This window comes from Quercus lobata, chromosome 5, assembly GCF_001633185.2.
Source record: "Quercus lobata isolate SW786 chromosome 5, ValleyOak3.0 Primary Assembly, whole genome shotgun sequence".
Lineage (NCBI taxonomy): Eukaryota > Viridiplantae > Streptophyta > Magnoliopsida > Fagales > Fagaceae > Quercus > Quercus lobata.
The window spans coordinates 86,552,835-86,624,923 of NC_044908.1; the positions used below are offsets into that span (position 1 = coordinate 86,552,835).

Below are 72,089 nucleotides of genomic sequence, written 5' to 3' on the forward strand. Positions count from 1 at the left end.
GTGGCTACTGGTCCTTGTAATTATTGCTTAAAGTTCTGACTTACTCTGAGAGTATATTTAATGGAATTATTATGATAATTCTTGATATTGGTATTGGATATGATTTATATGGATTGGATTGTCAAAGGAAAAAAAAATCTACAGGTACTTTGAGATGTCTTTCTGATGCTTTGGACCCTTTGAGGTTTGGGGCGTGACACTGTTGCTTGAGTTTAAGGCAGAGGTGCCATCGTGCTGATGTGCTTGGTTCATTGGTCGTTGTCATTGATGAGGTTTTTTTTTTTTTTTTTTTTTTTTTTTTTTTTTTTTTTTTTTTTTTCTTTAGGTTAGGTTTCTGATTTCAATTTTTGCTTTACCATTTAATCAATCGACAGACGCGTATTAGGTTTTAGTTGTTTTCTTTTCTTTTTTTTGAGAATCCATTTGGGTTGGGTATTTAGTTAATAATTATTTTGATTTAAAAATCTATTTGGGGTTAGTTTGGTTTAGGATTGATGTTGGGCTTTTTTTCCCTGGGTGGGCTTGCTGTGTTACCATTTTTTTTTTTTTTTTTCAGATTTTAGTTCAAAAATTTTTTGGGCTTTTTCTTTTTGCTTGAAAGTAGAACAAATAATCCACCAAAATTTAATTTTATTGGTATAAAAAAAACTGAGTGTTTCCAATATTTTTTGAAGGGTAGACAAATAAAAAATTTTAAATTATTATATATATATATATATTTTTTTTTTTTTTTCCAAGTCAAGGTGGTCCGGACCACCCTGACCTGAACAAGGCGCCGCCCCTGAGGGGAAAAAAAAGTAATTAATACTTTAACAGCTTTTTCATTTCCTCGAGATTGAGCATGATAACATGGCCTGTTTGGTTGCTACACCTGACCCTACTCCATTTGCAACAATCTTGATCAGAGCTCCATGAAGAAAGAAGGCCATAGTAATCGATAAGGTCTTGTTTAATCTTGAGAAGAGCTTGTCTCTCATGCTCTTTGCAACCAAGGTGAGTATCTCCTAACCGCAAATTATTTCCAGTAGTTGGTTTCTTGCACGGCAGAAGGATAATTAAAGTGAGGAGAAATTGGAGGGAACTTCCACCCATGATTAGGATGAATGTAGAAGATCAATAACGCACAAAAAATGCAATGTTACAAGTATGATTTTGCTTGGAACCCTTTCTTTATATACATCCGTTGATTGCATTCCGTAGGAAGTATTAGCATAACGAAGTCGAAAGTCACATCTTTTATTAGACCAGTCAACATTGCTATTTTTTTTTTTTTGGGAATCGGTAAGAATTATATCAAAAGAGGAAGTCCAGAAGCAACAAATTTTACAAAAATTTTTTACACAAGCTTATGTAGTATATTTTTAATGATAGGCAAAAACGAATGATATTAGTAGTAGATTTAAATAAAAAACAATATATCCTTGTCAAGTCAGTTTATAAAAAATATTGTCATTTATTTTGTAACTCAAACTGTGAAAAATATTGTCAAATTTTTTATGCATTCAAAACCAAAAGATGATGCAATGTAAGTGTAAACTTTAGAGTATTTACATTAATTTGTGCAAAAATTCTTATCTATTCTAACATTAGAACATATCTTTTCTATTTTACTTACTCACTTTTCAAAACACCATACATCAAATTATTTATTTTAGACTACATTTCATTAAAATATCAATTTTTCTTATTTTTTTAATTGTTTATCTTTTTTCACACACAATAACCATCATCTACTCTCTTCCTTCATCCTTAAGACACAAAAAAAGACTAAACAACTAAATACAAAATAAATAGTATTAGTATAAATTTACAGGGTTAATTTAACAAACTTACAAATTTACATAATTATATACAGACTAATGTAGATTATTTTTAGATAAAATTATATAAATTATATAAATTTTACACATTTTTCTAACAAACTAACATGAATGTTTATAAAGCTGTTGAAACCTCTAATAATGAGGAGGGAGACAAAAAGAGACACGAAACGCAAGAACTTTGAGAGAGACAATGGAGGTTGAGTAGGTAAGAGAAACATAAAGCTCCAGCGAAGAGGACGAGCTACTGGAAAGGAACGTTAAAAAGCTGAAAGATAATAGTAAGGAAAGAGCTTTCTCCCAGCCACGCAAATTGGTGAGCTACAAGGATAGTCTGATAGGGGACATTCCAGGGGCATATGCACAGGCATTTCGTTTTGAACAGGACATTGAAGATGCTGAGGTATTAGACGATGAAGTGGAACAGCTATCTGAAGGAATGGTGGAGGTTTCACTGTCCAGAGAAACAAAATCACGTATCAGAGCCCCTTGGTCCAAGACATTGATAGTGAAAGTGTTTGGAAGGTCTGTGGGCTTCAGCTACCTCACTTTCAAGATCAATGCCATGTGGAATCTTAAGGGAAAGATGGACTGTGTAGTCTTAGGCAAAGACTTCTTCTTGATCAAATTTTATGACAATGAAGATTATGATAAGGTGCTTTGAGGAGGACCATGGTTCGTGGGGGAGCATTTCCTAGCTATCAAGCCTTGGGAACCATACTTCAAGGCTTCAGAAGCAAAGTTCACATTAGTAGCAGTATGGGTAAGACTCCCTGAATTACCCATTGAATTTTATGGCGCGATGGTACTGAAGGAGATTGGCAGTGCACTTGGGCCAGTTTTGGGGATTGATTCATTCACCGCTATTGGTTCTAGAGGTAGTTATGCAAGATTATGTATCCAAGTGGACTTGGATAAGCCCTTAATCTACACTATTAAAATTGGAAGGTTGAAACAGAGGGTCATGTACGAGGGAATTAGCTCTCTGTGCTTCTGTTGTGGAAGAATTGGACATAAGAAAGAGAGCTATAGCTACCAAATCTTTCCCAAGGTGGCCGAAACAGTCAAGGAGGATAATACCCCTGCACTATCCAATGAAAGGAAAGCTGAAGGCACGTCAGAGTCTAACTATGGTTCGTGGATGATTGTAACTAGACGTAAAAATCCAGTTAGAAATGGCTGGGGTCATTGGCAAAACCAACTAGCACGTCAAGGGGAGAGAGTTACTAAGGGCAATTTAGTAATATCAGGAGGAGATGAGGTATAGACCACCCCTCCTGAAAATGTCAAATCAGTATCTATGGATTCAGAAAAATCCGCTCATACCACTGTGGCTAGAGAGATTACAGCTCATCCAACGGTTGGAATAGAGCGTGGAAATAAAATGGAGATTTGGGTGCCTTCATTGAGCAGTGAGAAGGAAAAGATGGCAATGTCAGAGGGCCGTCAATCCAAAGGCCATAAAGAGAAAAAAACCATGGGAACAAAAAACATGAATGTGTTCAAAAGGTTCAACCACACAGCAGGGAACAAAAACATCTCCTCGCTAAAAATGTCAGAAAAACTCACCAAAAAAGAAAATGAACCCTCTTCGCCCAACACCACACAACCTGGCCAGCTCCAGGTGGGCTATTTGGTTCAGGAACAAGGCCATTCCAATACCCGACGAGATGATTGCCTAAATCAGAGCATCACCCACGGACATGATGGGTTGGTTCGATCCGGACCTCAAAGCAGCGTGGTAGAATCCCTTCCCTATAACGCTGGCAAGCATCAAGTCAGGAAATTTACCTTTGGATTATCAAGCATGGGCCTTGACTCCTAACCCATGGTGGAGGTTCCTCACAAACACCCACCTGATAACGGAGAAGGATGTCGATCTCTTGAACAAGCAAAGGAGGCCATTAGTAGTGCCTCACTTGGACGAATCGGGGTGGCTAATTCAGGACAGGAAGGTCATAGATTTTAGAGGGACGGCGGTGGCGCACATGGGAAACTTTCCAACACTGAAATTGCTTCAGATTCTAGCCCCAATCCTGAAATGTGACCTATTGATTTGCTACAGGGAGGAAATCACTGGAATTCTGAAGTACATGATGGTATGGTGACCAAATTAGGTGGCTTCCAAGGACATATTGAGGAGACTGGGATGGAGTGTGATGGAGGAGATAGCATTGGTGCCTAGCCCGATTGAAGTACCAATAGGTGGGTTAGTCAAGATGAATGTCTTAATGTGGAACTGTAAAGGTGTCCTAAATGCTGATTTCAAAAGGAGAATCTTTGAAATGGTAGTGAATCACCATCCAACTATCATGGTAATTACAGAAACAAGAGTAAGTGGAGAAAAGGCTAAAAGGATTGTTGAAGGCCTGCCTGGAGAAAAGGCTAAAAGGATTGTTGAAGGCCTGCCCTTTGATGGATTCTATGCTACTAACACCATAGGCTATACTGGTGGTTTGTGGCTGTTCTGGAATAAGGATGAGGCTGAGGTTTTCATCCTGTTAGCAACGGAACAAGAAATTCATGCCTCGGTGAAGGTATGTAATTCTAACACTTCTTGGTTAATTTCTTCTATTTATGCTAGCCCACGTTTAATTGAAAGAAGAATCTTGTGGTCTAATCTATCTAAAGTGGCTGAACTACTCTCTCTCCCTTAGTTAGTTTTAGGGGACTTCAATGAAATTCTGAGTGGGGAGGATAAATTTGGGGGTAGGAGGATTAACCTCAATAGGACCATTGAGTTTAAAGACTGCATTGACTTTTGTAACCTTTTGGATTTGGGATTCTCTGGACCTAAATATACTTGGTCCAACCTAAGACAAGTGTCTGACCTAATCTTGGAAAGACTTGACAGATGCTTTGCCAACCCATCTTGGCGCATTCTATACCTTGAAGCATCGGTGACTCACCTCCCACGAGTGTTCTCTGACCATTGCCCTATTCTAATTGAACTGACCAAATCCCCTCCAATCACAAGTAATAAACCATTTCGTTTCTAGACAATGTGGCTACTTCATCCTAAGTTCCCCAGCCTGGTTTAAAATACCTAGGGCCATGATACACCCCTCAGCTCGGCCATCCCAATGTTTACCAATAGAGCTAATCAGTGGAATAGAGTGGTATTTGGGAACCTATTTGCTAGGAAAAGGAAAGTTCTGGCTCGGCTCAATGGAGTCCAGAAAGCTTTAGTAGACCACTCCAATAATTTCCTCATCCAATTGGAGAAGCAGCTCATTGAAGATTACTCATTGATTAGGCTGCAAGAAGAGGAATATTGGGCACTTAAGTCTAGACTAAATTGATTATCCTTTTTTCCATGTCTCTACACTTGTAAGAAGGAATAGAAATAGGATCAGATGTATTAAAAACACCATTGGGGAGTGGATTTCAGATGAAGAGCAGATTAAAAATCATATTCGAAATAATTTTCTCACCATCTTCACAACTGGCCTCACACAGGCCCCAAGAATCTCTGATGTGGCTTATTTCTCTTGTACCTTTCTATTGGAGGAAGAAAAGGATAATCTCATTAAAGATGTCACCTGTGATGAAATTAATGCTGGATTGTGGCCACTGAAAACTTTCAAAGCCCCTGGGATTGATGGATTGCATGTTGGATTCTTCCAAATCTTTTGGCATGAAGTTAATGAATCAATTTGCAAGGAAGTTGGTAGTATTTTTAGCTCAAGAATAACGCCAGAATATCTCAACAGAACTTTGATAGCCTTTGTTCCCAAATGCCAAAATCTGGAGACTATTAATAGCTATAGGCCAATTAGCTTATGCAACATGATATATAAAGTGGTAACTAACATTATTGTTGCCCGGATTCGCCCCCTTCTTAGTAACCTCATATCTCCTGTTCAAGCAGCGTTTGTGCTAGGAAGAAGAGGATTGGATAATGTCCTCATTGCCCAAGAGTTAATACATTCCATAGGCAAAAAAAAAGCGAAGAATGGGATACATGGCTATCAAAGTAGACCTGGAAAAAGCATACGACAAACTTGAATGGAGTTTCATCCACAAGGTTTTACATGGTTTTCATTTTCCTGAACAGCTGATCAAGGTCATAATGAGCTGCATCTCATCCACTAACATATCCATTTTGTTTAACGAGGGTACTCTTGAGTCCTTTAACCACACGAGAGGAATTCGTCAAGGTAACCCTCTCTCCCCATACATCTTTATTCTTTGTATGGAGTATTTAGGCAGCCTCATTGATAAAGAGTGTATGGAAGGCAACTAGAACCCTATAAAAGCCTCCAGAGACAATATTGGCATATCCCACTAAAGCACAAAAATACAGAAAGTAACCAATACAACTTTATAGTTGAGAGGGTGATCAATAGACTTGCTGGATGGAAATCCAAGTTCCTTTCCTTTGCAGGGAGAACTGTATTGGTCAAATCGGTCATGTTAGCCATGCCTAACCATGTGATGCAAGGAGTGGCACTACCGTCTCATCTCTATGAGAAACTAGACAAAATTAATAGAGATTTTTTATGGGGCCACTCTACTGATGGAAAGAAGAAGATGCATCTTGTAGGTTGGAATAAAATAATCAAACCTAAGGAACAAGGAGGATTGGGTATTCAATTTGCTAAAGAAAAAAAAATATTGCTCTCCTTGCTAAACTCAATTGGCAGATGTATCAAGAAAAAGATGCTCTGTGGACTAAGGTAATTATGAGGAAGTATTGTTCATGATCTAGAATAAATTCCAAAGACCCTGAGAAGCTGCCGTGCTCTATAAATTGGAAAGCCATTAAAGTGGGCTTCCCTGTGTTTCATAAAGGTACAGGCTGGAATGTTGGCAACGGTGTGAGCATTAAGTTTTGGATAGACAGGTGGGTGAGGAGCTGTGCACCTAGGGAACTAATTGAAGGCCCAATCAATGACATGGAGTGTAATTTGGTTGTTGCTAATTTACTCCAAGAGAATAATTGGAACTGGAATGCCTTATCTTTCAATCTACCCTCTGACATTAAGGACAAGATTAATGCCATTCCCATCCAATTGTTTGGGAGAAAGGAGGACAGGTTGATTTGGAGCCTAACCAAGGATGGGGAGTTTAGCACTGCTTCGGCCTATATGCTTGCTAGCAAAGATGATGGTGAAACCGATTCTTTCACTGGAGATTGGGTCTAGAAATTAGATACATTGCCTAGAATTCAATCTTTCTTTTGGTTTTGTCACCATAGGAGTATCCCAGTTAGGGAGATGCTTGCCATAAGAGGTATTCAATGTGATACCACCTACCTTCTTTGCAGAAACACCAGTGAGTTTGCCATTCATCTCCTCAGGGAATGCCCATTTGCAAAGCAGATTTGAAGGAAGGTTGGAATACCAACCACGATGGAAGCATCCTTTAATTTGGAGATGCTTCAGTGGCTAAAAACTAACTGCCTAAGTAGTCATGATATCCTCTCCAATGGAGTGCCTTGGAAAATCCTTTTTACCTTCACTGTATGGAACCTTTAGAAACATAGAAACAGGGTAGTATTTGATAACTCTATCCTAAATCCTAGGCTGCACTATACTTGCATCAAGCAATCTGTTGATTATTATTACTGTATTGGGAAGTCTATTTATGCCAAAAGATGGAGTTCAATTCAGGTTCAATGGACTAAAGTAGGCGCGGGTTGGTGTAAACTAAACACAGATGGAGCATCACTAGGGAATCCGAGAAAAGCAGGCAGTGGAGGAGTAATCCATGATCATAGGGGAGAATGGCTGAAAGGATTTAGTATGGGAATTGGTAGTACCACCAGTGTAGTTGTTGAGTTTTGGGCTGTATGAGATGGCCTTCTCTTGGCTGCCCAAATGGGCATTCCTTTCCTTGAAATTGAGTGTGATGCCAAGATAGTTACAGACCTATTACTCTCTAACTTGCTGCCTAACAGAACTTATAGTCCCCTGTTACTTGACTGCAAGTCCCTTCTCACCAGATTTCAGCAAATCAAAGTGAACCATACCTATCGAGAAGCGAATAGTTGCGCTGATGCTATGGCAAGAATAGGGTGCTTGCAACAGGATAATTTTGTAGTTTTTAACAATCCCCCAATGCCTGAAATTTCTTCTTTTGTTAACCTTGATGTTGCTGGAATGTATTATGTAAGGCATTGTGTCAGTACTATGCCTAATATGGCTATGTAACTTTTGTGTTGTTTTGTTTAATATAAGTATCTCTCTTAACCAAAAAAAAAGAAAAAAAAAAAGAAAAAGAAAAAAAAAACCTCTAATAAGTATTAGAAGACTGATAAACATGTGACACAAACCAAGTTTAATGTTATTATATCACATAGAATGATAGACCACGAAGGTCCCTCGATGCAGCAAAACACAACAGACAAAGTCTCCCTCCCCTTAAAGCCTAACAACAGACCTGCCCAATGCCATAGAATTCACATTATTGACAATGTAAATAAAACACATAAGCTTGACAGCCTGACGACCCGCCCAATGCCGCAGAATTCACATTGACAATGTGATCTTCAAAACACAAAACCCAAAGTCTTCCTTCCCTTAAAGCATGACAGCAGACCTGCCCAATGCCACAGAATTCACATTATTGACAATGTGATCTTCAATGGACTCGCCATTGTTATCTATTCTATTGCGATTACGGTATTTTTCAAAATAAATATTCTTTGCTTTCAAGTTAAATGGTATGATTCTTCTCAAAAAGAAAGTTAAGGGCTGTTTAGTAGCAGATTTCAAATATTGTTGTTCATAATAATATGAAAATGGTAACTTAAAAAGTGTTAAGAAAACACGTATTTAAAGTATTCATAATATAAAAAATGTGTGTGATATCATATTTTAAAATGTAAAAAAACATAAATAGTAATGTGTTTTGTTGTTTAAACTTTCTAGGTCTTCCAAGACAGACTGCACTAGTTCAAACTGAAAGTTAAAAAGTTCTGTCAAAGGATAAAATTTTTACACTAACCTTTATACTCCAGTGCCACTATCTACAATACAAAAACCACCACCCCACTAACATCTCATGTTTTCGGTGGCCAACCACAGCCATTGGTGTTTGGTTGACACCAGTCCAGTACCCAATCACGAATTTTTTTTTTTTAATCTAAAATTTTCCCATTTTTAAATCTACACCCACAATGCAGAATAGGGAGTAAGACAATTTAGCAAGTCTAGCAAGTCATATGATGATGCTAAAATTTCAATTTTCAATCAATCAATTTATTTATCTTCAATTAAAGTAGACTATAGAAACGTATAAAAGGGGACATGGCAAAGTTTTACAAATCCACCTAGCCATATATGGCGAAACTGAAAGCTCATTTGGGCTCACAATTTATAATGTCTTCAATTAAAGTCATTGCAAGATGTTTGTCTTTATCAACTGAATAAAGTTGATAAAGACAAACATTTTTAAGTTTTTTCTCAAAAAATACTTTATTAAGTTGGAATCATGAAGAGACCTGACACTATGATGTGTATTCTGCTATAATATGAGCAGAAAGTAAATGAAATACGGATTTTTTTTTTTTTTTTTTCACACTTGTACATTGATAAATGTTAGGTTCTAAATATTTGGGTATAAATGTTTAGGTTCTAAATACTTTATGTGTTGGCAAACTAAGAACATAAATTTGTCTAGGAATATATCATAGTTTCTATGAAGTTTTTTAGACATTTCTCAAAGTACTACAACTCAAGATTCAAGAAATTACAAGCTGCAGAAAGAAGAATTAAAAAGCTAACTAGCTTGACAGATCAAGAAAAGCTACGGTCGATAGAGAGAAAACTTCAATCAATCGAGACACGAATTTGTAGAATTTTAATTCAGCCCAACAGCTTGTGAAACGTTTAGGGTTTCAATCTAAACCTACTAGGTGTGAGCACAAGCGCCCGCAATGAGTGGTTTCCTCTTGGGAAGTATGCCTTGGCCAACGGTGAACCAAGCAGAAAGTGTAAATTGAGTTGCCACCTAGATTAGGTCTAGGAACCATATATATAGTGTTCTTGTAAAAGGACTGATCTTTACCAGAGCACATGTCTGGAGTTCAAGTATGGGGATGAGAAGGTGCTAGGCACCTAACCCCATTCGACTTGTAGGTTGGCCTCTACTCATTGTGTTCCAAATCCTAATCTTATCAAAAGATCTTCTAATAGATTATTTTATACTCACACACACTAACATGCATCTAAAATCCAAACATGGCATATTTCCCACACTCCTCCATAGCGTAAAACCCTAATCATGAATATATCAACTAAACAAGTAAAACATGTTATTTTCCTGACCCTAGACCTAAACATATGAAAACTAAGCTGACAAAGGCTAAACATGTGATTAAAATAAAGCAAAACAAACAAAACAGCAAAAACCCTAAATCAAGGTTTTTGGGTACAAATATGTGTGCACAAACATGCAGTAAGGGGGTACAAAATGCAGTGTTTACAAAGGCCTTAATTCATTTTTTGCCTTAGACCCATAAATGCATCAAGCCACTTTGAAGACATCTTAATTAACACTAAATATAAAGCCAAACTACAAAGGCCTCAATTCTTTATTTTCCATATTAATTCTTATATTTTTATATTTATATTGTCATATTTATTCATTTTAATTAAATAATATTAAAATGCTCCAACAAGTTGGAATCAAGACCTGACATTATAATATGTATTCTGCAAAAAGTAAATGAAATATGGAATATATATTTTTTCACACTTGTTGTACATTTTCTACACTCAATATCCATATTTTCATGCACAAAGTACACATTTTTTTTCCAATAATCACAGTTAAAAGGTGTTAGTAGTATCCCTAAAGTCATTTTTGTATTAATACAAACGAATTTGGGTAGAAAACACTTTCGAAATTAACGATTACACACTTAATTTCATTGAACCTATCCAATAAAATAATTAGGAAAAATAATTGGGATAAAAAGTACGTTGTTTAAGTTTCTCTTATCAAAAGACATTTTAACACCATATATTAAAAGCCGAACAATACCCATCAACATAGTAAGACAATTTAAGGGGTGCTTGGTACACTCACTCAAACACACATTTTAAGTTTTTTAATAATATTACACGCATTTCCATACACTTTTTATCCATACGTATTTCCACACATGTTTTCAAACATATGTACCAAACACCCCCTAGCAAGCCTAGTTTTAAGCCATATTTGACTATACTAAAATTTCATTCTTTCATGATTCCATCAATCAATTTACATTATCTTAAAATCAAAGTAGACCATAAAAATCCAATGTAAATAAGGAGACACGGAAACAAGGCCGACTAAATGGTGGAGCAAGAGATGCAGTTGTCTAAGGCTCCAAGTAAAAAAAGGGCCCCCAAATTTTAAACAATAGGGTTATTTATAATCAATAAATAAAATAATATTTTTTTTACCAAATGAAAAACAAATAAAAAATAGAGAAAAATGTAACGCCCACAATATTTTTTACAATACTTTTACAACTAATGCTAAGTAACAAGTTGTTATAGCCTGTTATTGATGGCAACAAAATAATTATAGTGATATTTTCAATTGGAAAAAAAAAAAAAAAAAGCAACTTAAAACCTAGGATTTGTTGTAAAAAATATTGTGAATGTTGCACTTCTAAAAAAAATAAGAATAATAATAAGAGTTTAGTTAGCAAACTTTGACTAGTTTTCATCTAAGTCTACCAATAACATCATTGTTTTACTTGCTAACTTACCACTATCAATCTACCACATCAACAAGTATGAAAAATTTAGTCAAATTTTTTCTATCTATAACTTTTCTAAAAAAAGAAAAAATTCAACGTATTTCATGTTAATTAGTAATAATTTTGCAACTAAAACAAGATAATCAATTTTCACCTTAGACCCTAAAATGCATCAAGCCGCCCCTGCACGGATATTTTTTTTAAATTTAGCTAAACTAAAAGTCCATTTCTCCATCAGACAATTTATAATGTTTTAAATGTTAGAAAAATGTGGCCCAACATAATATCTTATGATGCCTCTGTCATCAATAAATAAATATTCAGTCTCTTTTGAAATTATGCAATACTTTTATGATGTAAGATATTGATATATTGAAATAGTCTACTTGATTTTGTAGACTAAGATTATGAATGCATTCATTGTAGTCCTTGACTTGACCATATCCATCATGATGTACCCTATTCTGATAGGTACATTGTTAGACCATGATGGCAATGAGGTGCAAGTTAAAATTGCTCAGACTATGGAAGACAATAAGGGCTAGTATTTTGATGGTTAGTGCATAATAATCTCGGAAGTCTTTCCGTAATGAGATTCATGCACGTTGAGTGTTGGCTTTAATAAATCTATCGTGTCATTATCAGTAACTTGAACTCCTACTAAAGGTGTTGTCATTGTTGTAGTTCGAGATATGAACGGTAGATGAATCCATGTATTAGTATGGAGTTACAAAAGTAATGACACTTTAATGAACTTCTTCATTAATGAATCTAATTAATGAAGTTGTTTATTAACAAATGTAAAACATATATGTGTTGAGGTCCAAAATGTTACAAGTATTGAAACCCAAAGCAAATGGGCCCTTAAAGATAAGAAAGGCCCAATCCGTGAGCCAAAGCCCATTTAAATGGGTAAAAAGAAGCCCAAGCTCATGAATGGGTGTTGAGGTCCAAAATGTTACAAGTATTGAAGCCCAAAGTAAATGGGCCCTCAAAGATAAGAAAGACCCAATCCATGGGCCAAGGCCCATTTAAATGGGTAAAAGGAAGTCCAAGCCCATGAATGAGTAAGCCCTAGGCCTCAAAAAAGGAAGGAAAAGTAAAGGAAGCCCGGCCTAGCCTTTGTAATAGAAGCACCCCAAAGAGCCTAGAAAGACTGGATCAAGATACCTCGGAACTATCAGAACCAAGGAGAGGATCCTCGAGAAGTGTAGGAAAGAATCAGCTTGGATTTAGACAGCTCAAGGAGGCATGCTCATGGACACAAGAAATGAAGAAAGACATGTCACATCAGTTGCCCATAACTCAGAAGAAAAGCTTTGGAAAAATAGATGGTGACTTAGGAATCAACACCTGATAAAGGGAAGCTCGGTACTTCGAGAAGAGCAGGAGGGTGAATCATGAAGGAAGGTGGTTGTGGATCTTTCAATCTGATAGGGAGAAATCTACCTACTTAAAGGAAAAAAAAAAAAAAACAAAGCGTTAGGCAGCCAAAAAGAGGGTTCTGAAAAGTCTCTCTAGAAACCTTGGAAAAAGAAATTAAAAGTCAACCCCTAGACTCCCCAAAAGAGGAAGGTTAGTTGGGGATCAAGCCATCAGTAAAACTCATTCAGCAATAATTAATCAGAGTAAAAGGAATATTAGAAAGAGTCATTAAACCTCAGAAAAATAGAGAAAAGAGAGAGACATTATGAGAGATCTATGGGCTGCATGCTACCAACTTCCTCAAGACTACATACCCAGTTGGAACCATTAACAAAGAAAAATTTCCTCTTCTAATCCCTATTGAAAGATGGAACCTCAGTGACTAGCTTATGCTCTTCTTTCCTACACTTAAAGTAATATATCCCCTTAACTTTAGGGACTTAAACAGGTTTGTGGCAGTATAGAAACTCATTCAAGGAAAGAGTTTCTTGACCTTCACTCATGATTCCCCATAATACTTAGGCCCCCATAAAAGTACGCCTAGAGTTAGGTGCCAATTGAGATATTGCTATGCCTAACCTCTGTACTAACATCCTAGTAAGGTGATTCAATGGAAGCCTCCACCCACTTGTAAAAGAAGCCTCATAAAATCCAACACCCTCGCCATCATGGGAGTAACACTTTTCTCCAACCTTGGCCAACCTAGTAGCAACATTGTGGGGGATCTGAAATTCAATCTGTATCTTAAGTAACCTATTAGCAGAAAGGGAAGAACAATGCTTGTTCACCTCCTAATCATCAAGCAAGATAAAGGGACAATCAGGGCCCTCAAACAAAGAAGAATCATCATCTCCACTCGTTGAAGTAGAGCCTGACAATCCAACTTCTGAACTGGACTCAGAAGACTTAGCATTCCAAATGAATGCCTCATCTAGAAAAGTTCTTCGAAAATGCCTTAAAGGCATCATCATCATGGAACCGAATATGAGATAGTGTAGGATCAGATGATGAAGAAGATCCAGAATGAAGAGGGTTCCGGGTTGGAGTGGATTTACGCTTAAGTGCCATAGACACGACTAACATAAACAAAAAGAGAGGGAGAGAAAGAAAGACAATTAGAAAAGTCCCAAGCAATTTCAAATATAACAAGTATTTTGAAAAAGAGTACGTATGCATGGGAAATGCATGAACATGTGACATGCAAAAGAAATTGCATCATGGGCTCAACCCAATCCAAACCTATCAGCACACAAACAGATAGCACACATCTAAATGCATAACAATACCATTATAATGCTAATGTGATGCAATGTATGAGGTTAAACTTAAGTGAAAATCTATCCCAAAATTTCAATAATAACTCATCAATTTTGAAAAACCCTAAAAGTTTTCAAAAACCCCACAACCTAGGTCTCAAAACATGAAATGCATGAATGTGAAAGGATTAGAAGCTTACCAAGTGAAGAAATTCTTGAAAAAGCTTGAAGAATCCCTGAGGAACAAAGATTGGAGTGAGATGAGAACGTTTGGGAGAGAAAAGAGAGAAGTATCGAGAGAGAGATTGAGTGAAATGAGTTCTGGATTGCACAGGGAGCTTAAATAGTACCAGTAGTAAATCTCGATAGATGCAGGTATCGAGAGGTATCGAGATATCTATCGTGGAAGGTGTTGAGAAAAAGGTCGTCAACAGCTGAGGTATCAAGGAGGTGTCGAGGAACAACCCAACAGAATCAAGAACAGGAGCTCCATCGATCCACCAGGTGTCGAGAAGCTATCGAGGATGCAGAACCATTATTGATCGATACACCAAGTATTGAGCAGCTGTCGGGATTGTGATTAGAAAAAGCTAAAGAAACTTGACAGACAGTAAGGTATTGAGAAGGTATCGAGGAGATGTCGAGCTAGCATTTAAAACCAGTTTTTCGAGATGTGAAAAACACAAATATGAATGCAATCCAAAAAGCAACTCAACCAATGATCTAATCAACATATTAAGCTCTCAAAATCATCTCTCAATAAAAATTTTAAGCACATGGATCTTCAAAAAGAAACACACACACACACACTAAACAAGTCTAACCAATTTTATATTTCAAAAACAAGTCAAGACAATTTAGTGAGCACACATTAACACATGTAAAACCTTGTGATGACCAAATCACATTGTACCTGCACATGTATCAAGAATAGCAAAGAATATTGTGTGTTGTGTGTGAAAAACATTGCAAGATTGCATAAGTGTATACATGTTATGACGATTTGGGATATGAGAAAATCACTTTAACTCACACACAATCATAACTGCTTGATGGGGACTATCTCCTTCAAGGTAAATCCTATAACTCCCACATCTCTTAGAATACACGCTTGTAATCATTTTTAAAGCATTTTTGATCTTTTTACTTTTGATTTTTCTTTACATATTTTTCTTTTAAGCATATTATGTATGGGCATATTAGAGAGAGAAAAGAAATACCCAATGATATTTGACATTTCAATTTTGCTATGCCTAAGCACACAAATGTCACTGACACTGCACTTTTGCTATGCCAAAGCATACTGGTGTCATATTATGATTGGCAGGCAACAGTGGTGAGGTGGTTATTAATATCTTTCTCTTAGGATTTTTTAGTCCTTCCCGTCAAAAAGAGTGATACGAGTGTTAAGTACAAGAGACAACTTAATCTTACTCATCACAAACAAGAGCCACAAAGCTCACTTGCTCAGTTGTGCATAGAGATGCTCATCTAAGTTACAAATGATACAAAGTTTAGAAAACTTTGTTTCAATAGCCATCCAAGGTACACAAGTACCAATGTACACAAAACACACACTATTTTTGTATTTTTCTTATTTTTCTTTTCCTTTTTTTTATATGAAAAACAAAACAAAGCAAAACTGAAAAATAACCAAACAAAAACATGTTAAACAACCAAAGCATAAAAACTAGATTGACTCAAAAATTGAAAGCAAAACACATAAGTAATGCACACATAAAAATAAGAAGAGAGAGAAAAAGTGACAAAATCACTTGGAGCCCTTTTCCTTCCACACCCTGGAAGAACATTTCCTTTGATTAAACCCTTGAACCGGCGGTAAGGGAGAAAAACCATTCAAGTTTGAAAGGAACATAAGGGCTTTGAGAAGGTCTCCAAGGGGAGCAAGAGAGGATTGAAGCTGATACTGGTTCCCAGATGCTATCATGCCGTTGCTCTGTTAAGTGGCAAGCCACTTGTAGCAATTTGGTCGAGTATGACCGGTAGCTCCACAATGATGACAAAGTTGCTGCTTCTTTTGTTTAGGCTTTTGAGAATTAGCCTTCTTAGCCCTAGGGTTTTTAATATCTTTCTTCTCAAGCTTAGGGGGTGCTCCTAAGATAGATTTACCTTTGTCTATGTTCTCACTAGCTAATTCAGTTTTAATTTCATTGTTCTCAATTTTAACATTATTTGTAGGAGGAATAAAAACAGTAGTACTAGTAGAAGCAGTATTAGAGGAAGAAAAACCATACCCTAAACCTGTTCGATCTGAAGCAGATTTCTAAATGCTGAGCATATAATTAAGCTTTGCACTTGAAGTCCTCTCCAATTGAGCTCTGACTTGAAACAGATCCACTTCAAGCTTCTTGGTTTTCTCAGCCAATAAATTGATCTGGAACCTCAATGCTCCAATAGTCTGATTAGCTTTATCAAACTTTGTGGAAAGCTCGTCACGATCAAGTTCCACATCACTAAGCTTCTTGGTGGTTAGCCTATATAGTTTTTCATGCTTCTCAGAAAGCTTGTACAGCTTCTTATACGCTGTATGGATGTCATTTTGATCATCCATCATCTCAAATTTGGATTCCACCAATTCCTCCTCTTCAACCACATCTTCAAAAATCCCATCAGTAGGATCAACAGTGGCCGTGAAGGCATTTAAGATTCCGTCATCCTCATTGTCGAAATCATCCTCAGGCTCGGTGTTACTCAGGGTAACAGCAAGTGCTTTGCTCTTTCTAATGCTCTTGAGATATGTAGGACACTCATTTTTCATGTGACCGAAACCTTGATAGCCAAAGCACTTAGGTCCTACGGGAACAGTGTACTGACCACCTTCCTTAGCATCCTTCTTCCCTTTGTCTAGGCCTTTAAACTGAGAAGAACTGGATTGCTTGTGATCCTTGTCGAAACCCTTTCCATTAGCGTTCTTCATAAACTTCTTGAACTACCTAGAGATGTAGGATTTCATCTTGGAATCTTCATCATCAGAAGACTCATCTATCTCACTGCTCTTTTCCTTTAGTACCATGCTCTTGCCTTTACTCGTCTTGCCAATCCTTGTTAACCCTAGCTCATAGGTCTGCAAGTTTCCAACCAGCTCAGTCAAAGGAATCTTATCAATATCCTTTGATTCCTTTATTGCTGTGGTCTTGGTATGAAATCTCTCAGGTAGAGATCTGCGCACCTTCTTTACAATCTTGGGTTCAGGAATGGTTTCTTTAAGATTGAAGGCTGAGTTCACTATGTCCTTTTAGCTTGGCATTAGAACTCATCAAAAGACTCATCCTCCTCCATTTTTATCTCTTCAAAGCTTGTAGTGAGTCTCTGAAGTTTTGAATCTTTTACAGCCTTTGTACCCTCATAGGTTGTTTGGAGGATGGTCCAAGCCTCCTTGGCAGTTTCAGTTGAGGATATCTTCTTGAACTCCTTATTGGTGACTGCACTGAACAACGCATTCAATGCTTTGCTATTGAAGTTTACCGCCTTAATCTTGGCATCATCCCAGTCGGCTGGCACTTCTGTAGGCTTAGTCCAGCCCATCTCCATAGCTTGCCACACTTTCTCATCTGAAAACTATAAGAAAGCTCTCATGTTTACTTTCCAATATGCATTATTAATGCTATCAAATAAAAGAGGTATGATTAATGACTGTCCTCTATCCATGACAAATAGGGGTCAATGGATCAACACAGTAAAGATTAAACTGTAATCAGAGTGTGCCTGCTCTGATACCACTTGATAGGCCACAAACTGAATGACCCCTTGTGATAGAAATTAATTAATTAATTAGCCAAGTTATTACTTAATCAATTTATCATGCAAAAACGTGGTAGTACAAACAAATCACCAATAAACTAATTATGCAGCAGAAAAAAAAAATAACACAGTGATTTGTTTACGAATGGAGAAAACCAAGCGACAAAAACCCCACCGGGTGATTTTTAGGTCACCACTCCCGAAACTCCACTATTATCACAACAACGGTTACAAGTAAAGGAATCCCAAGTACCTTACCAACCTACAGTTGAACCCTTGTCCTAATACCCGATTGGACTTGTTCTGTAGTAACAGTTCCCCTTTCTAATGCAGGACTCCTAAGTACGTGACTAACCAATTGCGCGGATCTCGGTACGTGACTTCAATTACCAACTAAGAAGATTGTTGATTGCAAAGTTCTTCAATTCATCCACACGATGAAGATCAAGAAGATGTTTGGTCAGAAAACCCTACAGTGCACATGCACAGCAATTTCTTCAAGAGAAAGAGATGAACTAGGGCAAGAACTTCATCTCAGGTCATAATTTGCTTGAACAGAATTTGCTTAAAGCTTGTGCAACTTGTGAACTGTTTGACGGCCCTTAAAACAATCCTTTTATATGTCTAGGGTTAGGAGAAAAGAAAGCCTAAAGACATATACACGAATCCCAAGAAAATCATATTAGAATTCTGAAATTCTTAAACCTCGACAGATAGCAGGTGTTGAGAAGCTGTCGAGCAGGTATCGAGCACACCGAGCTTTGAACAGCTTTCTTAAGCTCGATAGATGCAGCTGTCGAGCTTTAATGAATTTGCACTATCAACTTGTTATCTTGGATAGACTTGAAGGCTTCAACACTTGATCTTGAAACATGGTTTCTTGAAGTATTTAAACACATCCTAAATCTATCCACATACAAGTAAAGTGCGTTTTGTCAAAGGATAAGCCAATTACATAAAATCATGACATATGTCCTTAACATGTGAAACACATATGTCCTAACAATAAAACGTATTACAAGTTTACCTCCATTGATGTGGCTATTGTTTCTAGCTAGTTCTGAATAAAAATGATGTGTTTGTGTGTGTGTGTGTGTATATATTGTTATGAATATGTAACTAAAAGCTCAGATTTTTGCTAAAACCTAAGAGCTTGTTTAGACCTCCAATTAAAAATTACGGCTAGATTGCTTTTATTTTAACTTAAACTAAGTGTAAAATTAGAGTAAATACGTGCAATGAACCGATAAAACTATCCTAAGCCATATTCATCCAACATCAACAATAAAATGGAAGCTTAAAGAATAGGGAAGAGAGATGCAAACACAAGATGATATCAAGATGTGTTATCCAAAAGGAAATCGAAAAACTCAGAGAAAAACTTCTCTGTGACCCTCCAAGTTGAAATTAATTCATTAGAGAATAAAGTTAGAGTACACGAATAATAAAAGACCCTCCAAGCCTAGTCTTCCCTATGTACTTGAGCCTTCCAAACTCCAGCTATTAATGGACTTCTCGGAGTCTTGTCTTTTCTAACTTTCCGGATCCTGCAATTCAACCCAATTACATCCACCAATTGATGACTCCTTCCAATGCTTCCTAATAGCACCAAAATCTCACTTAACACTCAGAATGGATGTGATAAGTGTTTGAGCTAACAACCTCTCAAGGATCTAGAGATGGAGAGGTAGGAGTTGAGGAAAACTATAAGGAAATGTGTTGATAATTGTATGTATGACAATCTCTAACTCTCAAATATATTTGCTAGGGTTCTCTCTGAAAAACACTCCTTACAATTCGTGGGTAACGAGGATATATATAGTGTGAGTAAAGGATTTGGTAAAGCAACACAACTTTTAACCAAAATAGAATGTTTCGTGGGTACTTCACCAATTTGCCCTTCTCACAAGACACTTGCAAAACTGACAACCTGGCATGACTCTTTAGCTTCCCGTCATATGCTTTACACTTGGCCTTTTCGAGGGTTGCTTCTCGCGAGCTATCCACTTATTCAACTTTCGAAGCTTGATTCTTCACCGATCTTTCACACTCATCCCTTATAAATAAACCTACATACATACATGGAAAATGATTGAAGAAATTACAATCAAATTTAGCATAGAATAAAAGCCAACACAATATAGTTGGAAATCACAACTTTACAGGAACTTTACTAAGAAGAGGATAAAAACAATGTAACAAAATTCCCATGCCATTGTTATTTATTCTATCATGATCAGTCTTTTTCATAATAAATATGCTTTGCTTTATGTTGCTCACGTTTGATAAAAGTTAAGCTAGATGAGGAATATCCAATTTATTTAGGTTGTGTTCAAAAAAAGCTAAAAAAATGTAGTATTTTTTTACTATTCAGCTTATTTTTACTACTATTTATGGGTCCTATTGCACTTTTTGGTACTATTCATGAGTCGCACTATACTATATCAACTACCTTTAAACTTTATTTACAGTAATTTTAGCAAAAAGTTTTTAATTTCAGTTAAATAAACTGTTCTCCAACAGACTCTTAGATTTTTACTGAAAGCCATTTATTTGTGTTTCAAAAAGTAATAAAAATTGAGGTTTAAGAGCACTCACAGTAGTGGAGCTAAATAGCTATATAGCTATTTTAGCTCCACCAAAATACAAAAATCCACACTACAGCAATTGAGCTAAAAGTAAAAAATTTTAGCTTCTTGCTACAGTGCATAGCTATTTATGGCTGTGCACTGAAGCAAGAAGCTAAAAAAAATAATAATATTTTATTAAACTTCTTTCTCTTCTCTTATTAAAATAATATTTTCTCTTTTTCTTTCTTTCTCTCTCTTCGGCATCCCTTATCTCCTCCCTGCTTCGTCGGCCAGCTCGCCGACGGTGGTGCTCATAAAATCCATATAAAACCCACCGAATTAGACACCTAGCCACCAGAAAAACACCGGATCGGACCACCAACATTGCCAATCCACCAAACCCACATCACAAAACACAAACCCACAAAGATAGAGTAGAGAGAAAGATTGAAGCAACGCCGGTCCAAATTCCATACAACCACCACAAAACACAAACCCATGGTAGATCGATTAGAGTAGAGAGAAAGATCACAAACCAATGGCACAACCCACAAACCCACCTCCCAGTAACCTCTAAATCGTCAATCCCACCGTCTCCTCCGCCTCAACCACAATCTCAACCTCGCTCTTGTTTCAACTTCGCTCTCACTCGCTCGGCAACTCATGTCGACAAACCGGGCAAGGCATTTCGCGAGCCTCAGATCCGAGTTGGAACTGCTCGTTGCAAACAACGCAGTGTGACTCGACTGAGACGTGGGTCTCGATGATTTGGAGGTGGCTATGGCTGGGTTATGGAAGTTTAGGTGGTAGTAGGTTTGCTGAGTTAAGAAGAAAGAGTGGAAGTTTGATCATTCGTTGGTTCATCTTGGTTTAGAGAAAGAAACAGGGAGGAAGAGAGAGAAAGAGATAATAAAAAATAATAAAGAAGGGATATTTAATTGAAGTAGTAAATTTTCTCCCAAAAAAAAAAGGAAGTGGTAAAAAAATATCATTGTAGTGGTGGGGACAGCGGTGGCGGTGGAAGAGTCAGTAGCGGCAGTGGTGGTGGCGGCACTAGTGATAGCGGTAGCAGTTGTGGTGGTTATGATTATTGTTTATTATAACGAAAATATTATTTTATATATTTATATTATTTTATTATATTGAAAGCTAAAATAAATCCACTGCTGCAGCACATTAGTAGATAAAATAAATAAAATAATTTTTTATAGTGTCAAATGATTAAAATTTTAATTTTACTGCTGTAGATGTTCTAAAAAACATATTATAAATAAAAGCTAAAAATTATGCTTAGAATTTCAAGCCAGCCGACACGTTAACATGTGTTTCATAAGTGCAAACTCTGTTGGAAAACTTTAAGTTATAGAAGGTCAAAAAGTAATAAAAAGATGGTGAAGTCTTTGTCACACTGTATCCTTCTCTGACGTGCTTTTCTTTGTGTGAGAAAGGTGACTTGGAATTTGGAAGCAATATATATTGTCCAAAAACGGATTCTAAAAGTTGTGATTGTCAAAAGGTTTTGTCCTCTTTGCACTTTTCCAAATTCCAACACGCACTTAGAAAATTATTATTAAGATTTGTCTTACTTTATGTACTTTTTAATTGAATGTATTATTTTATTTAATTATATAATAATAAGTGATAGTAGGTTTTAATTTTTATATTTTTATTTAGTTAATGGATAATGTGATAGTTTTTTATTAAAACAAAAAAAGGTTTTAGTTAAAAAAATATTGGAAGTAAGCTAAACCCTTATTATTATTAGAGTCATACTAACGAGTGCCTTTAAAACAATAGTTAATAATTCATTTTAAGAAAGTTTTAATATCATTATTATGAAAAATAAAAAAAATTATCAAAATATTATTATTTTTTTTATAAAAGCTTTTTTTAAATAAATTGTTAACCAGTGTTATAAGGATATGGTTAACAATTACACATTTTCGTTGAACCTGTAGAAGGAATAATTAGTAAAACTCATTGGAATAATATGTACATCGTCAAAGTTTCTTTTAGAAAAAGACATCTTAGCACCTTATATAAAGCCAAACTAGACCCATCAACGTAGAATAGGGGGTAAGAAAATTTAGCAAGTCTAGTAAGTCATTTATGACAATTTACGCTGAAATTTCAGTTTTCGATCAATCAATTTACACTGTCTTCAATTAAAGTAGACTATAAAAACGTATATAAGGGGACATGAATAGTTTTACAAATTCACCTAAGCATATATGGTGAAACTGAAAACTCATATGGGTTCAAACTCTCTAAAAACAAAAAAACAAAAGAAAAAAAAAAAAAAAGCTCATATGGGGTTCGACAATTTATAATGTCTTCAATTAAGGTCATTGCATGCAAACGTCTATTAAGATCCGAAACATTAAGTCATTGCAAAATGTTAAAAATGTCTTAATCAACTTTACTAAGTTGGAAGCAAGGAGAGACTTAGCACTATGATGTGTATTTCGGTTTAATATGAGCAGAAAGTAAACGAAATACAGAATTTTTAAATTGTACATATTTTAATGCACAATTACACATTTTTTCTCCAGTAATCATAGTTAAAATGTGTTGTAGTATCTCTAATGTCATTCTTGTATTAGTACACACTTTCTTTAAAGCTATCTAACGAATAATTAGCAATTATACACTTTTAAACACATGTTTTCAATTTTTAAACAATATTACACGTATTTTTACACATTTTTTCACCTACACATATTTTCAAAAAAACTGAAAACTATTATTTAAAAACACATACTAAATGGGCCCTAAGTTTCTCTTATTGGGAAAAGGCATCTTAACAAATTATAACTAAACCCATTAACGTAGATTAGGGGGTAAGACAATTTAGCAAGTCTAGTAATAACCCATGTATGATATGCTGAAATTTAATTTTGTTAGGATTCCATCAATCAATTTACATTGTCTTAAAATCAAAGTAGACTGTACAAATCCAACGTAAATAAGGGGACATGGAATATTTTAAAGCCTTTAACTTTATTGGATTGTTTCTGCAAAAATCATGGATCAATTCGTGTCACTATGAGTACAAATAAATAAATGCTAAATTTACAATATTTTCATAACAAATCTTAAGTGATAGGTTGTTAAGGATTATTACTGGTAGACAAAAATATAATTTTAGTAGTAAGTTCAAATTAGAACCAATTATAACTTATTTCATAATATTTGTTGTGAAAATATAATGAAAATATTTTGAATATAACATTTCTTTTATATATATATATATAAGCAGGAGGTAGACTTCGAAGTCATCGGAAATGATAACTCGTGTCACTACAAGTCTACGACACTATCAAAAAATTGTGGTAATGTAAATTAGATAGCCATGACAAATTCTTAGCTTAAGAAATCAGTGAGCGTGGATTAACATTAACAAATCACTAATTGACCCTTGTGCCTTGCTTTGGTGGTAAAAGGGAAGAGGTTTTAGTGGTAAAAGGAAAGAGGTGAAATATAAGACATACGTCTTAAGGTTCAACTATTCATATAGCATTGAATGATTTCAGTAAATTTTGATTTGCAGAACTACTCTAAAAGGTTCAAATCCTTTTACCACCACACAAACAGACCCCCACTCTAAATGCAAACCCCTTTTCACACCGCCAAAAAGTAAACTAATAACCCATTGCCAATGTTATGAGACAAGTAGTATTATATTTGAGAAAATGAATAGAATTTTAGTCAGATTTTAGGTGACTAATCTTCTGAACATGATAGAAAAAGATTTTTTTTTTTTGGTTTTGAAATTATTTCATTCCCTCTTTCATTCAAGAATCAAGATATATAGATAAGAAATAGTCTACTTTAAAAGAAAGGCGCCGTTACACCTATCAGTTACATTTAAATTTAAATGTATCTCCTAACCCTAAATAATTTCCAGTAGTTGGTTTCATACACAACAAAAGGAGAATTAAAGTGTCGGAGAAATTGGAGAGAACTTCCACCCATGATTAGGATGAATGTGATTTAGATAAGAGCATCCACACATCAAATGTGCAATTTTACAAGTATTATTTCATTAGCCTTAAATTAGTCTTAATGAGTGTTTGGATACAATTTATAATTCCTGCATTTGCGTTTTTGCTTTTTTTTTTTTTTTTGCTTGCTTGCTTGCTGTTGTTTTCGACTTTTTAACCCATTCACTGTTCAATTTTCATCAACCCGTGCATTGTTCACAGCAAAATAAGCAATGGAGTACACACCAATGGGTCTCGTGCACTATTCACAGGACCCACAAACCTCATTTTTCAGCAACTTTTTCATTAAAAATGGATCTCATGGTACTATTTACACATTTACAAATTATTTTACTACAGTGTCTTCAGTTTTCAATTTTCAGCAAAATAAATTGTATCCAAACGGACCCTTAATTGTTTATACCCACGTTAATTATAAATTATGGACAAAATTTAGCTACAAAATTAGTTGTAGCCTTAGGTTACAAACTTACTTAATATCTTTTTATTGGCAGTGAATTTTGACAAATCCACCATTAGATTACATTTTCTTCTTATATCTTCTATGCTTGTAAAATTTCAAGAAAATTAAAGATCAATTGCTATGTAATCAATAATTTTTTTAAATTGCAAGTTTTTATAATTTAAAATTATGCACAAAATAAAAACTTATAGATCATATAGTAAATAATATCAGATTAACACAAAATTTAATATGTGCATTAAGAGCGTAAAAAATATGCAATTCAACGGTTAAATTTTTAAAATATATTATAATATTTATTTTATTAAGTGAGTTTGTAACCTTAAACTACAACTAATTTTATAACTAAATTTTATCTATAAATTATTAGCAGTAAATAGTAGTAAAAGAAAGAAAGCGAAAGACACTGGAAATTTCTTTTAATAGATTATACACCATTGTTAAGAAAAAGTGATGTTTACATTGTTGTTGTCTTTTGCAAAGTAGTAGTCGTTTCCGGTTTTAATTTCTGAAAAGATGGGAGATAATTAAAACATAAGAGGTAGGACAATCATTGACTAGTTCTGAATAAAAATGATTGTGAATAATAAATCTAATTAAAAGTGATGTTATTTTATCATGACAAGTTTCTCGATAAAATTTATGAGAACCATTACGTAACTGGCATAAATTTGTTTTCACACTGCACGGTTTGCACTGTTCTTTCACCATAAATATTTCATTACCTGCTTCATATTAATATGTTTTATATATTGTTCACATTTAATAAAAGTTTTTTCTTTTTTTTCAATAATATTAAGTATTTTTCACACACACGAAAAGAGGAAAGAGAAAGTCTTAAACGAACCTCTTTGACATTTTTAGTTTTTTATATATAATTTTTTAAAGTTTTATATTTTATTTTTATATTTTATTACTTTTTTAATTTTTTTTTAAATATAAGTACACTTTAACATCTTTTCAGTAAAAAATTTTCAGCAAAATTTAGATAAACGGTTCGACATGTGTTTCATAAAAACGATTGTATTATTGCAAATGTCTTACGCCAAAGACAAAAACTGAACTCCATTCAGATTAAAAAGTCAAAAAGTTATAGAAAACACTCTTTTCACGCATAAAAAGTCAAAATTTATTTTCTTTTGATAAGAAAAAGTCAAAAAGTTATAGAATATAATAAGTTTTCACACCATATTCTCCCCTCGCATACTTTCCTTTATGGGGGAAGAAAAAGCCTATACATGCACAAAATTTGCCAAAATATTTTACACCCAGATTATTAGTGAGTTTAGATAAAAACTAATAAAAAATTACAACCCAATTGTTGTAAAAAAACTAGTAAAATACTTTGTATATAGCATTACTCACATGAGAAAGGTAACTTGAAAACAATATATTGTCCTTAAAGTTAGTGATTGTGTCATATAGTTTTGTTTTCTTTACTATAAATGACATTACTCTTTTTCCAACAGGTGATTACATAATTAGATTATGTAATCATATATAAATAGTTTTGTTCTCATTACTAAAAAAGATTAGGAGATTACATAATTTCCATTTGGTTTTGATTGGTTTAATATTTGTGAAAGGTATCGATTGGAAGGAGTATTAAATTTTTTTTATTTAAGTTGTGACTAATTAAAACATATTGAGACATAAAAAATCATTTGTAAAATTATAAGACCTTTCGCGTATGCTATGTGAGAGCTATGAAATTATACATTACTAATCAACTATTTAGTTAGGTGATGTTGGGTGAAGTGGTTTAGTTGATGTTGGGTAAAGGCACATGTCAATTTTTTAAGGAATAACCTAACTTTGGGTTACATTAAACTGAAAAAAAAAAATTAATCCATGTGAAATTTACAGAATAGTCCTGGAAGGACTGTTTGTACAATGCAGTGGATTCTAGACATAAGTGATTTAATATAAACTAGTCCCTAACCCGTGCGATGCACGGGATAATTTTTATAATTTGGCTGAAAGCATATTATGGCTCAAAGCATATTATAATTTTTTTTAAACCCATAATAGTACAGAATGTTAAAGCAAGAGCAAAATGGGGGAAAATATAAGGAGAATACAAATTGACTAAAAAAGGGATGAGAATCTTAACAAATTTAAGTTAAGAATAAGCAGTTGCCAATGTAAATCCTTCAATTTAAGAACTTTCATGGCCTTACAATTAATGCCCAAAAACCAAGTCTTGTCTGGTTGAAAATAGCTACGGAATAAATAAAAAACTTTAAAAAGGGGGACTCTCTCCTTTTCTTCTAACCTCCAGTGTCAAGCAAGGATCATAGGATGGATTATGGGCAATAATAAAAGTCCACAACACAAATTTGGGTAAAAGAAACCACCTGCAACATTTAACATTCTGTGAGGCAAAAGATATGACAATCCAACTACAAATTTGAGTTAAAAAATTAATTGCAAGTAATATAGAAAAGCATGATTCCAATCCAAAATTTGGATTCTAAAACAGTAATAGGTTCAGGATCAAAATATGATCCAACTCAGATTTTCAACAAAGATGAAAAAATTGATGTGTAACCCCAAAGTCTTAGGGCATAAAGTTCAACTTAAGCAATCTATATATTAAACTCTAGGAGTTTAAACTTTCTTTTTCAGTTTTAGATGTCTTTGTGATTCTCATTAAAAAAAAAAAAGCTTTAAATGTAAATAATCACCCTTTCATCAACATGTTTAATATAAACACAGGCTAGGGAAAAAAACCATAACCAAAAAAGAAAAAAAGAAAAGAAAAAAGAAGAGAATCCTATAGAGTTGAGAACAATTACATCTCAGCGAAGAAGCAATTAACAATAAAAGTACTAAATTTCTAAACTTTGTTTTATCAACATAGTACAACTTTTTCATTAAAAAAATTAAATTAAAAAAAAAAAAACATAGTACAACTTAAAATGATGAACCATAGAACAATGGAGAACTTTGTTCTGTTTTTTTTTAATAGTAGAAAAAGGAACAAAACGGAATAGTAGAAGAATTAAAACCTTCTAGGTTGTGTTCCTTGCAATCCTCCAAAACCAAAGGAAACCCATCAAACAAAAAAAAAAAACATGAAAAATAATCAAGCAATAGGGAACCAAACGAAATAAAAGAAAAATCCATATGGAAAAAAGAGAGGAAAAAATAGGGATGTACAAAGATTCAATGGTGGAGTTTACAAACAAATAGAGAGACAAACGGATATAATTTAGGAAAACAAATTTGAAAAGAATTGGGAGAATTACCTGACATGAGAAACCAATCAAAATCTCATCCTGATTGTATTTTTGCTGAATAAAACTTTGGATGCTGTACTTATTTTGCTAAATCTTGTCTTTGCCATTGCAAGGTGAAAACAACACAACTTTCTTATATCCTTTATGCAACATAAATTTCAATGAGGTTGATGGCATGCTAAGCATGGCTGTAGCTCTGTACCTGCAATTACATATATGTACTTACATATTTGTATTGTAAGAGTTCCAATTAAAACAAATTAGAGATAATTAATAACTTCCCTAATATGAAAAAAATTCATCAAGAGCATTTACAAATATAATAAGTCTAGAGGATAATTCAGTGATATAACAATAAGGGAAGTGGCAAAATAAATAAAATCTAAATGCATCTTATAGGGAGTAACAATTAGCATAGCTGCTCCTGGCTGCTCCTTTTGGAATTTAGATCAAACATATCTTTGCAGCTCTCCATACCATTTTAAATCACAATCATATCATTGAAAAAACTATAACACTATAAGAAGAAACTATACAATGTATAAAAGGAATTGAAATGGAACAGAGCTGATATTGTACAAAATTACAACAGAAATTGCTATGATAAGCCTAAAGACTGAGCTAACCTACATTTTTTTTATAAGTAAGATACACATACATTGGCTGGATCTTGAACCCAAGACCTCACCATCTACTTTGCTCTTACTAACATACAAGCAGGTTTAGAACACAAAGAGCCTCCACAAAGCTGATCAAGCTTGCTCTCCAAAATTCTTCACAGGTTTGATACCCAATAAATTAAATCAAAACCAACCAACCAAAATACAGAAAACTAAATCCTACGAAATGCATAATTAAAAATATTTTTGTTAGTGTTCATATATTTTGATGAAGATTAAGTCTTTCAAACATGGAAGACTCATAGCTTGTCTACAATTATATGGATAACAACAAATAGAACCCAAAATATATTTAAAACCTTATTCAGAAGTTTTGAATTAAAAAAACACAAATTAGTAAACTAAAGTGCTAAACTGGACCCAAAAACCACAATTTCACTCCTACTAACAAATAAATAAAGAGAACAGGTTAGGGAGGAAATCCTAAATTAAATTAAAACCTCAAAACACAAAGAGACAAAGCATAGGTAGAATTTGATCTTCTATGGTGTTTCCCTGGGAAAAACAAAAAAGAACAAAGAGGAAACATATTAGCAATTGAAATCTATAATTGCAGCAAACCCTAATTAGGAACCCCAAGATCCCAAAACTAATAAAAACCTCAAATCAATCCTTCAGCCTCAAAGTCATCTTGATTTCGTCCTAATTCAAGAATGTTCAAAAACTATGGAAACAAAAACCACAAATTAATTATAAGCAAATAGATTAGGACAACAGCAACAAAAAAGGAAGAAGATAAGGAAGATTGAGGATTCAAGGAGATCTTACCAAGGAGTTCTTGAGAAATTGAACCGGGAGATTTTGGGGCAACATTCACTTTTACCCTCTGCTTCATCCTGAAAACAAAACCGTCACATGCATGTGATTGGTCCTTATGAAAAACACCAAAATTATTGAATTTTAGCGGTGTGTAAGAAGAGGTTTAGGGTTTTATCGGGGAACTTACACAAAGGATAGTACATAATAGAAAAATTAGCACGAACGATCAATGTTGGTGATGATGATTCAATGGCTACGTGATTGACCTGTCAATGAAATATGCAAGAAGCAAAGAATTAATTTAGATAATAGCAGTGATTCAACCAAAAAAAAAAAAAGAAAAGAAAAGAACGTAATTGGGCTAATTAGTACTCTAATGTTTAGGGTTTCAACGGGTTTGATTGAAAAACAAATCAGAGGTTGAAAGGGTAGAGAAGAGAGATGAGGGAGAGAAATAGAGAACAAAGAGGCGGTGTGTAAGAAGAGGTTTAGGGTTTGGGGAAGGAGAACAAAAATTTGGGTATCGGTTTGGTTTTGTCGTGGAAATAGAAATAGGTTTTTTTAGCTTTTTTTTTTTTTTTTTAATAATGCTGATGATTTAAAATAAATGATGACGTGAAGCTTCTTTTTTTTTTTTAAATAATGCTGATGATTTTAAAAAAAATGATGACGTGGATTGGAAAATAAAAATAGTTTTTTAATTTTTTTTAAATGGTGATGATGTGGAAAATTGTGAAAGTTTCAAAAGTTTCGATTTTATATATATATATATATATATATATAGATAATAGGTCTAGAGCCCAGTCCGTCAGTTTTTGGCATTTGGGCCCCCAAAACCCAACCTCTCCAACACTAGCTGACTTGAGCCCTATTTGTGCTGTATATGCTTAATAGGAATGCATGTTAAGTTTTAATTTCTGGAAAAACTGGTTGTTGACCCATACTTCTCTGTTTCTTTTTTTTCTTTTTTCTTTTTTTTTTCTTTTTTTTTTGAATATAAAAAATATAGGTTATTTAGTGTTTTTTGAATAATTTATGTTTATGGTGGTAGGGTAATTTAGGAATATTATAAAATTATTGGAAACTTTTGTGGAACTTTTTCTTCTTTTTGAGAAGGGACTTTTGTGGAACTTGCGTCCCTAAAAGAACTTGCCACAATAAAGCGTTGTGTCCCATGCAAGTCTATGGTTAGAAGCCCACTCCCTATCCTCCCCTATCTACCTATTAAAAAAAATTTATTAACATAATTTGCTTGAAGTGAAACATTTTTGCTAGATTTTCAATAAGCAGAAAAAAATTATTCAAATTGACCAAAGGTTTCTAGAAATTTTTAAGAGTAGTGTCACATCCCATGTCTATGTAATTTTATTTATTTATTTATTTTGAGAATCCACGTCTATATATGTATCCGGAGGTTTACGTTTATGTAGATACATTAAATTTATTAACATTATTTGTTTAAAATAAATTATAGTTCCAAAGTTTATAGAAATTTAAGAAATTTAGAAAGAGTATCATTATTTATTTTATCGTCTATAGCATTGGGTTCACCCGATTATGTTGGAACGTGACATTACTGTTGGAGTCCCGTTGTTGATGTGGGACTTGAGTTGCCAGAATTGGTGCAGTTGTTGGTATTGTTTGATCATGTACTCTTTGCCTTTGGATGCCACCCAAGTGTACCATTCAGTGGCGTTTATTATGGAACCAATTTGCAAAATTTTGTCTGCTCCACGGAGAAAGGCATTGTTGTTTTTGGTATAAAACTGAGAGTGCTAGAGCATTACTGCCTCTGGGTGGAGGTATGAGGGTCATTGAGGCTTTAGGCAGGATTATCTTTTTTAGAAAAATATTTCTCAAATTTGACAGTGGCCATATACATAGTTTAAAAAAATGAAATTGCCAATCATTTGATGTCATTTGTTAGCACAAGCGAATAATTATACCACTGTTGTATAATTGTGTTGTAACAGTGGAAGTTCTATTACCAATCTGTTGTAGGAAAAGGGGCTTCAGAATTTATATAGTATTTCCACACAAGATTGATTGTTAAATATAGACTTTAGAATGATCTCCAAAGTAAAAGGAAAAAAAAAAAAAAAAAAATGAGAACTCAAAAGAAAACAAATAATAGGAAACAATAGGAACTCGAAAGAAAAATTGACACAAATACATATAAAGGATATATCAAGGATTTACATGGTTCAGCTTTTAGCCTACATCCACAAGCAATGACAAAGAATACTTTCACAAACAAATTTAGAGAATACAAAATGGTGTAAAGGTACTCTCATAAAACCCAAATCCCAATACATCCAAAATTATTCCCTCACGCAAAATAAATCTCTCTCTCAAACACAAAGCTTGGGGCAGAATACAACATTCAGGGGCTACACCTAAAACAAAGAGAAGTTTCCTCTTCTCTAGAATTACTGCACAAACCACCTCCACAAAGTCCCCTTCAAAGAGGTCTTTCACTCTTGTATTTTACTGCTCTACACCGATATCTGAATAATTAGAAGGTATTTTGACAGTCTTATATGACATCTTATTTACAGTATGTCGAATCCACACATTTTGTATGAGGGCAATCTTATAAGATAATTTTTCTAGAATAATAAGCTACATGCAACAAAGTCAGCCTAAGACAGTCAAAACTTATAGACACATGCTATAATTTTGACGGATCTAGTACAATATTGGAGCACTGGATCGAGCCAAGTCCTGTATTTAATGTTGACTCGAAAATTCAAGCCAACTTTCTAACAACCATTTTCTCAGTTATCATGACACGTAAAATATACTTTCAGTGTTAACAATTCTACAAACAAACTATTAACATGCATTTATTCAATGTTGAGATACATATAAATTTACCAAAACTCAACGAGTCTTTTTGAAGTACACTCCAAAGTCCAAATCTCACACATATACTGAATACGAAGTTTACCATAATTTTAAGAGTGGTGCCCCATTCCATGTCTATGTAATTTTATTTATTTATTTTGAGAATCCATGTCTATGTATCCACAGGTGCCCGCTATATAGATACATTAAAATTATTAACATTATATTTTTAAAATAAATTATAGTTCCGAAGTTGAAAGAAATTTAGAAAGAGCATCGTTATTTATTTTATCGTTTGAGGTTGGTCAAGTTTGGGGACAGTACTAATCGGGTGTGGTTCGTTTAGGGTAGGATTTTGTCCAGTGGTGTAGGTGGGGGTGTGCCCTTATGAAATGGGGGACTTGAGGACTAACTATGTGCCCTTAATGAATTGGTATTGTGTTGTTGTTGAGGTAAAAGAAGAAGGTTGGTTTCTGAGGGCTCTTTAGAGCTGTAGGGTAAAAAACAAGTCGTGGAGGGATAGAAAAGGTTATGGTTTTTTTTGGTATAAGAATTGTGGTAGAGTATTAATTAATGTCTCTGGATGCATATCCTTTTTTTTTTTTTTTTTTTTCATTTGATTTCAATTAAAAAAACAAGTCGTGCAACTCAAACCTCACCTATATTGACAATTCGTGCAAAACAATAAATCTAGAGAAACTAGAAAAATTCATAGCAATTTAGTTCATTTCATAATTAAGTAAAGAAGATTTTTTATTATTATTATTATTATTTTTTAAAAGAGTAAGCATTAGGGGAAAAAAAGGCAAGAAGAAGAACTAAGCCACTTTTGGCTTTGGCGCTAATAATAATGCATTATTGGATTGTTTAAATTGAGTAGGTACTATTGGATTGTTCTACTAAAATTATCGATCAATACTTGACTCACTATCAGCTTAAATAAGGAAGGTAGAATTCGAAGTCATCCGAGATGATGATTCGTATCACTATTGCACTATCAATTGTGGTGAAGTAAATTAGATAGACATGGAAAATTCCTTGCTTAAGAAATCAGTGAGCATAGATTAACATTAACAAATCACTTGAACCTTGATTTGGTAGTGTTAGAAATACAGAATGATTGTATTGTATTTCTTGAATAAAAGAATATACATCAGTACCTTTATATAGGAGACATATGTGTGCGGTACAAGTAAAATGTACCATACAAGTAACCTAACTGGGTCTAAAGCTCATAACATAATATACATTAACAACCCCCCTCAAACTCAAGGTGGATGTGAGACCAACTTGAGGTTGTCAACTAAATCACGAGTGCGTCTCTTAGGAAGTGACTTGGTGAAGATATCTGCAAGTTGATCTTTGGAGGAGACGGAGAAAAGCTTAAGAGCACCATGGACAAGATGATAACGGATAAAATGACAATCAATCTCGATGTGTTTAGTCCGTTCATGGAAGACATCATTGTGAGCAATATGAATGGCACTCTGGTTGTCACAATAAAGGGGAGTAGCAGAGGAGGTGGACACACCCAAATCCTTAAGAAGCCATCGTAGCTAAAGGAGCTCAGATGTGGTATCAGCAAGGACATGATATTCTATTTCAGTACTGGAGCGGGCCACAAAAGTTTGTTTCTTACTTCGCCAAGAAATCAAAGAAGAACCAAGAAGAAAGCAATAACCTGTAGTGGACTTGCGATCAGTAGGATCTCCTGCCTAATCAGCATCAGAGAATGCACGGAGTACAAGAGGAGACTGAGCTGAGTAGAAAAGGCCATGAAAAAGGGTACCCTTCAGGTATCGAAGAATGCGCAGAACAGCAGCATAGTGAGTTGATCGTGGAGCAAACAAATACTGGCTCACCTGATGAACAGCATAGGAGATGTCTGGACGAGTAACTGTGAGATAAACTAAGCTGCCAACCAATCATCTGTAAAGAGAAGGATTAGACAATGGTTTCCCCCCCAAGGGTGTCAGATGCGCATTAAGTTCAACTGGAGTGTCAACAGTCTTGCTGTCAGTGAGTCCAGCTTGAGACAACAGGTCAGAAGCATACTTGGCTTGAGTAATATAAAGACCATCTGTGAAATGAGTAATTTCAAGACCCAAGAAATAGCTGAGATGTCCAAGATCTTTCATCTCAAATTGCTGACTGAGAAAATCCTTGAGTTCTTGAATGCCACTAAGGTCATCACCAGTTATGATCATATCAATACGACGAAGAAATAATGCAGAATCATATGGACTGGCAGTGTAACCCAAGCGAAAGATAGTGGAGCTAAACTTGGCAAACCAAGCTCGTGGGGCTTGTTTAAGACCATAAAGTGCATGTCGAAGATGACAAACCTTGTTTGATTCAACAGAGAGACCAGGAGGAAGTTGCATATAGACTTCTTCACTCAGATCCCCATTAAGGAAGGCATTTTTAACATCCATCTGAAAAAAATCTCATTTACTAGCAGCAGCAACAGCTAAGAGAGCACGAACAGATGAGATACGAGCAACTAGAGCAAAAGTCTTTTCATAATCAATCCCATACTCCTATGTAAAACCTTTGGCAACAAGACGAACCTTGTAGCGCTCAACAGATCCATCAGAGTGAGTCTTAATCTTATAAATCCACTTACAACCAAACACAGACTGTCCAGGAGGGAGAGTAACCAGATCCCAAGTATGGTTTTTGGTTAATGCATCAAGTTCCTCTTTCATTGCAATCTGCCATAAAGGGTCAGTAGAGGCCTCACGATAGGTTTGAGGCTCGTGAAGTGTAGCAAGGGCAGTGTAACAATGATAGTCAAGTAAATGTGGAGGAATGGATCTTACCCGGGTTGAGTGGCGAGGTGGAATGTCTTGTGGAGGATCTTCAGGTAGAGCAGGAGCAGGGAACCCAGGCTCAAGGTGGGGTAGCTCGTCATCAACTTGTTCATCTTCAACCTGTCTAGGAGAAGCATCAAAAATATCTGGAGAGAAGTCCAAAGGAGGATCAAAAGTATTTGTAGAAGGAACAAGAGACTCATCTGGAAAGATTTCTAAAACAGAGGAGTTAGTCAAGGATGAACGAAAGTGAGAGAGTTCAACAAACAATCGGTGTTCCCAAAAGACAACATTACGAGAAATACGAAGACGATGAGAGACAGGATCATAACACCTATACCCCTTTTGAGTTTCGCCATAACCAAGGAAACAACAAAGTCTAGATCGAGGCTCAAGTTTGTTGTGCTCATGAGGCTGAAGAAGAACGAAACAAGCAGATCCAAATGAGCGAAGGTGATGATAGTCAGGAGGTGACCCAAAGAGACGCTCATACGGAGTCTGATTAGGGATGACAGCACTTGGAATGCAATTAATTGCATGAACAGCATGAAGAGGAGATTCATCTCAAAATGGGGCAGGAACTTTGGCAGAAAAAAGAAGAGCACGAATAGTGTCAAGAATATGACGAAGTTTTCTTTCGGCTCGACCATTTTACTGAGAGGTACCTGGACAAGTTAGATGATGTACAGTGCCATAGAAATGTAACAGAGTTTGAAACGCATATTAAGTATATTCAAAAGCATTATTAGATCGAAAAGTTTTGATACGTTTGGAGAATTTTTTTTCAACTATTTTTGCAAAATTGCTGTATATTGGTAAAATTTCAGAACGAGATTTCATAGAAAAGATCCAACTATAACAAGAATAATCATCAATAAAAACAACAAAATATCGAGATCCACCAATACTAGCAACAAGAGAAGGTCCCCAAACATCAGAATGAATTAACTCAAAAATACTATTAGAAATGGATTCACTGTTATTAAAAGGCAAAGCTGGCTGTTTTCCTAATTGACATGAAGTACAATCAAAATTTTTTTTAGACACAAAACCCAACCGACCCCTAGACGCTAACTGTTGTACCCGAGAAGATGGTGCATGACCAAGACGAGAACGCCAAAGTGCAAGAGAAGGTAAGGAAGAAACTGCAGCAACTACAGTAGCAACAGAAACAGGAGCAACAGGTGGAAGATGAAGATTGTCCACGGGAAACATACGCCCAACTCTAGGACCGGTCCCAAGCTCCTGCCCCGTCCTCGGATCCTACACAATACACCCAGAATAGTAAAAAATAAGGCGATAACCTAGTTCAGCTAATTGTCCCACAGAGCACAAATTATAGGATAGGTCAGGTACATGGAAGACTCCAGGAACAGAAAGGTTAGAGATTGAAACAAAACCTAAACTATTCCTATGCATGATGGAACCATCAGCTATATGAATATTTAGAGGATGTGATGCAGGGTCAAGTTTGGAGAATAAGGACGAGTAAAGTGTCATGTGATTGCAGCAGGCAAAATCAAAAAGCCAAGTTTGAGACTTATCGGGTAGAATAGATAGGGCAGTGGAAAGAGATGCATTACCAGCCATACGAACAGCTTGAGCTATGATCTCCTGTAGTTCAGTAGGGGAGAGATTAATAGTGGATCCAGAAGACTGGGACTCAGCTGAGGTGGAAGCCATTGGCGAAGTAGGCTCAGTATTAGCAACAGCAGCAGTAGATTTGTTGCGACGGTAACAAGTCTCAATGGTGTGGCCAGAACGCTTGCAATAGTTGCAGACCTTTTTGTTGGTCTGCTTGCGACGATTGTTAGAGCCAGAGGAATCACTTGATTGCTGAGGTTGCTCTATGAGTGGAGTAGATGGAGTAATAGCCAAAACATTGAGCTTATTCTGGGCTTGAAGGGTTGCAAGACGAGCTTCTTCTCTAACTAACTCATTCACAGCAGTATCAAGAGAGGGAGCAGGATTGCGATTTAGAAGCTGACCTCGAATGGGCTCAAAGTCCTTGTGAAGTGACATCAGGAATTCATAGAGACGAAATTCATCTCTGATGGAAGCATATTGTTGAGCATCCTTTGAGCATGCCTAAGTTGGATCAGAAAGGTCAATTTGGTCCCAAATGAAGCGAAGCTGATCATAGTAGTCATTGATGAATTGCCCTGGTTCTTGCCTGAGTTGATGTAATTCAACCACTAACTGATATTTCATGGATCCGTGAGTAGTGGAGTACCTTTTGGCCAACATATCCCATGCAGATTTTGCATCATCAAAGCTGCCCAACAGATTAGAAATAGAGGGAATGGAAGTGTTCCAAATCCATGTGAGGATTATGTGGTTATGACTATCCCATTCAATCATGCGACCAAGAAAAACAGCATCTTCTTCACTTGCTCCCTTGACAAGAATAGTGATTGCACCAATGCAATAATGCCAGAGCATGCAACCCTTAAGAAAACTGCGCATAGCTTGAGACCAAGATAAGTAATTTTTATTCCCCTCCAATATAGTATTGATGGGGCGAGGAACAAAAATATCCTTTTTATCCATTTAGAGACACAATATGCAAAAACAGACAGCAAAAATGAAATCTACGCGAAAAACTGGGTAAGGAGAACCTGGACTGAAAAAGTCAACCCCGAGAAAAAGTCAACGGTCAACGGTCAATAGCCAGTCAAAGTCAACGGTCAAATCCAAATTCAGCAGATGACGTCAGCGAATGACGCAAGTAGTGACGTCAGTAAGCTGTTAGGGCTGACGTCAGCAATGACGTCAGCGAGACGGTTGACGCACGTGAGGCTCGTGACGGCCCGTGGGGGCGCGTGACGGCACGTGTGGGAGCGTGAAAAGAAGCTGCGGCGCGTGGGAGCGCATATGGCACGTGGGAGCGCGTGTGGCGCATGATCGGCGGAACAGCAACTTTGGGCGGCGCGTAGGGGCGCGTGCGGTCTCTGATGGCGACGAGGTTTCCACGAGTGTGTAGATCGACACAGGACGATCTCAGTGGTAACTTCAAAAACGTAATCGGAGCAATACTTGCAGCGGTGATGCAAAGAGCAGTGGTCTGTGCAGTGTGAAACTCCTTAACGACGGCGGCTGCAGGTCCGGAACCCAAGGACGACGGCTGGATGTCGTCAGAGGTTCAACGGCGAGAGGCTGCGGCGGCAGTTGTGATGGCGGAAGCGTTGTTAAAAAGAAAGCCACACTAATGAAGACAAGACTGCTAAGAAAAGGTCAGAGCAGTGGCTCTGATACCATATTAGAAATACAGAATGATTGTATTGTATTTCTTGAATAAAAGAATATACATCAATGCCTTTATATAGAAGGCATATGTGTGCGGTACAAGTAAAGTGTACTATACAAGTAACCTTACTGGGCCTAAAGCCTATAACATAATATACATTAATAGGTAGCAAAAGGGAAGAGATGAAATATACAAGGCATACGTCTTATTTCAACTATTCAAAAAGTAATGAAACATTTAAATGGGTTCAAATCCATTTTACCACCACACCAACAGACTCCCACTACAACTTCAAACCCCTTTTACGCTGCCGAAATGTAAACCCATAATTTATTTCAAATTTAATGAACCCAGTTGTACTTAAGAAACTAAATAGATTCAAGGTGACTATAACCTCCTGAACATGAGAGAAAGTGAGAGAGTTTTTTTTTTTTTTTTTTTAATATGGAGTACATAAATAAGACTGAAATAATCTATCCTAAAAGATAGGAACCAACTCCCATCAGTTGCATTTAAATTCAAATTGAAAGACAATACAATCTGATCTTTTATTTATCCTCATCTGCTGCTGCATTTAAATTCAAACTGATCCAATCTGTTCCTGTGTGTGCCATCCCTATTTCCTTCCTTGTGGCTCAGCAGTTGTGATGTCTGAATTTCAGACCTAACAGAAAACTTGTTACTATGAGTGTTGAAAATCTGTCAATAATTTCATACTGGAATCAACTACAGAATAATAATTTTTGCTTCAACTTTATCCATCAAAAAAAAAAAAAAATCACTGACATCCTCGCCTCCTATGGCCATAATATCCAACACAAGTTGATACCGGAATCAATATTTTTGGTGCATGCAACATAGATAATTACCCTAAGAGATTAAGACACTTAAGACGTAACGCATCTTAATAGTGCTTTGGAGAATTTTGTTTTTGATAACTAGAAACTATATTTAATAGCATGGAGTAATTTATTAGTAGTTGCGTAAAAGGGTTGAAAGCTTGTAACTTAACTGAAGAGCAAGGAAGTAGAGGGTCTATGACGTGTTTTGGTAAATTAAGCAGAGTTCATGAAGGATAGAGGCATGTTCATAAAGTTAGGACTAATAAAGTGGGTAGAGATCGACCTGGGTAAAGATTGACCTAGGTTTTGTCAGGAGGGTCGAGATCGGCGTGGGTTTTGTCAAGTGGGTTGTGGGTCATGGCAGTGGAGATCGGCATGGTTCGTGGGTCATGGCGGTGGAGATCGGTGTGGTTTGTGGGTTTTGACTAAGCAGTGGAGATCGGGTGGGTCGTGGCAGAGGTGAGTGGGTTTTGATTATGCATGGGTTTTGATGGGGTGGATTTTGATGGGGTTTTGCTATGGATTTCTGATGGGGTAAATTTGATTGGTTGGACTTTGGTTGGATTTTGGATTCCGCATGGTTGGACTTTGGATTTTGAATTTAGATTGGTTGGTTTGGGTTGGTTTGGTGGAGAGATTGCAAACTTACAATCCTCTACACATTTCTTTTAGTTTTCTTCACACTCTTCCCTCTCTAATTCCATATCCTTTGAGAAGTTCTTAGCCCAAACATAAACCACACCCATTTTGAGTGTTGTGAGTTGATTTAGAGCTCTCGGGAAGTATTGTGTCATGCCATTCTATGATGGATGCAATTGGTGGTAATTGCAGGATCCGGAAAGCTAATGAAGACAAGGCTCGATGAAGCCTGTTGGTAGTTGGGATTCAGAGGGTCTAAGTACAGAGGGAAGTACATGCTTGGAGGGTCTATATTGTAATCCTTGTACTCCAACTTATTTACTAGTGGATCGATTTGGCTTGGCGAGCCACGGAGAGGTTTTTCTACTAAGTACTTCGGTTTTCCTCTTCAATAATACATCCCCGTGTTGTCTTATGTTTACTTCTCTCTTCCCTTACTCCTTGTGTTTTATACTTAATTGTCAATAATGTATGCCCATGCATTAAGTAGTAGTCTCGGTTAATTGCGCATTAATTACTCTTACTCCGCATCTAGTTGAGTAGACTAAAAGCAATTAAGTCATAATTTAAAATTGAGGGTCTTAACTAGCTCTAGCATATGTAATATTAGCTTTCAATAAGAATTGCTTAATAATTTGAGAAGTGTTAATGTAAAAAATGTGTGTGTGTGTGTGTGTGTGTGTGTGTGTGTGTGTGTGTGTGTGTGTGTGTGTGTGTGTGTGTGTGTGTGTGAGAGAGAGAGGTTGTTTCATGTGAGAATGAGGAATTCTTAGGCTTGCTGAAATTGTTGCGCCAATTCTAGTTTATACCAAATGTGGAATTTAACCTAGTCCATTTTAGCATTTTCAAAAAGTAAAATGTTGATGTACATGGTCGTTAAAAGGTGATCTATTTGAGGGTTAATTGAAATTGTGTATATTCTTAAAAACCAATTGGTCTATATCTTGCCTTGATGGTAAAAATAATTATTATAGAACAAAACGTTATTATTTCAAATTATATCATAACTAGAAATAAAAATGATGTATTGATAATTGATAGACCCAGTTGTTGCACTAATCGGTGATATTAAACCTAACCCGACCCAGTCAATCGGGCCAATAACTCAATGACCCAACACATAGACCAGTTTGTGTCATTAATTGGATCGGATGTGCATAAAATCTAGTCAAAATAGGTAAAACCCGACGCGTTCTAGGCAAACTGTGTGACTCGATTAGGTTTTAATAACCCAGCTGGGTTTGTGAATTCTATAAAATTACATTAATAGGTCAAACTCATTGACCTTTCTACTATTTAATATATGATAATATGATAATTTAAATAAGTGAAAACTTAAATAAATAAATAATACACTTTTCAATTTCACAAAGCCAGTTAACATGAGTATATCAATATATGCTATATAATTTATTGCTTAAACCTTCTTTTCTCTTCTTTTGTTTACATTTTTTGGGATTTATTGGTTTATTGCTTCAATTTTAAGTCTTTAACCTTTTTTTCTCCTCTTATTTTGTTTATATATATTGAAATTTTAAAATCTTTTTATTTGATCTTGTGGTTCAACCATTGACTCATTGATTGAACCAGTAACTTAGCTCATAGACCAAATCAACGGCTGGTCCAAGTTTAATAACTATGGCACCAATCTTTGTCAAATCACTGATGTCTCCATCTACAGTCCAAACTCCTTTATCTTCCCTAAGGTTAGCACATAGACTTGGTTTTGGTTGTCGCTCAAATCCAATCCAATTCCCTTGTAAGTGTTAGGTTTTTGCTTTCAGACCAGCCCATGCCGTTTCTCCAACGGGTGTCCATGATGCATTGGTGTCATGTGAGTCTGGGTGATCCATTTCTCAATTGCCCATATGTCCGTAATGATAGGTATTAAGCTCAATCATTGCGTCATTTATTTTTTGGAATTTAGGCCCTTAAAACCCAAACCCATCAAGAGTAACTGATTTGGCCCCATTTGTGCTTTATTTGCGGTGGGCTTTTGAGAGATAAACAGAAATCACGTAGTATAGAAATTTGGGCCTTAACAAAACACTACTTGGACGTGGATCTTTTTTATTTTGATGAAAATACTAGGACGTCGTCGTATGTGCTTAATCGAGATTGCAAAGGATACAAGTTTCAAAGGAAAGCGTCATCGTTCAAATTACTCTACTGAGAAACAGGCTGCATCCAAAATAAGTCAAGTGAAATTATGAACTACCAAGTGACTTTTTTGAGGAAATACTAACAAGTGACTTAAGTGCCAGGCTTAGAAAAATAATATGTAAACCTGTTGTTAAAGCTATTGTTTACGTTGTCTTTTAAATTCGTAATAATATGACCAAAAAAAGCTATTAGTAAGTTTGCTAACATTCTAATATCATCCATTGGATCAAATTCCATATATATATATATATATATATATATATATATATATTTGTTTTTATTTTGCTATACTTTTTAAATGGAAACTATACAAAAGATTCGAGTGATTTGGGTACCCAAACTACTCTTAATGGATTCAAATCCTTTAAAACACCACTTCAACAGACTCTCACTCCAACAGTCCCAACTCCATAAATCACTTTACACAACCAAAAATCAATCCCATAATCCATTGAAAATGTCATGAACTGAGTTGTATTTGAGAAACTAAATAGAACTTTTATTTGGATATAACGTGACTAATCTCATGAACACGAGAGAAAGAGACTTTTTTTGTTTTAGTTCTGCTTCATTCCCTCTTCCATTCAAAGTACATAAATAAGACTGAAATAATCCATCAGTTACAATTAAATTCAAATTGAAAGATAATACAGTCTGATCTTTTACTCCTAATACATTGCCACTTATTTATCCCCATCTACTGCTGCACTGAAATTCAATCTGATCCAATCTATTGCAGTGTGTCATCCTTTACTCCAATTCTCCATCCTCGTGGCTCGGCAGTTGTGATATCTCTTGAGATGACATAAGAGAAGCAGAGTTTACTTAAACTATTAGACAGTTAGACATGTTGAATCAATGAAGAACAGAGATGTGTACATAAAGTTGGAACTTATAATAGTGATAATAATACTAATTTAGTCATCAAGAAAAAATAATTGAAGTATATGAAGTTAATAATAATAGTATTAAACTATTTATAATATATCAGTAGTAGTAGAAAGGATGATAATGATTCTGATGTCAATGGACAATAGTAACTATAATCATCAAATGATCTATTGAGAAATTGATTGTACTGTTAGTGTATAGCTTAGTCTAGTTTAGTCCATTGGGCTTAGCCCAATATACTGTACTTGTACTTTACTTATTTTACTTGTACTGCACACATACCTAGCCTATATAAAGGCTCTCTATTGTACATTATTTTACACATCAAATATACAGACTATTCAGTCTTTCTCTCTCACTTTACATTGTTAACATAGTATCAGAGCCATTCCTCTGATTTTCTGGTTCCTGTGGACATCTCCGGCGTTTTTCCGCTGCCCTCGTCTTCGTCCAGTGGTCACTGCAGAAGCGAGTCACCGCCGTCACGCCCACAGTACCTGCAAGTCTCGGATATCATCGTTCTGCTCATCCAACCGCCAAAGCAAAGGCATAAAGTGACAGAACAGCCAATTCCGAGCAAAACCCAACAAAGAACGGCCAGAAACTACATCACACGCGCCCCCACGCGCCGCCAGAAGTTTTCGGTCTCACGAGCACGCGCTCCACGCGCCGCCACGCGCCGTCTGTGACTCTCACGCGCCACACGCGCCAGTTCCACGCGCCTCACGCGCGCATCACGCGCCTCACGCGCCTGCATCCGTTTCACGTGCTGCCACGTCAGCCCTAGAGTGACGTCACACTGCCACGTCAGCACACGTCAGCACACGTCGTTGACCGTTGACCGTTGACCGTTGACCGTTGACCGAGTCAAAATTTTTCGACAGCACCTGTCTTGCTCAGTTTTTCGCGTAGATTCCGATTTTGAGCTCCGTTTCTGCATTTGAGGTCTCTAAATCCCATTTTTTGGTCATTTTCTTCATTATGGCTCAACAAAATGATCGAGATATCATACGTCCTATCACTGTTATGTTGGATGGTCCTACTAGTTATCATGCGTGGGCTCAGAATATGACTATCTTTCTCAAGGGTCGTAAACTGTGGAGGTATGTGACTGGTTCAATTCCTAAGCCAGTACCAAACCCTAAGTCCAAAGCCACAGCTGCTGAAGAGTCTTCCAAGACTGCTGTTCCAACAGATGATTATGAGGAACGTCTAGAGGAATGGGAGAGTATTCAGAGTAAGATCTTGTCTTGGTTTATCAATACATCTGTTCCCTCCATTCATAATCTTCTTCCTCGTCTTGAAACTGCTGAGGCTGCTTGGAAATTTTTGGCGGATCGCTATAATTGCACTAATGATTCAAGCTTGGAGTTCCACATTGAATCAAAGCTCTATCAAATGCGCCAAGAGACAGGTCAGTCCATTTCTGATTTTTATTCTCAGACTTCTACTATGTGGGAACAACTCTCTGCTGCAGATCCTCCACTGGTGTGCTCTAAGGACATTGAGCTGTTTGTCAAATATCGGGATCGTCGTAGATTTATGCACTTCATGATGGGTTTACGTGAGGATTTTGAGCCTACTAGGGCTTCTCTGCTTAGCCGGTCTCCTACTCCTTCTCTTGATGCTGCAGTCAAGGAGCTCATTTCTGAGGAGAACCGTCGACCTACTTATCACATGTCATCATCTGATCATGTATTGGCTACACCCTCTCCACAGCCTCCCATTGCTGCATTCACTGCTCCTCCACGAATAAACTCTGGGCATCCCAATTCTCAGTCTTCCAAAGGCACTCGCTGCAAGTTTTGCCGTGCCAAAGGCCATGACATCTCTGTTTGTCACAAGCTGCAGAAATTTGTGCAAGAGCATAATAAAGCTTCTCTTCCTCGGGCAGCTGCTGTATGTCCTTCAGATCCATCGGTTCCTACAGGTCCATCTTTGACTTCCTCACTTACTACGGCTGATATTGAGGCAGTTGTTCAACAGGTTTTATCCCGTACTTCCACTGCCCTTTCTGTAACCTCAGGTAAACAACCTTGGTTTTTTGATACTGCATGTTGTAACCATATGACTCCTGATGAATCCCAATTTTCTGATAAGGCACCCTTAGAACATCCAATCAACATTTACACTGCTGATGGAACTCCTATGTCTGTTAGTCATAAAGGAACAATATCTTCTCCTAATTTATCCCTTAGTGACACCTTTCATATCCCAAAGTTATCCCTCAATTTGCTTTCTGTTGGTCAACTTTGTGAATTAGGATTAGATCTTCTGTTTACTAATCATGGTGTGGATGTGCAGGATCCCCGGACGGGTCAAGTGCTTGGGACAAGCCTTAAAGTTGGTCGCATGTTTGAGGTTCATGACTTGAAGATTCCTTCACAAGTCGTTTCTGCAGCTGCAACCACTGCCACCTCCTCCCCTGATCTATGGCATGCTCGTCTTGGTCATCCATCCTTATCTCGTCTTCAGTTGTTAGCTTCTCAAGGTCATTTAGGTTCTGTTCAGTTTCAAAAATTTGATTGTACTTCCTGTCATTTTGGCAAACAAACAAAATTGCCTTTTAATAAAAGTGACTCCTTTTCTTCTGCCCCTTTTGATCTTGTTCATTCTGATATTTGGGGCCCTGCACCTGTTCCCACTGAGGGGGGATCTAAATATTTTGTCATATTTGTGGATGATTTTTCTCGATATACTTGGATTTATCTGCTTCACCATAGGTCTGAACTTGTGTCTATTTATCAAACATTTCATAAAATGATTGAAACACAGTTCAATCGCACTGTCAAAGTCTTTCGGTCAGATAATGCCCAAGAATATAATGATAAATCTTTCTTATCCTTTTTAGACAGTCATGGTACTCTTCCTCAGCGGTCTTGTCCCTACACCTCTCAACAAAATGGTCGTGCAGAACGAAAACATCGTCACATCCTTGATGTTGTCCGCACCCTTCTCATTTCTGCCTCTCTTCCTGAGCGCTTTTGGGGTGAGGCTGCACTCACTGCTGTGTACACCATTAATCGTATTCCTTCACCAACTAGACACAACAAATCACCCTTTGAGCTTCTTTATGGTCAAACTCCTGACTACTCCTCTCTTCGGGTTTTTGGTTGTGCTTGTTTTGTCTCTCTTCCTCCTCATGAACGAACAAAGCTCCAACCTCGTACTCGTCTCTGTTGTTTCCTTGGTTATGGTGTGTCTCAAAAGGGGTTTCGTTGCTATGATCCCATTTCTCGTCGCCTTCGTGTCTCCCGTCATGTTGAGTTTTGGGAGCATCGTCCTTTCACGAGTCTTCAGCAGTTTCCTGCATCTTCTTCCTCAGAATCTCCTATTTTTACTGATCTTTTCCTTCCTCTCTATCCTGAACTTGTGGAGGATTCTTCAACATCGGCTGCCTCTCCAGACGACTCATCTCCGGTTCTGTCTCCGGCATATGACCCGCCTGTATTGGATCCTGTGGCACCACCCTCTCCTGAGTCTCCTGTTAGTCCTGAACTTCGTCGTTCCACTCGGGTAAGCATTCCTCCCTCTTATCTCACTGATTATCACTGCTCTTTTGCTCTTGCCACCCTCTATGAACCTCACACCTATCGTGAGGCCCATACTGACCCTCTTTGGCAGCAAGCTATGAACGAAGAACTAGATGCCCTTCATAAGAATCACACTTGGGATATGGTTGATTTGCCTCCTGGTCAGTCTGTAGTAGGTTGTAGGTGGGTTTACAAGATTAAGACCAAGGCTGATGGATCTGTTGAACGATACAAGGCTCGCCTAGTTGCCAAGGGCTTTACTCAGGAGTATGGTATTGACTATGAGGAAACATTTGCTCCTGTTGCTCGCCTTACATCTGTCAGATGTCTCATTGCTGTGGCTGCTGTTCGCCGTTGGCCTCTTTATCAAATGGATGTGAAGAATGCTTTCCTCAATGGAGACCTCCATGAAGAAGTGTACATGCAACCACCCCCTGGCTATCCACACTCAGGCAGTCAAGTTTGCCGCCTTCGCCGTGCTCTTTATGGCCTCAAGCAGGCTCCTCGAGCTTGGTTTGAAAAGTTTAGCTCAGTTGTTGCTCAGCAGGGTTTCACTTCGAGTCCTCATGACACTGCTTTGTTTGTCTGAAGATCCTCTGCTGGTATCACTCTTATTCTTCTTTATGTTGATGATATGATTATTACTGGAGATGATTCTGCAGGTATCCGCTCTCTTCAGCACTTTCTTAGTCAGCATTTTGAGATGAAAGATCTGGGCACTCTCAGCTATTTTCTTGGGCTCGAGGTTACCTCATCCTCTGATGGATACTATCTTTCCCAGGCTAAATAGGCTTCTGATCTTCTCTCTAAAGCCGGTATCACTGACAACAAGACTGTTTCCACTCCTTTGGAATACAATGCGAAGCTCACACCTTTGGATGGTGAACCTATATCCGATGCTACTCGCTATCGTCAGTTGGTTGGCAGTTTGATCTATCTCACTGTTACTCGTCCGGATATTTCACATGCTGTGGGTATGGTTAGTAAGTTCATGGATGCATCTCGTTCTGTCCACTATGCTGCTGTTCTTCGGATTCTCCGATATGTCAAAGGCACACTTTATCATGGTCTGCATTACTCTTCTTGATCTTCTCTCGAGCTTCATGCTTATTCAGATGCTGACTGGGCAGGTGATCCGACTGATCGATGTTCTATCACAGGGTTCTGTTTCCTATTAGGTACTTCTCTTGTCTCGTGGCGCAGCAAGAAGCAGGATGTGGTTTCCCGTTCCAGTACTGAGGCTGAGTATCGTGCCCTTGCCGACACCACTTGTGAGCTTGTTTGGCTTCGCTGGCTCTTGGCTGACATGGATGCTCCACAGCCTACTGCCACTCCTCTTTATTGTGACAATCGTAGTGCTATCTACATTGCTCATAATGATGTCTTCCACGAACGCATCAAGCATATTGAGATCGACTGCCACATCACTCGTCAGCATCTCAAGAAAGGAAATCTCAAGTTGTTCTCCATCTCCTCTGCTGACCAGCCTGCTGATATCTTTACTAAGACTCATCCGCCTGGTCGTCTTCGTGATCTTATATCCAAACTCCAGTTGGCTTCCTCCTTGCCACCTCGAGTTTGAGGGGGGATGTTAGTGTATAGCTTAGTCTAGTTTAGTCCATTGGGCTTAGCCCAATATACTGTACTTGTACTTTACTTATTTTACTTGTACTGCACATCACTTTACATTGTTAACATGTACTATCAAAATAACGAAAGACTTTTGCGTTGAGAAACAAACTGCAGTAGAAGTGATAGATTTATTTGCATAGCAGAAGAGAAAAGTTGGGAACAAAGAATTATTACCAGTTAGTTTTGAAGCTGCCTCTGAACTCTGGCTAAATTCACTGATATTGCCACATATAGCCTATCTTTGAAATTGTTCAAGAACCTGAAAAATGCGACTCGCAGTGACATATTCAGTACTAATGTGCCAACAACTCCCCAGAAACCTGCGATAAATCCAAGGGCCACACTAACATAAAATCCTATGGATATTAATCCTTCTTTCTCATCTTGCCTGCCAGCATGTTCTCTGCTCCTGTTCATAGCTGGATTTTGAGCTATTTCTTCCCCCGAACATTTCTTTGGAAGCGGGACTCCGCAAAGATTTGGATTCCCCTCATATGAGGTTGCTTTAAAGGTATCAAGGTGAGGGCTTGTCGGAATTTTTCCGGAAAAATTGTTGTTTGACAAGTCCAAGACACTAAGACGATCAATATGAGAAAGGCTTGAAGGAATTCCACCAGAAAGCTGGTTTTGAGATAGATCCAAGGCATCTAATGATTGTAACATATCAATCTCTGAAGTGATTTGTCCCGTCAAACGGTTTCTTGAGAGATTTAAGGAAACCAATCCAACAAGTTCCACAATTTCTCTTGGAATCCGCCCAGTTAAATTATTGCTCGAGAGATCTATGCTTTTTAATAGTCCAAGAATATTTTTATACTCATGCTCTTTTCCTTTCCACATAAAAAACATACGATCATCATACGACATATCAAACAGGGTATTGTCGCTGACCTGTGTTTCATGAGAATGGCTGATTGTGGCATTTGGACTCACTTTTTGAGTTAAAGCAGTAAGATTGTTGAGGCATTTTGGCATACTTCCTGAGATTTGGTTTAAAGCAAGGTCTAAAATTTGCAGATGTGCTAGATGACAGATATGTGTCGGGATGGCTCCATAGAAGTGATTGGATCGAAGGATAAGTACAACTAAATTTGGATGACTAATCCCCAACCACATTGGTATCTGTCCTGATAGATCATTTTGTTTGAGATTAAAGAATACCAACTTTGTGCAATTCTTCAAGGAGGAAGGAAGTTTCCCACTAAAATTATTGTTACCTAAATCCAATGTCACAATCTCATGTAGAAATCCCACCGAACTTGGAATTTTCCCATGAAAATGATTGTTTGCCAAATTAAGAATTAATAATCCTTCAAAATGCATCAAACATGAATCTGGTATCGGTCTTGATAATTGGTTATTGGAGAGATCTAGAATGTTCAATTTCCCATTTTGAACTTCACATAAGGAAGAAATTGGGCCTGAAAGCAAATTCTTGGATAGATCCAAATATCCTGATTCAAATAAAAATTGTGGTATTCTGCCTTCAAGTTTATTTGAACTCAAGTCCACAATTGGGGGAAAAGTAAACTCCAACGACAAATTGGGAATTTGGCCACTAATTTGGTTGTAAGACAAATTCATATATCCTAATTGAGGAGGAAAGACCAAATTGAAATTCGAAAGGCTATCCGAAATTGCAGAATTGGAAATATCAAGCCAATAGTAATTTTTTTGAGTTTGAAGCCATTTTGGGAATCGAGGGCCTAGTTGGCAAAATCGTAAATTTATCTCATTTAATTGGAAAGGTGGAACCCAATCAGAGCTGAAGTTGAAATTCAATAAGTTATTAGACAAGTACAAATGCTTCAATTTTGTAAGTTTTGAGAAGTGGGCATCAGAAATAACACCTTCCAATGAATTACCTTGAAGATACAGAGACTCTAGGTTAGATAGTTTTCCCAAACTTTCAGGTATTGTCCCATTCAAACGATTTTGACTAAGGTCTAAAAATGTCAATGATGGAAATGTTGTGAGATCAGGTAATGATCCCATGATTTGATTCTGACCTAAATCCAAAAACTCTAATGAGTGGTTTGCACAGTGTGTCGAGTTATGAATAAAACCAAGTTGTCCGCTAAGATGGTTCAATGGTAGAGACAACGTTTTCAAATTACACATACCACCAAAGGCTTTTGGTATCTCGCCTTCAAACTCATTAGAATCAAGACCAAGCTCTGCAAGAGTGTTTATTTTGCTAAAAGCAATCGGAATTAAACCTTGAAATTGATTTTCAAAGAGATAAAGTTCAACAACACTAGTGTTGGAGTTGAACAACCATTCTAGTACTGAAGAAGAAGAAGTGAGATTATTAGAAGAGAGATCGAGGACATCCAGAGAAGTAGAAGAATTGACAAGAGGAACAGAGAAAATATTCGGAAGATTACAAGAGTCCAAGTGCACGTATGTCAAGTACGGCAGTTTATTCACAACATGGAGCCAATTATTGACTTTGCTCAGGTTAATGTCATCCATGTAAAGGATTTCTAAAGAAGAAAGTAGAGAAAGCCACTCTATGTTTTCAGGTTTATTAAAATTATTCCCTCCAAGATTAAGGTACTGCAAGTTGGAAAGATTCCCAAGCTGAAAAGGAATATTTCTTCCAAAATTAGCACCACTAAGGTCAAGGGATGTTACGTTGGAGAAAGATGCAATGAATTCTGGAATTTGGCTCTGATGAAAATCATTGTAGCTCACATCCAAATCAGTCAAATATTTCAACTCAATCAAGGAAGGATTAAGTTTACCTGACCCCACTCCTTGAAGATTGAGCATGATGACGTGGCCTGTTTGGTTGCTACAAGTGACCCTACTCCATGTGCAACAATCTTGATCAGAGCTCCAAGAAGAAAGATGGCGATCGTCATCAATAAGGTCTTGTTTAATCTTGAGAAGAGCTTGTCTCTCATGCTCTTTGCAGCCAAGGTGAGTATCTGCTAACCCCAAATAATTTGCAGTAGTTGGTTTCATGCACAAAAAAAGGAGAACTAAAGTGAGGAGAAATTGGAGGGAAGTTCCACCCATGATTAGGATGAATGTAGATGATCAAGATTGTGATTAAGATAAGAGCATCGATACACATCAAATGTGCAATGTTACAAGTATGAGATTTTATTTGCCGAGAATCCCCGCCTCCATTATTTATAGCTGCGTTCATTATAAATTATTAGAGTAAATAGTAAAATAGAAAGAAGACGAAAGTCACTGGAAATTTCTTTTCTTAGATTAGACACCGTAAGAAAAAGTGATGTTTACGTTCTTCTTATCTTGTTTCTAACAAAAAAAACAAAAATACACTGTCCGAATACCGTGAGTTCATAAAAAAAAAAAAAAAAAAAAGTCCGAATACCGTGGGCTACAAAAAGTAGTAGTGGTTTCCGGTTTTAATTTCTGAAAATGTGTTTCATAAGCGCAAACTTTGTTGGGAAACCATTAAAATCTTCCGCGGAAACTGAACTCGGTTCAAACTAAAAGGTCAAAAAGTAAGATGGTTAAGTCTTTGTTACACGACTGTATTCTTCTTTGACATGACATACTTTTCTTTACGTGAGAAAGGTGACTTGGAATTTGGAAGCAGTATATATATTGTCCAAAACGGAATCTAAAAGGTGTGATTATGTCATGTAGTTTTGCTCTCTTTAACTGCTAAGTGACATTACTCGTTTTCCAACACATGACTAAGGAGATTATTATCATTAAGGATCATGTTAACGAATGAATTTAAGATATTGATTAATAATCTATTTTAGAAAAGTTTTGATTTTATTTTTATAGGAAATAAAAAAGTTGTTAAAACATTTTTTTTTCTTTTTTCTATAAAAACTTTCTTTAAATGAATTATTAACCAATGTCCCAATGACATCAGTTAACATTTCTCTATTATTAATAATATTTTTTGATAGTAGACGTAAGGAGATTATGTAATCATAGAAAAATAGTTTTGTTCTCTACTTCTCTTTACTAAAAACACAAGGAGGTTACATAATTTGATTAATAGCACATAAACTTGGTAGTTCTAGTTGCCCCTTAAATCCCATGCAACCTTGTGGATTTTGGTTTCCCTCTTTTTCTATAATAAATATAACAATCCAAGAAAAAGTACTAGTCACATATGCGTTATACCTCAAAATGACTAATCACAATTAAGGTTTCTTGTAGTTGTTAATAAAAGCCTAATTCAACTTAGTATATGCCTGATGTGAGACTCATCACACACCCACACACATTACACAATCAATCAAATTGGAACATCACAATAAATATTACCGAGATTTTGATATGTAAGATTATGAGTAGTGAAAAAAAAATTATAAATCTATGTAAAAGTGATGGTTCATGACCAATTATAGTTGCACATATCATTAAGCTGTGACAAAAGTTATGATAAATGGTATGAATCTAGAAGGATAACTTGTATATTATACATGTGTTTCACAAAAGGTTCTAGACTTGGAAAACTTTCCAATTCTTCCAAGGTAGACTGCAACTAGTTCAAATCGAAAGTAAAAAGATTGTGTCGAAAGATAATATTTTCACACTAACCTCCGTCCTCCACTCCCCACTATCTACCATCCAACTACTACCACTCCACTAACATCTCCAGTTTTCAGTGGCCAACCACCACCGTTGGTGGCTGGTTGCCACCAGTCCCTGGTCTCTTTTTTTTTTTTTAATCTAAAATTTTTTCCCATTTTTTATTATATATGTGCTTGGAAGATGAGAAAATGTTAAAAAAATAAATAAATAAATAAAAGAAGTAAAAAGTATGTTTTCTATAGCATTTATGAAAACGTTACCAGACACTAAAAAATATATTTTGAAGCATTTTTCAAGAATGCAACTAATACTTAAATATTTTCCGTCAAATTATACACAACCCAAATAAATTGTTTTTATTTTTCACAATGTATTCTTCTTTCACGTGTTTTTCTAGAAATTTACTTGAAGTTTTAGGACTGCTGGAATTTACGGGCCAGTTATAGACTTTATACCAATTGTGGAATTTAAGCTATAGCCCATTTAGTTTGGTTTTTGGACACAAAAGAAGGGGAATATACTGAATTGTGACTCAAGGCTTTGGACATAAAATGCTAATTGTACATTATGGTTTAAAGGTGATTTAAAAACTAATTTGAATCGCATCTATCTCAAACTCAAAAAAAAAATCATTTCATGTCTTGACTTAACAGTAAAAAGAATAATCACTATAGAGAATATGCTATTAATTAGTTACAAATCATATTGAAATTAAAATAAGAGAAAAGCCTTGGTTAGGTTTTTTTTTTTTTTTTTTTTTTGAAAAGAAAAGGCCTTGGTTAGCTAGTGGTGTAAGTGTAACCAATCAAATTTCAGTTCTTGCACCAATCTTTGTCGAATCGCATTTACTAGATATTTTTGGTTGCGGCTCAATGATCCATCTTGCCGTAATAATAGGTATGGAGCCCATTCGGTATTTTTTATTTTTGGAATTTGGGCCCTATTTGAGCTGTATTTTTTCTGGGCTTTTGAAAGCTAAATAGCTACCACGTAGTAAAAAGAAAGAAGACGAAAGTGACTGGAAGTTTGTTCCAACAGATTAGACATCATTGTTAAGAAAAGGAAAATGCTAAAGAAAAAGTAATGGTATGGTTCAAGTATGTGGCGGTGAAGTTTTGAAGTGGTAAGTTTAAACCCCTCAAAGATGAAAATCATAGGAAATTTCTTATTAGCTTAGACAAAAGAAAAGTAGCAAATTTTGATTTAGGTAAAGACCAGGGTCAAAGAATTAAAAGATGTAGACATCTAGACCTAGCTAGTTCCACTGTTCGAGTCTTTAACATTGGAGAAGTATTTCATTGATGGCGATATTATCATTGCCAGCCATCTTTGTATCAATCTCTTTCTTTCAAAGGCGTGAATTGATAGTTATTACAGTGAACTTACCCAACACATACTTGAACTGGAAGTAGTAAAAAGTCATGGTTCAAATGATTTATAGAAAAAAACTAAATGTAAAGCAAAGAATTAGAAGAGCTTCTAGTCTATGAGTCTATGACCTTCTCCTTAGAAATTGTTTTGATGGCAAACACAGGCTTTTTAAGGCTAGACTAGAGACTTCTAATAGGATAGATCTTTATCTATCACTCTTATTATCAAATAAATAATAAATTCAGATAAATAATATTACAATAAAATACACATGGGCCACATTAAGTCCCCCTAATGAAGATAATTTTACGTAAGGGTCATCCACATTTTGTTACAGCTGAAATTAAATTAATGTCACAACTCACAAATTTGTACAGCTCCCATCTCCTGCTTTCAAGTATGAGGGAGTATGATTCCCTTCAAAGCATCGATATTTTTTCTATTATTTTCTTAGATTTTAGTTAATTTAATAATTAAGTAAAGAATATATATATAAATAAAATCTTGCAAAAATGAGTAGCACTGTAGCATTGGGAAAAAACTGAAAAAAAGAAAAGAAAAGAAAAGCCAAGATATATATATATATATATATATATATATATATACTGGTTTCACTATGACTCGTGTAACTATGACTTTATCAATTTTGATGAAGCAAATTAGCTAGATAGTCATGACAAATTCCTAGCTTAAGAAATCAGTGAGCATGGATTCAAAAAAGTTATCCTTGTGCCTTGCTATAGAAGCAAAAGGGAAGAAGTGAAAAATACGATATACGTCTTTACTGTCTTAGGTTCAATTATTCAAAAATAATAACTGAATCATTTCAGTAAATTTTTTATTTGCAGAATTTCTCTAATGGTTTCAAATCCTTTTTACCACCACACCAACAGACTCTCACTCCAACTCCAAACCCCTTTTACACTGCCAAAAAGTAAACCCATAATCCATTGAAAATTGTTATAAACCATAAAATTTTAGTCGGATTCAAAGGTGACTAATCCTACTAACATGAGAGAGAGACTGTTTTTTTGTTATAATTCTGCTAGATTCCTGCATCCATTCAATGTAGATAAATAAGACTGAAATAATCTTATTCTAAAAGATGGTAACAAACTACTATCAGTTACATTTTAAATTCAAATTGAAAGATAATACAATCTGATCTTTTATTCCTAATCTCTACTGACACTTAAATTTATCCTCATCTGCTATTGCATTTATATTCAACTCCTTATCTCCTTCCTAGTGGCTCAGCAGTTGTGATATCTCTTGTGATGTCTGTATTTTGTACCTAACAAAAAACTTGTTACCAAGAGTGTTGAAAATTTGTCAATATTATCACACCGGATTTAACTCCAAAATAATAATTTTTGCTTCAACTTTATTTAGCCTTCAAAAAATTCCCTGACATCCCCCTATGGCAATAATAACCTAAACAAGTTCATACTGGATCAAAATTTGGAATGCATGCAACATAATTAAGGTTTACTTGAACAATTACCTAAGTTGATGTAACGCATCTTGATATAATGGTATGGAGAATTTTTGTACTTGATAACTATAAACTATATTCAATTCAATATAGTGTAATTTATTGGGATCAACCATAGTTGTGTAAAAGGATATTTACGTAACTGATGGAAATTAAGTAAAGCGTCTACGACAGGGGTTTTCATAAAGCAGAGTTCACTAAGACATGTTGAATCAATGAAGAACAAAAACAAAGGCGTTTTCATAAAATTGGGACAAATAATGATGATAATAATACTAATTTAGATATTTTGGAAAAAAAAATGATGAATGAAAAAGAGGAAAATAAACAACAACAACAATAATAATTACCAATTATGTTTGAAGCTGCCTTTGTAACGTAACCATATTCACTGCTCCGGTCACCCACACCTTTTCTTTGACATAGTTCAGGTACTTGAAATAGGAGATTCGCCATGGCCTATTTAGTAGTAATGTGCCAAAAACTCCCCAAAAACCAATGACAAATCTGAGGACTGCACAAACATAAAACCCTAGGATACTTTTGGCCATAGCTAGTCATTTGAATTTCAAGTTGTATCAAATGAATGTCAAAAGTGCCTTCTTGAATGGGATGTTGCAAGAAGAGGTGTATGTTGAACAACCAAAGGGTTTTGTTAATCCTCACAGACCAGATGATGTCTACAAGTTGAAAAGAGCACTCTACGGTTTGAAACAAGCTCCTAGGGCATGGTATGATAAGTTAACTGCATATCTCATTGAGCATGAATTCAAAAGAGGATTTGCAGATACTACTCTCTTCATACGAAAGGATAAAAATTATTTTGTAGTAGCTCAAATTTATGTTGATGATATTGTTTTTGGTACTACTAATATTCTCTTGCTCAATCTTTTGCAAATGAAATGAAGAAGAGGTTTGAAATGAGTATGATTGGTGAACTGATTTATTTCTTGGGATTGTAGGTAAAACAAATGGATTTTGAAATTTACATCAACCAAGCAAAGTATACTAGAAATCTAGTCAAGAGATTTGGACTTGACAAGGTTGCACGTGCTAGAACACCAATGGCTGCTAATGTAAAGTTAACCAATGATCCATCGGGTGAGTCTGTTGATGTTACTTTATATAGAAGCATGATTGGTTGTTTTTTGTATTTAACTGTAAGTCATCCTGATATTGCTTTCAGTGTTGGTGTATGTTCTAGGTTTCAATCTAATCCTAAGATTTCACATTTGAATGCTGTTAAAAGAATCATAAAATATGTTAGTGGAACTTGTGATTATGGATTGTTTTATAGCAAAGTATCAAATTTCTCTCTTGCTGGATTTTCATACTTAGATTGGGCCGGCAATGCCAATGATAGAAAAAGCACCACTGGCGGGTGTTTTTATATAGGAGCCAATCTTGTTGCTTGGATGAGTAAAAAGTAAAATTCTGTCTCTCTATCTACTGCAGAAGTAGAATATATTGTTGTTGGAAGTTGTTGTTCATAGCTTTTTTGAATGAAAAAGCTTTTGAGTTATTATGGGATATCACAAGACACCATGATTGTCTATTATGATAATTCTAGTGCTATCGATATCTCTAAGAACCATGTTCAATACTTTAAGATTAAGCACATAGAGATTAGATATCACTTTATTAGGGATCTGGTTGAAAAGAAGATTGTGGCTCTTGAAAATGCTGACATCTTCACCAAACCTCTTGATAGAAGTAAGTTTGAGGCACTTCATTAATTAATTGGTGTGATTTTGTGTCCCTAGTCATCTTTGGCTCTCTTGGTCCTTGTGTTTCATCTCTCTATTCTTTGTGACCATTCTTATTTGTTGTTTTTGTTTTCTTTGTTTTTAGGATTTGCATTGCATAACATTCATACATTTCATGCTAGGTTGTTTTTGTTAATTCTTTTCAAAAAAAAAATAAACAAATAAACAAATTAAAAAAAAAGAGGAAAATGAAGGAAAAATGTGTTTTGCATTATTTTTCTTGGATTTGAAATCAAGGTTGGCCCTGTTATCTTTACATAACATGTTTATGTATCTTGTTTAGCTTGGATGAGCTTATTTCATTGCACCTTGCTAGTTTTAGCTTTGTAGTGCATGTTATGTGGGAGTTGTTTATAGTTTTTGATCACATGATCTTGATCTTGAAGTCACATGCTTTTGATTGTAAGGACTAAAAAATTTTAAGAGAAAGGCATAAATAACTATCTTACCACTGTTTACTAGCTAATCATGAACACCTTAGTGTATATCATATGATTTTGTACTCGAAAAAGTGTAGCACATGCACAAAAAAAATATGAGGTGTAGCCTTGGCTTATAATAATAAAATTAGTGTGTACATTATTAGGATATAATAAATTCAAATTGAAATAAATTGGTGTGTACATTATGAGGCAAAACAAGAAACTTACATGATTACAAGCTTGTATTCTAGGAGATGTGAGAGTTATATGATATAACTCTTTAGGTGATAATCACTTTCAAACATATGTGAGGAATTTTTTAAAAATTGTGATTGATCACTATTTACTTATCACCTTACATGTATCTCAAGCTATTCTAGTTGCACACACTACACAAGTTATTATTTGCTAAACTTAGTACACTATATTGTGTGTGAACTTGTTGTGGCCATCCAAGATTAAAAGTTTCTTGATTTTGATGCAAAATATGTTTTAATGTTTGAGCTTTGAGCTTTGAGGACAAATTTGATTGAAAATCTTGTTTTTGGATGATCTGGGTTGAATTCAAGTGTTTTTGAAAAACTTTACATCTCATATGCATGCATTTTATTCATAAAACAATGTACTTTGAGGAATTTCTGCATTAAAAAGCTTTGTTTTTCAAAAAACTGCTTTTTCCAGATTTTTGATCGATTGAACCTGTTGCCGACCGATTGAAAATGAGATAAAAAATTAGGTTTGAATCTGCCTGGCTTGATCAGTTCTTAATTGGTTCTGGATCGATCCAATATGATTTTCGATCGATCAAATCTATTTTTTCGACCGATCGAAAATCGGCCAGAGAGTTTTTTAAAAGGCTTTTCTCACGTGATTCATCACACTATTCATACTTTTTCAAAATTTCTCTCTCTCCTTCTTGGACCGATCCACCTCAAGTCAATCTTTTATCCTTTTCTTCCTAATTTTTCTCAAGGGTTTTTGTCTTCAAGTGCCAATAAGACCTTATTACCCCTTCTTTTTCATTTTATTTACATTTTTCATGCATTTTAGGTGAAATTTTAGACCTATAAATTTTTGGGGTTTTTGATTTTTGAGTTGGTTTCTTTCAAAATTGATCACTGGGTTTTTATTCTTAGATGTTGTAAACATGTGTTCCATGCATTAATTTGATCAATTTGGTGATTTGAGAAAATTTTGAAATTCTAGGGCTTAAAACTACATGAAATTTGGGATTTTGTTCAATTGGGCTATAATTGGTAAAATTGACTTGTAAAATTGATTGATTAATTCATTATATGATGTTTCTTAACTAGTATGATGGTTAATTGCTCAATTTGGGTTCCTTTTTGAAATTGGGTTTTTCAAAATTTGGGGTTTTTGTACTAAAACTCAATGTTCAAGTTAATTGTTGGTTTCTAAAGTATAATTGAACTGTTTTCAATGCATTATAGCATGCATCATTTGTTCATTCAGTTCATGCGTTATATAAAATGATATTTTCTATTGTTGTTTTCTCTCTAACCCTGTCTGATGTAGTCTGCCCTTGGTTTTCTTTGTTTTCTTTTTGTGGTTTCTGTTTTGGTCTTTCCTTTCCTACCTTAGCATCATGGTTAGGAAGTCTATAACTCATAAGAAAACCTCCACCTCCTCTACCGCTATTTTCCAAGGTGATAGATTTCTTAGCCCGAAAAATCAGGAAACCTTTAAGAAGTTGAATATCTATAAGAAAGTGTGGGCTAATCGAAAAGTGATTTTAGATGAGGTTTATCTTGAGATTCATAGGAGTTTTAATTGTAGGAGTTGGTTGCTTTTTTTAGATGTAGATCATCCTTCTCCGATTGTTTTGATCAGAGAGTTCTATTCGAACCTCTTTGTTCGCTCCACTTCATCCAACATTCAGTTTGTGAAGAGTTGGATAAGGGAAGCAGAGTATGTCATTACTCCTCAGGTAGTGGCCTCTGCTCTTGGTGTACCTTTGGTATAACAACCTGTTTATCCTTATGATGAGACTTGTCACACCCCAAACCCGATACTCGGATTTGTGACCATGACCGGCATGCTAATATCAAGCCTAAACCTGATATTAACAAGAACCACTTAACTTTTACAAAACTTATACTAAAAGCTTTCTTTTTCTTTTTTAATCTTTGTTTCATTACTTAAATTATATAACCTTTGACTTGACATTCAGAGCATCTACATTGTACTCCAAAGAATAACATAATCCACCAATCATTTTATTTCCACACTTTTACATAATACATCGCTTGATACTTTAAAATATACACTTTCATTAGATCCTAAAATAAACAATGCTACCAAATCTAAACATCATATTGCTAGTTTAGGATCTATACATATAAAACTAAACCAGCTCCTTCCAAAACTCGACTAAGGCTCCCTCTGCTCCAAAATAAAACTTGCTAACTGAAAGAGTGGAAGGGGTGAGTTACACAGCTCAGTAAAGGTAAGATATATGAGAATTCAATAAGGATGCATGTAAATCAAATCATTTCATTCTATGCATAATCAAATAGGAGAACAGCTTTCCATGCATAGTATTTTATACTATTCAGAATAATAACTTATACGCTTTTCATAGGAAAATAATTGTTCTCCCTTTTTTTTTATCAGCTTGATATTACCAAAACCTTTCGGATTAAACTTCTATCATTTTCTACAAAGTCACCACATATATTCTCATTACAAAATAATCATTTTAACGTAAATCAATTATTCGGCAACTTTGTATTAAACTAGAAACATCTTTCTTTATAAACCTCTTCTCATAGAATACTATAACTTTCATGATCAGAAAACTTAACGTTTCATAAAAACAAATATCTGATACTTTTAAACATAAACTTGTACTTTTATCAGAAACTTTACTTTTATAGCATAACAGAACTTCGGAAACTTTTATCTTTAATGAACAGCTTTTCTTTTCATTAGAAACTGCTTCTTGCCATGAGAGTTTTCACTTTTCACAATGCATTTAAACAAAATAATTCTCTCATGATTAATAACATAACATAGCTGTTCAAAATTACTTATTGGTTAGCACATATCTGATAAGTCTGTACTTATTTGGGAGGCTTCTAGCACCACGGTGCTAGGCATCCAGCATTCCCCACAATGCTAGGTATTCCTGGGATCACATCATCATAATACATATCTTCCAACCATGGGGGTAGGTTGGCTTCCCCCACAAGTTGGTCGTAACCAACAAGGGGCGGGTACAGCAGAGCCAGTCCCACTTAATGGCCAAATCATATAACATTTTCCATGGAAAGCTAGTAATTAACCCCTACTAGCAGAGTTCAGATCACCAGAGGACATAACCCGAAAACATTTTATACTTTACATCATACTGCAATTTCTTATTTTGCATAACATTTCATAATAATAGTATTTCCATTCTTTTCATTAAACATCATGTTCGTGGAATCAATATGCTTAAATCATATACATAAGTTTTTCGAAAACTCACGAACATAACTTTGTCAGAATAATGATTACATGCCATATCTCTAATCAAAAACATTTTAATGCATAATATACTTTAAATAACCTCATGACTTACCAAATGCTCATATAACTTATCCCTTACCTGAAAGCAGAGGAACCGAGAGCCTAAAGTCGAAGGAGCTTAGACTTGGATACTGGTAACACCTAAACCATAAATCGAAGCTTATTACTATCCATAATTTCCTTGTCATAGACTTCACAATCAACTCAAAGCCTATTTCTTAGAATTAAGGAAATCCTAATCCCACCTCAACGAGGTTCCCACAAACAAAGATACATTCATCAACAACAAGTACAAAATCCTAGAGAAACCAACATTCTTATATTAATCCCATATCTCTAAAAGAGCCAACTTTGTTTCAAAAAGGTGCTTTAAGGTTAGGGCAATAATGCATGCATAAATATAAAATCTTTTAAGCATGATCATGTAACTATATAGATTCATATGATAACATACAACACGTCGGGCAAAACAGCTTCATACATACAACCATCCCATGGTTTACAACCCCTTCCTTTGGGTACTAAACCTCAAAACAAGTTACACAAAATTAATTTATGATCGAAACATACCAAAAGATAAGCATATCAAATTATAGCTCAAAACATTCACCATAACTTGATAATTAAATCCACAAAGTTAGGCATGTCCCTTACTATTCACTGTTCTATTCCAGCAGCATAGGCTCCATTTGTAAAATACAAACGGGCTACTAAAACACATCCAATTGTCATGAAATTTTACATAACTACTCCCCTATATGTTCAGTATATACCATAAAAATTTCGGAGTCAAAGCATAAACCCATGATTTACTAAAAATCACACAAGACAGCATACTCAAATCTGTCCTGTCAGAAATTCATGCAACTTATAAATTAAACCATTATTTTTATGTTCATCCAAATGCTGTGAGACCACTACTATAGCAACCATAAGTGTCTTAGGTTTCATAGGAATTATCCCTAGCATTCAAATTCACTATATACAATTTAATACATAATTTTCTTGTAGTAAGCATCAAATCTGTCACAGAGACAGCTTCAGTACATAATCTTACAAAATCATCAAAAAATAGCAATTGGTCTTAATTTAATTTGGGTATTTTTATACCTATAATATACATATTAAAATACCCTAATAAGCATTCAATAGACCAAATATCATCAATATTTCCAGTAACTAAAACAGCATCACCAATTCAGCTTCCAAAAACAGAGCAGAGAACAAAGAGGGAAAGTAAGCAAACAATTATACTATCCAAATACACAAAATCAGATGAGGTTTAATTACTTACCCACACACTTTGAAGATGAAACCTTAAGGCTAATTGTTTAATTTCTTCTTTAAAGAAACTAGAATTTTTGGTGAGGAAGGAAGGGAGAGATGTTGCCGTGTAAGGAGGGAAGAAGAAAGAACAAAGAAAGGGGAAATAGAGAAAGAAGAAAGCAGCTGCTGGACTTCAGGAGCAGCCAAGAAAATCAGAAAGGTAGGAAGACTTTTGGGGCTTGGATACGTGTATGGCTAGGGAAAAACAAATATCTCACCCACTTTCAACTTTCTTGCATTCACACAACTTTCTTGCATTCACACTTGTATATATATATATATATATATATATTCTTTGCATTCACACTTAGTTTTTTCTTTGCATTCACACTCATTTACAAATAATAATATCACTTTACACACACACATATATATATCATTATCTTTATAAAGTTATATCTATCATATTAAAAGAGCATATATGTTCTATAATATCTCATGCATCATACATAGTTAAAACACCAACAACTATAAATATATATATATATATATATATATATGTCTCATAACTTAACCACTAAATATAGTTTTGCACATACTAAATATGTACTTATAATACAAATAGCCATTTCAATTATTTATAATCTTTACAAATTCTTATTTAATGACATGATAAAATAATATGTTCATTAAATACTTTGTAAGTAAGTGGCTTAAAATATTAATCATACTTAACCACTTAAACATATAGTTTAATTATAAAAATTGGATTGGGGTGTTACAAGACTCCTCCCCTTGACGACATCATGTCTCTCATCACTGATACTACCATTCAGTGGGGTACTGATCCTCGTATCACCTCTCATGAGCTTACTAAGCTCAATTATCTATTTTTCCAGATTTCATGTCATTCTATTTGGCCTATCTCTCATTTACACACTATTCCCATTAAGAGATGTGCTTTTTTGTATGCTCTTGTCACCGATGCTTCTATTTGTTTTCCCTCTCTGTTTATTAGCACTTTAGTTGAGGTTTATAGGAGTAGCTCGAAAGGGCATGGTCTTTTCTTTCCGATTTTCATTCATAGGATTTTGTTAGATTTAGGTTTAGAGGATTTTCCTGCATCCGAGCCTATTCATATCATCGCCCCCATAGGTGCCACCTTTCTTAGGCAAAGAGCGGCTCTGATGAAAGCTAGCTCTAAACGCCCTCGTGTAGAGTCTTCCACACGTGATGCATCTCAGCCTCCTTCATCTGGTGATCCATCTGCTGAGGAGTTTGTCAATCCCATTGCCGTAGTTGATCCTCCATCTCCTGCTTCAAATGATTCCAACCTTTGAGGTCTGTTGGAGACTATCATGACCGTTCAGGCGACACATGGACAAATTTTGGTAGATGTGCTGGCTAAGCTTCAGGCTTTACAAGCGTTTGGTGAGTATTCAACATTCTTCCCTGCCTCCACCTTTTGATGATGAGTCTTAATTGCCCTTTGGCAATTCGTCACAAAAAGGGGGAGTATTTATACATGTTGATGGGGAGATTTTGTGTTTATGTTGATAAGGGGAGCTTTAGATTGTATTTAGGAGATTCATCATGTATTCTTTTTTATTGGCTCATGATATATTTGTTTCTATGGGATGTATATGTTAGGGGGAGACATTATTTTTTTTATTACTTTTATTGTTTCTTGCTTCACATGTGCTACATTGATTATTGATTTAGGGCATATTTGGTAGATTGTAGTAGGTGCTGTAATGTAATAGTTATTCATATGGTTTGGTTATTCTTTAGTTTGGTTATATTTTTATTACAAGAAATAGTCATTCCTTATGAATAGTTATTCTTCAAAATGAGGAATAACTATTCCTCTTTAAAAAGTTGTATTAGTTATTCCTTAGTAAGTGCAATAATTTCAAAACTTAATATATTTCCAAATAAACAAACTTTCCATATACATCTAACAATTATAAAAATAAAAAATCATAAAAAATAATACATATCTCTCTTAAATTTAAAAATAACAATTTTTAAAGAGATATATTTATATGAGTAAGATATTTCCTAAAATAAATGTTAAGTTTTATTCTAATATTATAACTCACAACCAAACTAATGAATAGGTTTAGTTATTACATTACAACACATTTTTTTACTAGAAATAAATATTACAATTCCTGTCGTAATCTCCATTCAGTGTACCAAACGTACCCTTATATTATGAAATTATTTATGATATATGTCTTTTATTTTCTGTTTTGTGAAATCAAGAATTTATTTTGTTTTTACTTGTATTTTCCATACATGCGTTTATGTGTTTGTTGAGTGTTACAGGTTGATTCAGTTGTGCTACTGTCTACACTGACAATTGGTAGATAGTAGTCAGGTTGAATTATTTTTGGGCATTTTGTTGTAATGGGCTGTTTTATAACTTTGAGCATTTTTGTTTTGGTATGTGTTTTGTCACAGATTGTCAAAAGGGAAGTTTGTTAGGTTCTAAGAAATTAGGAACTAATGTATTAGAACTTCAATATGTATATGTTGGCAAACCATGATCAAAACATTTAGTCTAAATTTAAGCTACTCAAAGTGTGTGTTTGTGTAAAGTTGGAATCGAGTAACTGCAGGAAATTACTATTCAATTTCTGCAAGGATCGAATGATTGAAAATTAAACTCGATCGATCGAAACTTGTACAAATTGTTTTTCTACAGAATTTTCCAACTCAGCCCAAGCCTATATGACGTGTAGGGTTTTATGTTTTGTCTTAAATATAAAAGGAAAAACTCTAGCCACATTTTAGAGGTTGTTGATATGCTATGTGTGTAAATCTCTTGTGAAATTAAGAGGTGTTTGCCTTCATACACACTTAGAGTTATCAAGATCAAGATTGATGTCGAGAGCTTGGTGATCAATTCAGTTGCTATTTGAAGAACTTAAAGAAAAACACAAGTGTGAGTACTTGTGGTTGCTGTGGATCAAGGAAAGAAGTAATCTATGGACTTGAAGCTGTTATATGGTCGTGGTAGTAAGTTTTTTATTCGAGGTAACAATAGGATGTTAGTGGTCTAAGTCGCTATTATAAAATTTCAATTCTTTCATAGTGGACCTGTTTTACCTTAAGAATAGTCAGGTTAAATCATTTTCAGGTTTTTTACCGATTTGGTTTTTCTGGATTATCATATTATTGTGTTCTTTATTTTTTGCATTGTTTACTTGATATGATTTACTTATGTTAACCTAGATTTGAATAATTTACTTAAGTAATGACTTGGCTAAATAACTATGTTAAACCACTTGTGTTTTAAAGGGCCTAAAACGTTCAATAAGTATGATTTTGCTCAGAACCCTTTCTTTATATACATCAGTTGATTGCGTTCTGTAGGAAGTATTAGCATAATGAAGTCGAAAGTCGCCGGAAATATCTTTTATTAGACTAGTCAGCACTGCTTCTTTTCTTTTTTTTTTGAATCGGTAAGAATTATATCAAAAGAGAAAGTCCAAAAGCAACAAATTTTACAAATTTTTTTTACACAAGCTTATGTAGTATATTTTTAATGATAGGCAAAAACAAATGATATTAGTAGTAGATTTAAAAAAAATAAAAAATAAAAAAATAAATCCTTGTCAAGTCAGTTTATAAAAAATATTGTCATTTATTTTGTAACTCAAATGATGTGAAAAATATTGTTGTGCACTCAAAACCAAAAGATGATGCAAAGTAAAGTGTAAAACCTACCAACTAGAGCATTTTTACTAGCTAGTGCAATAATTCTTATTCATTTTAGCACAAGAACTTATTTTTTCTATTTTACTTACTTTTCAAAACATCCTATATTAAATTATTTATTTTAGACTACATTTCATTAAAATATCAAAAAAATTTTAATTATTTATCTTTTTTCGCACACAATATTCACTATGTATTCTCTTCCTTCGTCCTTAAGACATATAAAAAAGGAATAAAAAATTAAATACAAAATAAATAGTAAATTTACAGAATTATTTTAACAAACTTGTAAATTTACATAATTATAACTTAAATAATATAAATCTTTTTTAAACCAAGCTATGTAAATTTTATACATTTTTTCTATTATATACCGACTGACGTGGACGTTTATAAAGCCGCGGAAACCTTTAATAAGTATTAGAAGACCGATGTATAAGTGTTTAGTTTGTTCAATGCATCGTCTGTTTACCAAAAAAAAAAAAAAAAGAAGACCGCTGGACATGTGACAGTAGTACACAAACAAGTTTAATGTTATTATATCACATAGAATTATAGGCAACGAAGGTCCCTCGATGCATGCCCAATGCCGCAGAATTCACATTATTGACAATGTAAACACAACACGCAAAGTCTTCCTACCCTTAAAAAGCCTGACAGCAGACCTGCCAATGCCTACCCTTAAATTGACAATGTAAACACAACACACGTAGTCTCCCTCCCCTTAAAGCCTGACAGAATTCACATGATTGACAATGGAAACACAGCACACAAAGTCTTCCTACCCTTAAAGCCTGACAGCAGACCTGCCAATGCCTACCCTTAAATTGACAATGTAAACACAACACACAAAGTCTCCCTCCCCTTAAAGCCTGACAGCAGACCTGCCCAATGCCTCAGAATTCACATTATTGACAATGTGATCTTCAATGGACTCGCCACTGTTCTCTATTCTATTGCGATTACGGTATTTTTCAAAATAAATATTCTTTGCTTTCAAGTTAAATGGTATGGTTCTTCTCAAAAAGAAAGTTAAGGGCTGTTTAGTAGCAAATTTTAAATATTGCTGTTCATGATAATATATATCAAATCCGTGATTTAAAAAGTGATGAGAAAATATATATTTAAAATATTTAAAATACTCATAATATAAAAAATATATTTAATTTCATATTTCAAATAACATATTTTAAAATGTGAAAAAACATAAATTGTTACGTGTATTGTTGTATAAACTTTTTACTTTTTAGGTCTTCCAAGACAGACTGCACCGGTTCAAACTGAAAGTTAAAAAGTTGTGTCAAAGGATAAAATTTATACACTAACCTCCGTCCTTTGACCCCATTATCTGCAATACAACAACCACCACCCCACTAACATCTCACGTTTCCAGTGGCCAACCACCGTCATTGGTGTCTGCTTGCCACCAGTACCCAATCTCAAATTTTTTTTTTTTTAAAATCTAAAATTTTCCCATTTTTTAATCTAGACCCATATCGCATAATAGGGGGTAAGACAATTTAGCAAGTCATGCGACAATGCTGAAATTTCAATCTTCGATCAAGCAATTTATTTGTCTTCAATTAAAGTAGACTATAGAAACGTATAAAAGGGGACATGGCAAAGTTTGACAAATCCAACTAGCCATATATGGCGAAACTGAAAGCTCATTTGGGCTCACAATTTATAATGTCTTCAATTAAAGTCATTGCATGCAAACGTATATTAGGGTCCAAAATATTAAGTCATTGCAAAATGTTTGTCTTTATCAACTGAATAAAGTTGATAAAGACATACTTTTTTACTTTATCAACTGAATAAAGTTGATAAAGACATACTTTATTAAGTTTTTCTCAAAAAAATACTTTATTAAGTTGAAATCATGGAGAGACCTGACACCATGATGTGTATTCTGCTATAATATGAGCAGAAAGTAAATGAAATACGGAAAAAAAAATTTCACACTTGTACATTGATAAATGTTAGGTTCTAAATATTTAGATATAAATGTTAGGTTCTAAATACTTTATGTGTTGGCAAACTGAGAACATAAATTTGTTTAGGAATAGATCATAGTTTCTATGAAGTTTTTTAGACATTTCTCAAAGTACTACAACTCAAGATTCAAGAACGTACAAACTGCAGAAAAAAGAATTAAAAAGCTAACTAGCTCGACCGATCAAGAAAAGCTTCGATCGATAGAGAGAAAACTTCAATCAATCGAGACACAGATTTGTAGAATTTTAATTCAACCCAACAGCCTGCAAAACATTTAAGGTTTCAGTCTAAACTTACTAGGTGTGGGCACAAGCGCCCGCAACGAGTAGTTTCCTCATGGGAAGTATGCCTTGGCCAACGGTGAACCAAGCAAAAAGTGTAAAGTGAGTTGCCACCTAGATTAGGTCTAGGAATCATATATATAGCATCCTTGTGGAAGGACCGATCTTTACCAGAGCACATGTCTGGAGTTCAAGTATGGGGATAAGAAGGGGTTAGGCACCAAACCCCACTCAACCTGTAGGTTGGCCTCTACTCATTGTGTTCTAAATCATAATCTTATCAAAGGGTCTTCTAATAGTTTATTGTGAGTAACCGAAGTATGGCTATTGGGCTTAATCTCTACTTGGGCTCACAATCTATTTGTTTTATGGGCTTTTGGGTTTCCTACGATGGGTGGTCCTATGCTCGACAACCTGAATACACCTCGGTTTACTCAAACCCTTCTCTCTACCTCACAGAGCTTCTTTCAAAGTTACTGCTTTTTTCTTTCGTCCTTCTCTCTAGAGTTGCCAACCCCCATTCCTCATTCTCTCCTCCTATTTATAAGCTAAGATGAGTGGAGGAGTTATGATTACTTCTCCTTCTTAGTGCGAATGGAGGTCCAATTCCATCTTCTTAAAGTGGATGCTTCGTCAGGAAAGGTGGGAGTGACATTGGAACTGATTCCCACTTCCGCTGCCTACTCGACAGTGATGTTGTCAAATGCACGACCAGGTAGCTGGGCACAGGGCACCTCCGGGCAAGAACACCCCTGTCTAGATCAGAAATGATTTTGGGGGGGGGGGGGGGGGCTTGCTTGAGGTGTTCAATGCAGTCTTATTTCAGTTCTTAGGCCCAAATTGGGCTCGGAGGTATCTAGGCCAAGGCTTAAGGTTCAAGTATGAGGATGGTCGTATGATGTGCTGTGGGGCTTGGGTCCGAGGAATACCAGTTCAAGGGCCCAATTCCTGTATAATTATTTTATACTCATACACACTAACATGCATCTAAAATCCAAACATGACATATTTCCCACACTCCTCCATAGTGTAAAACTCTCATCATGAATATATCAACTAAACAAGTAAAACATGTTACTTTACTGACCCTAGACCTAAAAATATGAAAACTAAGCTAACAAAGGCTAAAAATGTGATTAAAATAAAGCAAAACAAACAAAACAGCAAAAACCCTAAATCGAGGTTTTTGGGCACAAATATGTGTGCGCAAACATGAAGTAAGGGGTACAAAATGCGGTGTCTACGAAGGCCTTAATTCGTTTTTTTTTCCTTAGACCCATAAATGCATCAAACCACTTTGAAGACATCTTAATTAACACTATATGTAAAGCCAAACTACAAAGGCCTCCATTTCTCTTCCATATTAATTCTTATATTTTTATATTTATATTGTCATATTTATTTATTTAATTAAATAATATTAAAATGCTCCAACAAGTTGGAATCAAGACTTGACATTATAATATGCATTCTGCAGAAAGTAAATGAAATACGGAATTTTTTTTTTTTTCACACACTTGCTATACATTTTCTACGCTCAATATCCATATTTTCATGCACAAAGTACACATATTTTCCCCAATAATCATAGCTAAAAGGTGTTAGTAGTATCCCTAAAGTCATTTTTGTATTAATACTAACAAATTTGGGTAGAAAACACTTTCGAAATTAACAATTACACACTTAGTACCTGTTTGGATACAACCTTTAATCCCCAGCATTTGCATTTTGGCTTCTTTTTATTTTATTTTATTGAGAAGAATGTTTCACTTGATTATGCACTATTCAATGGGTCTCGTGCACTGTTTACGAAACTCACAAATACTTTATTAAAAAAAAAAACTTTAAAACTAGGTCCCACAGTACTATTCACACATTTAAAAATTATTTTGCTACAGTATTTTTAGTTTTTAGTTTTCAACAAAATAAGTGATATCTAAATATACCCTTAATTTCATTGAACCTATCCAAGGAATAATTAGGAAAAATAATTGGGATAAAAAGTACATTGTTTAAGTTTCTCTTATGAAAAGACATTTTAACACCATATATTAAAAGCCGAACCATACCCATCAACGTAGTAAGACAATTTAGCAAGCCTAGTATTAAGCCATATTTGACTATACTGGCATTTCATTCTTTGATGATTCCATCAATCAATTTACATTGTCTTAAAATCAAAGTACACCATAAAAATCCAACGTAAATAAGGGGACACGGAAATTTTTTTAAAATTTAGCTAAACTGAAAATCCATTTCTCCATCTGACAATTTATAATGTTTTAAATGTTAGAATAATGTGGCCCAACATAATATCTTATGATGCCTCTATTATCAACAAATAAATATTCAGTCTCTTGTGAAATTATACAATACTTTTATGATGTAAGATATTGATATATTGAAATAGTCTACTTGATTTCGTAGATTAAGATTATAATGCATTCATTGTAGTTCTTGAGTTGACCAGGGGCGGAGCTGCGTTGAAAGGAATTTTGAAAATTTTTTAAATATATATAATTATTTTAATATTTTCAAATTTTAGTCTATAAAAATAAGAGTTGCCCCCCCCTCTCCCCCCCAAATATTTGAATTAGTCCAATAATGCTTTTAAAAAAAATAATTGGTCTAATAGTAATAAAGATATAACTTTATTTTTCGCAATTTTATTTTTTATTGTAAAATGTGTTTTTATATCGGTTAAATATTTGATAAAGTTTGGCATCAAACTTGTTTGAATCTATCTTTTTTAACCCGTTATGTGGCGATTAACAAGTCATTGACTCATTAAAAAAAATTTTGTCATTAAAACTATACATGAAATGTGTTTTTAGTTGCCACATAATAAGTTAGAGCAAGATAGCTTTAAATATGTTTGGAGACTAATTTATTCCTCCAAGTTTTGGATTATTCATATTTTTGAAAATTTCATTAGTTCAATTGAAAGATGTTTTACTTACATAGTATAAAATTTGATAATTTGTATTTAAAATGAAATTTTCTAAGAATTTCACTATGAAAATGGAAAAAATGAATTTTATTTTATGAAAGATCACCATCAAACATAATTTTGATTGAAAATACTAAACTCTTTTTTTTTTTTTTTTTTTTTTTTGCTAGGTGTGTGTATATATTAACTTATAAAATAAAATAAAAAGTGTGTATATATAATAATAAAAAAAATGTGTGTGTATATATACATAAATATATATATATATATATATATATATATATATATATTTATATATATGTGGAGGTTGTCTTGATAAATATATTAGTGCCGCAACTTGGCTCCCCCAAACAAAAATTCCTGGCTCTGCCCCTGGTCTTGACCATATCTATCATGATGTAGCCTATTCTGATAAGTACATTGTTGGACCATGATGGAAATGATGTGCAAGTTAAAATT

General features: G+C 35.2%; 2 protein-coding genes across 2 annotated transcripts; one reads left to right on the plus strand and one right to left on the minus strand.

Moving 5' to 3' along the window:
* Window positions 1-44,031: 44,031 nt before the first annotated feature.
* Window positions 44,032-45,632, plus strand: LOC115989277. Its single transcript, XM_031112948.1, has 2 exons — window positions 44,032-45,149; window positions 45,428-45,632. Exons 1-2 carry the CDS (start codon window positions 44,105-44,107, stop codon window positions 45,463-45,465), a joined length of 1,083 nt encoding a protein of 360 aa, XP_030968808.1. The 5' UTR covers window positions 44,032-44,104; the 3' UTR covers window positions 45,466-45,632.
* Window positions 45,633-48,465: 2,833 nt separating this feature from the next.
* On the minus strand, window positions 48,466-51,312 carry LOC115991380 (receptor-like protein EIX2). The gene has a single exon (XM_031115080.1). It carries the CDS (start codon window positions 51,310-51,312, stop codon window positions 48,466-48,468), a length of 2,847 nt encoding a protein of 948 aa, XP_030970940.1.
* Window positions 51,313-72,089: the final 20,777 nt, after the last annotated feature.

Coding starts and splice junctions, on each gene's coding strand:
- LOC115989277 (XM_031112948.1), top strand. CDS start 44,105: ATGGCTCAACAAAATGATCGAGATATCATACGTCCTATCACTGTTATG. Junction 45,150..45,427: donor TGCCCTTTCTGTAACCTCAG/GTAAACAACCTT, acceptor GTGGATGTGCAG/GATCCCCGGACGGGTCAAGT.
- LOC115991380 (XM_031115080.1), bottom strand. CDS start 51,312: ATGGGTGGAACTTCCCTCCAATTTCTCCTCACTTTAGTTCTCCTTTTT.